Source organism: Hibiscus syriacus, unplaced genomic scaffold, assembly GCF_006381635.1.
Source record: "Hibiscus syriacus cultivar Baekdansim isolate YM2019G1 unplaced genomic scaffold, ASM638163v2 tig00112293_pilon, whole genome shotgun sequence".
In the NCBI taxonomy this organism is placed as follows: Eukaryota; Viridiplantae; Streptophyta; class Magnoliopsida; order Malvales; family Malvaceae; genus Hibiscus; species Hibiscus syriacus.
Genome location: NW_024063296.1, coordinates 1,859,806 through 1,931,894, shown reverse-complemented (window position 1 = coordinate 1,931,894; position 72,089 = coordinate 1,859,806). Strand labels below are relative to the sequence as shown.

General features: G+C 32.9%; 1 pseudogene; it reads right to left on the bottom strand.

Moving 5' to 3' along the window:
- Positions 1 to 39,325: 39,325 nt before the first annotated feature.
- LOC120177586 lies at positions 39,326 to 47,786 on the bottom strand (annotated as a pseudogene).
- Between the last annotated feature and the right edge of the window lie 24,303 nt (positions 47,787 to 72,089).

Sequence of the window (72,089 nt, the reverse complement as noted above, 5' to 3'; positions counted from 1 at the left end):
AATTATCGAAGACTACGTACCAGTAATAATAATGACATCCTACTATTGATCTAATTTCTAGTTGGCATGTATAGTTATATGTCTAAAATATCTTAATATGGTTATATTATGAAATGGGTTGGAAATGTTATAATGCTTAAAAGATTTGTTATGGATTATATGTGTGAATTTTAGTAAACAATGCATATATAGTTATAAAAGTGGTGTTTGAGCGTATATTATGATAAAATTTCATATGTGAATTTTATTAAGTAAAATATGGTTATAAATCTAGATTTTTATTTTATGTTTTAATAAAGTCTTATTTTATTAGCATAAATATAAATCTTGATTCAAGCAGTTTTAAGGTGTTTCATTCTTAATATAAAACAATGTTGAACTGCCAAGTTGCTGCCTAAAATCGAACTTGATTTGTATATTAAATTATTATAATTTTCATTTTACATGATTAAGAAATTTTGGTGAAAAAAGGTTAAATTGAATAAATTTGAAAGAAACAAGATTTTACCGATTTTGAATAAGCAATGTTTTACAAGTGTTGTGTGACATCTCTGACTCGTATTCGGCTACGGATACGGGAATGGGGTGTTAGATTTGTTGGTTTCAAAGATGTAGGTTTAGCCGATTATAGTCCTAAACCGAGATTGTTTTGAGTCGAAAAGTGTATACGTGCCACTAAGAAGTTATTGATCTGGTATTCATGTGATTGATGTCACTCCTTACTAATGAAAGTTAAATGTGTATGTATCGAGGTGTGAAATAAAGGGTTTAAGATAAGTGGTGAAACATAAGGTTTGAGAATGAACGAGTGGTGAAATTATTTAAATTAATCATAATCCTCATGTTCAGTCTGATCAAGGTGGTATATTGGTAAAAAAAGATGTGTCAGTATAATATTAAGGAAAATTCATTCATAAATAAGTATTTGAGTCGAGAGAAAATGATATTTTGGATTAAGATATGAAATAGAGAATTAATCTACATGCAACTGTCTATCATTTGGTATAAATAGTTCATGTTTTCCTTGCTTGCATCTTTAGTTCATGAATATGGTGGATGAAATGGAAGTTGAAATTTGAAGTTCCAACGATGGATTTTGATGTTATTGATGTTATAAAATCACTTCCATGCTTGTATGATGATTTAAACCATGACGAAATGCTTGTATAAGGTTAAATCTCCTTGAATTTATGAGGAAATTTTGAATTTTGATTGTTTTTTAAATAAAATTGATTGGAATTGCATGGAAATGATAAATTAGGTTAAATTCATGCTTGGACCGAATTGAAAGTCATGGAAAGTATACCGCTTGATATTCAACCTAAGTGGAAAAAGAGGGGAAAATATTGAAAAATTTCCTAAGGATTAAAATTGATATAAGAATGATTCTACATGTCTTGAAATGTGATTTAGGCCAATTTGGAAGTTGTGAAAGTTAATGGACATTTTTTTATATTTTGTGAAAATTGGTATTCAAATGAATTTTTCAATAATTGATGTAATATGCTGAAATTGAATGTTAGAATTTTAATTTTGATGTTAGAAGGTTGATTTGAATCATTTTGGAAGTTGTTAAAGTTTGAGGACCAAAATGCAAAACGCATGAAAGTTGGGCTTGAAATAGGAATTTGTATAAATTTGATGATCAATGTTTAAATACATTGCTGAAAGGTTTGAAGTTGGTGATTAATATTGGAATTAAGGTGAAATGGAAAGTGACCATTTTGAATAAATTGGAAATTATTGGGATAAATTCTAAAAGAATTTATTCTAATGGTTAGATAATGGAAATTGAAATGAAAATGTGAGCCTTTGGTTGATATTAATAATAGCACGATTGAAGTTTTATTTTAAAGAGTTATGGTTTGGGTTAATCTTATGAAATGGAATTAGCATTGAATAAGTATCGAAGGAATTTTTCTAGATTTATTTACTAAAGTGCACCTATGTTAAAATAGTACTAATGTGTGCTTTAAATTATGTGTGTTATGTTAATGGTGCACATATATGATTGTGATTAAAATCGAGATCAAATCGAACTAAAAGCTAAGAAAAAAAAGCACAAAAGTGAGGTTATATAAAAATACGGTTTGTTGGTGAGGCTATACTAGGTGATTGCATTCTTACTTATATTATTATATATGATATGAAGAAAACTTGCTTTGAGTCAACCTCGAATGGTTTGAAGAAAAAATATTTACATCATATTTTGATATATTATTCACCCCAATTTACCAAAAAGGTATTCAAATGATTTTGGGTATAAATTACCCAATGCATTTATATGATACTTTTTATTAAATGGTTTTATAAATGATCTTGGGTATGAACTACCCCATGCACTTTTATATGATGTTTTGATAGGTTAGTATCTATGGATACTTCTAATAAATGAACAATATATTATTTGATAAGAATGTTCAGTGTATGCATATTGAGTTGTCTGAGCATAGCAGCTAAATTATGTACTGGGATGTCTGGTTTTGGTGTTTGTACGCAGTTGAATTCAGTACATAGTCATATGATATTGGACCATGATATTCAGAGAAAAGAATGTATGGTGTTTCTAATTTTGTCATTATGATATTTGAATTATGGTACAAGGATATTGTGTTCTACAATGTACGTCTGTTTGGCACTAAAAGTGCAATACGCGTATGCTCATCTGACTCATTTACCATGCATTCTCATTTATTATATATTGGACTGTCAGTTAAATATATGTGAAAATTGCATGTTTATATGATTTATTAGAAGTAAATCTTTCATCAAATATTATGATTTGGCTTTAAGGGCATTATATTTAAATTGTTTATTTTGATATGTGGATCTTGAACTATTGATTTTCATATTTTAGTTTAAAGAAAGGTTTGAAAATATGTTTTACATGTTCATATATCATTATTTGATATTTTTTGTACTGTTATTTATGTGATATTTTATATATCAATATGTTTTATTTTATATTTGATAATGCCTCACTAAGTGTATACTTAGAGTGTAATGATTTCACACATAGGTAAAAGAAAGCGATTGGAGTAAGGAGCTGAGCTTAACATCAATCATAGAAGCCTACTTACCGATAATAATAATGTCATCCTACTATTGATATAATTTCTAGTTGACATCTGTAGTTATAATAAGTGTCTACAATATCGTAATATGGTTATATCATGAAATGAAATGGGTTAGAAAAGTTCTGTAATATTTATAATGCTTCAAAGATTTGTTATAGATTATATGTGTGAATTTTAGTAAGTAATGTATATATAGTTATAAAAGAGGATTTTGAGTATATATTATGATAAAATTTCAAATGTGAATTTTATTAAGTAAAATATGGTTATAAATCTAGATTTTTATTTTATGTTTTAATTAAGTAATATTTTATTAGAATAATGATGAATTTTGATTCAAGCAGTTTTTAGGCAGTTTCATTATTAGAATAATGATGAATGTTGAACTACCAAGATGTTGCCTGAAATCGAACTTGATTGCTATTAAATTATTATAAATTTGATTTTACGTAATTAAGAAATTTTGATAAAAAAGGTTAAATTGAATAAATTTGAAAGAAAAAATATTTACAGATTTTGAATAAGCAATGTTTTACAAGTGTTGTGTGGCATCTCTTTTATTCGGGTACGGATATGGGAAAGGGGAGTTAGATTTATTGGTATCAGAGTTGCAGGTTTAGTCAATTCTAGACCTAAACCATGCTTGTTTTGAGTCAAAATGTGTATACGTTCCATTAGGAGGCCATTTTTTGATATGGTATTCATGTGATTGATGCACTTCTTACTAATGAAAGTTGATATGCATATGTATTGTGGTGTGAAATAGAGGGTTTAAGATAAGTGATTGAACAGGAGGTTAAGAATAAATGATAGTGAAAATATTTAAATTAATCATAACCCTCATGTTCAGTCTAATCAAGGTGGTATATTGGCACAATATGAAGTGTTGGTATAATATTAAGGAAACTTCATTCGTAAATAAGTATTGAGTCTATTAAAGAAAAGGATATTTTAGATTAATACATGAAATAAAGAAATAATCTATATGAAATTCTATATCATTTGATATAAATAGTTGATGTTTTCCTTGCTTGTATTTTTGGTTTATGAATATGGTGGATGAAATGGAAGTTGAAATTTGAATTATAAAGATGGATTTTGATGTTATTGATGTTATAAAATCATTTCCATGCTTGTATGCTGATTAAAACCAAGAGAAAATTCTTGTATAAGGTATGACCACCTTAGGATCTATGAGGACGTTTTGAATTTTGATAGTTTTTTTTATTTGAAATTGTTTGGAATTGCATGGAAATTATGAATAGAGGTTGAATTCATGCTTGGACCAAAGTGGAAAAATAGGTGGAAAATATTGAAAATTTCCTAAGGATTACAATGATTCTACATGCCTTGAAATGGGATTTGGACTAATTTGGAAAGTATATGGACATATTCACATATTTTATGAAAATTGGGGTTTAAAGTGAAATTGTTAAATAATTGATGTACTATGCTGGAATTGAATGTTAGAATGTTAATTTTGATGATAGAAGGTTGAATTGGATCATTTTGGAAGTTGTCAAAGTTTGGGGATGAAAACCTAAAATGCATAAAAGTTGGGCTTGAAATGGAAATTTGTATAAATTTGATGAATAATGCTTAAAGACATTGTTGAAAGGTTTGAAGTTGGTGATTAATATTGGAATTAATGTAAAATGGAAAATGACCATTTTGAATAAATTAGAAATTGTTAGGATGAATTCTAAAAGAATTCATTCTAATGGTTAGATTATCGATGTTGAAATGAAAATATGACGTTTTGGTTGATATGAATATTGGGAGGATTAAAGTTGTATTTTAAAGAGTTGTGATTTGAGTTGATGTTATGAAATGGATTTAGCATCGAATAAGTATCAAAGGAGTTTTCCTGGATTTTTTTACTAAAGTGTGCCTATGTTAAAATATTAGTAATTTGTTCTTTAAGTTATGTTTATTATGTTAATGGTGCACATATAGGATTGTGATAAAAAAAATGAGATCGAATCAAACCTAAAGCTAAGGAAAAAGCACAAAAGTGAGGTTATATAAAAAGTACAGTTTGCTAGTGAGTAATTATCAGGTGAGTGCATTCTTACTTATACTATTATATATGATATGAGGATTATTTGCAAAGAGTCAACCTCGAATAGTTTGAAGGAAATGGTATTTAAATCATATTTTGAATTATTATCCATATTGGTTTACCAAAAAGGTATTTAGATGCTTTTGTGTATAAATTACTCAATACATTTATATGACACTTTTTATTAAATGGTTTTATGGATGATTTCATGTATGAACTCCCCAATGCACTTTTATATGATGTTTTGATATGTTATCATCTATGGATACTTCTGATAAATGAATAGTATATGATTTGATAAGAATGCTCAGTGTATGCATATTGAATTGTTTGAAATGGTTGGCAGCTGCATTATGTACTAACATGTATGGTTTTGGTGTTGTGTACGCAATTGCATTTAGTATATAATTGCACTTTCGTATTTTCAGCTCGCAATGTGCGTTTTTTGTTGAAATTTTTATGTTTCTGGAACTGCATGTCAATGATCTGGATATTTAGTCTTAGTTTTGAACCACAACCATCTAATTTTCTTTATTTCTTCTTAATCAAAACTTTTAGTACTCCTTATGAAAGATATTCAGTCCATCGGAATAGAAGTGAAAGAGGGTCCTAGGCTAAATTTTTTTGATCTTCTTGTTTAGTTTTTCTTTAAATCATGGAATTGGTTGTGAGTATCGACATAGTGAAACCGCAAGGCTCAATTAGAGAGACTGCTGGTACTAGTTTACTGGGAATTGTATTGATTCGACCTATGGTTTTCGGCATCCTGTGAGCTCGTATTCTTTTTAATAAGTTCATGTTGATTATGAGACTGATATATCGTGAACAAATTGGATTTTTTTACTTGTTTTGGAAATTTTACAGTTGAATTGTATTGAATTATAGCTTTTGAAGACAATTATGCATGCACGCAACTCGAAAGGCATCATGACAGGGTAGTATATTTGGAGCAACTACTTGACCCTATCATGATGCCTTTTAAGTTACGAAAGAGACTGAAAGGTGAATGTGTTGTTTGGGATTTCATTATATTTGATCATCTATTAGAAAATCTTTAACCACATGGATTAAACGAAGAAATTATCATATGCCATTTATACAAAATTATTCCAGCTTTGTTGGTGACTTTCAACAATGATACTTAATCATCTTAGTAGTATTTATTAACTCTGCATTTCTAACCCCATTTTTTTCTCACAAGCATTTCATCGAACATATATGATTCACCTGAGATGACCTGTATCTAATATTACAACTTGAATCGTTGATGGTCCCGATAATCCCTTGGTCGTGTCTTCTCTCAATGAACCCTTATTCAAGTAAACACCTCCACATAATTCAAAGTTAGATTAGAATTTTCCATGCATCCACAACTGAAAAGTTACGTTGGAAATGAGAAGAGATGAGCGAAAAAGGAAATTCGATATCAAAAAGGAATTTGGTGTTTAGAATGAAATTGAGGAAAATGTTGCAAGTTTTAAAAGTTGGGGGACCTAAATACAAGCACCTGAAAAGTTTAGTGACCATATTGCAAACGTACTAACAGTAGTGTAACAGCAGGGACCATATTGTAAATGGACTAAATGTTAGAGGACTGTATTACAAGTTTTAAAAGTTGGGGGACCTAAATGAAAGCTTTAAAAAGGTTCAATAACCATTACTATACTTTACCCATTAGTTTATGCATTAGTTACTTAGAACTTTTGGAACTCCTCACCAATATAAAGGAGGTTCTATTCATCATTTTAATTCAAATTTCTTGATTCATAATATAACGTGAGCACGTTTTTGCAAGTGTTTATTGCCTTGTACCTTTGAATCATTCTTCATCAAAAAGTTCTTCAAGCTCTTAGTGAGGGAGATATTCACACTCCAATTTTCCTTCTTATTGCGATTAGGAGAGCTGGTTAGAGTCGATTATCGAGTTTTCCAAGTCAATTATGATTAAGAGGGTTATTAGGACATGTATCCATCATCCTTATCATCACCATCATCATCCCATGACAATTAAATCACCATAGACATCTTCATGACAAACTTATACATACTAGGCAATTTTCAATTCAAGTTCTTTAATATCTTTACTTATCTTTTCATAATTATTTTAAATATTTATCATCGTTATTACATTATCTTCCTAATCATCATCTTCTTGTTTGATTTCCAGCAACTCTCCCATTCAAGAAACACTAGTTTACGACAAAATCCTAATTTCATCCAATCTCATTATTTGATTGAGTCTAGATCCCTAAAATTAATTCTTCAACTTCCAGCAACGTTCCTCACTCCAATGCCATATCCTATTAATTGGTATCAGATTTGGATCAATTCTTGGAGAGAATCAAGAAATCTTGCTTTTTTCTTGCACACATAAACCGCCTAGGGTACCCAACAGAGCTAGTTCACAACGATTAATCAATTTCATGTTCTTTTTTCTTCTTTTTAGTTTTTCAATTAATTCTTATTAGTTTACTATTTTTCATCAAAAAAAGGAAAAATAAAAAAATGAGAAACAAAGTAAAAAAGAAAAACATCCAAAAAAAGTTATAGAAAATACAAATGAATGAATTTGAAGTTGATTTTTTGCATGTGCATTTTTCATCCAAAGAGTGGTCTTGATTCTAAAATTCAGGTCAATCAAACACCAAAATCCCCTTGAAAAGCATCGCTCAAGTTTGAATGATAGATTTAGGATTCTTTGTTTAAAAAAATTTCAGAAAATTCTATTGAAATAATTTAGATTTGAAATTTGACAAGAATATTATTATCCAAAAATAGGCCTCCAATATAAAAACATTAGGTCATTAGGACACCAATAACCCCTTCAAACATATTGATCAAGAAAAGTAAATAGATTTAGGGTTCTTCATCTAAACAATTATAGAAAATTCTATTAAAGGAATTTGTAAATGAAGGTTTATAGGCTTATTATAATCCCAAAGACCAAACTTCACATATATTTTCAGGTCATTTGGATATCGTTAACCCCTTTAAATATGTTTCTCAAGATGATAATTCATTTTCTAAGTTTATCGAGTTTTAGTTTCCTACTTTATTTTCTAAGTTTATCGAGTTTTGGTTCCCTACTCTTTCATGACTCTTATTGCTTTAGGGGTCATTTGGTTCACATAATGTAGTATTACTTTTGGGAATGAAATTATCGGAATGTTACATTACTTAACACAATGCTGGGAATGTTGTATTACCTTGTTTGATTTGTTTAACAAGAATGTAAGATTACAATGTTTGGTTGAAGGAATATAAGATAAGAAAAATGTATATTTTACCAAATTATCCTTGAGATATATTTTCTTTTTAAAAAAATTGATTTCTCATGATTAAAGTCAAAATATTTACATGAAAGTTCATAGAAAATATAATTTTTTATTATTTCTTATTTCAATTTTTTAATAAAATTTGTACACAAATAATTTAATATATAATTTATTATTATTATTTATTTAAAAATATAGGAAACATATTTACATCAATATAATTATATTTTTTTATTTACTAATATACTAATATATTGAGAGATGTACATACTTACACCGGTATAAGTATATTTTTCTTTTTATGTTGGAAGATGTACATACTTACACTAGTGTAAGTATGTGTTAATTGCTACACATTTTATTTATGCTACATGTATGAGTTGTAAAATGAAACATCATATCAAATTATATGAAAAAAACTAATAGAAAATATTAAAAATATAATATGAAAACTTTTATGAAAATTAATCCTAAATAATACGTGTAATAAAATATATACAAAAAATAAAATTTGAATCGAACACATACATAAAAATAATCAAAATAAAATATAATTTTGATATATTTTTATTTTGTATGCATCATATTATTTTATAATAAGTAATAGAAAATCTCAAAACCATTAAAAGTAAATAAAAATAGATTTATACTCATGTAATTATATACAAAAGGAAGAATCATTTTGAAATAATTTTATTATTTAGGATTATTATTGTCCAAAGAGTAGATAATTGTCTAATACATAAGGGGGGGAATGGGATTCCCGAGATTGCAAGGTAAAAAAAGCACTATAGGCAATGTTTTATTACCTCTTGATGGGATTTGTTTTGAACCAAACGTGAGTATGTGATTCCAGAAAAGATTATTCCCCTTTGTAATAGTCTTTTCCTTAATCCAAACGTCCCCTTAAGATCTTTTGTTTACTTTCCTTATTCTATTACACCATCTAACACATTGTTGTCCTTGTGTTAGCATGATCAAAATAGTCTGCATACTTCTTCTTCGTTGCATTCTCGTTCAACTATAGTCGTAACTTTTGTTTAAATTCTTAGAACCATTAAGTGTTTTCACGTCTTTGTTAAATATTGAAATTTGACACGAACATTGTGTAACTTATTGGTAAGAGAGTTTTAAAGAGTACAAGATTGACTTACTTATCTCATGGTGTATTACTTATTTGAAGTGATTTGTTAGGTTTCTTGTTTTCTTTTAATTTTTCTTTTCCCCTTTAAATGTTCTTTGGAGTGTTTTAATTTTTTAGGATGTTTAAACCAACACAAATTTTCAGACCTAATCATATGGTTACACGTTGGTCCTTAAACATCAAAGATACAAAATAAGTTGATATTAAAATAACACAATTATTTCATTTCTGATGTTTGTACAAGGTAAACCTACTACATAATCATTTATAATGTAAGTTTTGGAAATATAGTGAGTAGATACTTGGTAGAGGCACTCAACAAACCTTGTGAACAACATCTAAAATCATATTGTCCACAATGGATTAATGAAGGTTCTGAGATGAAAATGGCAAAAAACAAAGCCTAGTCAACCTACATAGGGCAAGTATTGTGGTAAAATTTGGTGTGATATGATTCCAATGCAAGATTCTTACATCCTTATGGAAGATCATGACAATACAACAACGATGTTACCTATAATGGTAAGGAAAACAAATACACTTTGAACATAGATGGTATGCCTTAAACTCTTAGGCTAATGCCACCAAAATAAATCCTAAAAGATCAAATGAGAATTTTTGAGGAGGTATGGAAAAAAAGATGAGAAAAAGACAAAAGAAAAAAAGGTGACTAGTCATAAAATCCAAAAGAATAATGACCTATGAGAGGTGAGTGAACCTAGTTGTGAGAAGAAAAGAGTGAATCAAAATACATATGTGAGAAAAAAAGAATTAAAAGACAACCTTATTAAAAAAAATGCCTTACATCCTTATTCTTTTTTGGGAACCATAATTTGTATTTCTAACATTAACAAGGGTTTACCTATTGTGTTTCTTTCTCTCTTACAAGATTTTTTTATAAGTGTGGATTACCACAAAAAAGAGACTAAAACAATAACAAAAAACCTAATTCAAGGTTCCTTGGAAACCAAAGAGTTAAAATGAAAAATGGGAAAATGCTACACACAAAAAGGCATTGGACCTTATGCCATTTCAATGATGAATGATGCTTTCATAGATATGTATTTTGTTATTAATTGATGATATTCTTATCTAATTCTTTTCTTTTGAGAAGGTTAAGACACTTGAAGTTTCATAACACAACATACTTCTAAAGAAGGTAATCATGCATACTAACCATCCTTTAAGTGGATAAATGGACAAGTTAAGAATAAAATACTAGATGCACTATCTCAAAGGTACGTCCTTATATCTCGAAAGTATACTACTATTCCGAGACTTGAACATCTTAATGATTTATATCAAAGTGAATCGAACACTTATGATATATATATATATATATATATAGATAGATAGATATTCTTTTAAAAGTTATTTTAACAAGTTTTATCTTGTAGATGGGTTCCCTTTTCTACTAAACAGGTTATGTATGCCACAATGCTCCTTACGAGAATTCTTACTTCATGAACCACAATCAAGAGACTTCATGGAATACTTTGGAAAACCGATTGATATGATTTTTAAACACTCATTTTCCCTACACACGAGTAAAACCATAAACATAACATATGAAGAAATAAAAAATAAAGCCAACAGTGGCCAACGTCATGTTGAATTTTAACCTAAACTCCAAACTACAAGACCTGTATGGAAAAGAGAATTTCAATAATAAAAAAAAGAAAACAATTCCAACAAGGAAGAAACATATAATAAAAAGTATAAAGACACATCAAATTGATTTGGGTAAGTTTTTCAAAAGCATTCCTTTTAACACGTGTAATTATTTTTCTTTTGGATTTTCATATTCGATGAAGAATCCTTTTGAGGAGAAGGGGTGATACATGCTCCATAATTTATTATGATAAGAGTACATGCTTTTATTGGATTAATGTTTCTACTCAAGCTATTAGAAGAACAAAGCCTCGGAGATTGAAAGAATATATATTCAGTAAGCATAATGTGAGTGAATTCATAAAAGGTTCAAACTTTCTCCCTTTGATGTATTAGATTTGAGAATGAATCCTTTTAAAGAGAGGGAGGATGATACATTCACCACAAGCCTCACATCAAAGGAAGATTGACTTGATCCAAATGTCCAAGCCTTGGAAAAGAAAAACAAAATAAGTAGACTTGCGACTACTTTTTAAATAGGATTCAGGTGTTATTTGATTAAAATGTCTTCCAGAGATACGACCGACTATCTCTTAGTTTTTCGATGTCGCGAACTCAAGATACGTCCATTTTAGCGAAGACATGACATGCATAAATTCTTATACATGATTAGTACGAGATTTTGTAAATATGACAATATTTTTATTGATTAATTGTAATATAATTTGATATATGATACTTTACTATCTTTTAAGATTATATTTATTGTTTTGTTAGGAATTAGAATTAAAATATCCTAAGTTTATTATTAGTTTACTCCTTAGTTACTTGGAACTTTTAGAAATCCTTACCTATATAAAGGAAGATCCATTCATCATTGTAATTTAGATTTCTCTTATTAATAATACAATGTGAGTAAAGTTTTACAAGTGTTGATTGCCTAATACCTTTGAAGCATACTTTAACATTACTACCTTCAAGTTCTTTGTGAGAGAGATCTTTACACTCCAATTTGCCTTCTCATTGAGACTAGGAGAGCTAGTTATAGTTAATTATCTAATTTTATCAGTCAATTGCGATTAAGAGGGTTCGTAAAACATTTATCCATCATCCTTATCATCACCATCATCATCCCATGACAATGACATCACCATAGTCATCTTCACGCCAAGCTTATACATAACAGGGGGAATTTTCAATTTGAGTTATTTCATATATTTACTTATCTTTTTGTAATTATTCTACATATTTATTACTTTATCTTCCAAATCATCTTCTTGTTTAATTTCCAACAACTTCCATTCAAGAAATCCTACTTTGCGACAAAAACCTTAATTTCATTCAATCTCATTTTTTATTGAGACTAGATCCCTAGGCTTGATTTTTCAACTTCGAGCCGCGTTCATCACTTCGCTGCCATCTTCTATCATACATACATATATACAATACATACATTTGATCAAACATATATACATATCATACAATATACATTCGATTTGAGAGTTTAACTTTTTACATAAATTTATTTAGTTGATTTAATTATAATTTTAGTGTACTAAATTATAATAAATTTAATTTATACATTTATAAATTTTGTTTGTTTCGGTATTTATAAATTTATATTTTTTAATATATATATATATATATATATATATATATATATATATTATAAAATTTTAAGTTAAATTATATTAAATTATTAATCAATTATTATATCATAATAATGATTTAAACTTATTGCTATTTTAAAATGGGTTAAGATACACTTTAACCTAGTTTAAAACTTTTAGTTTTACACTTTTTATGACCATTGAATGAGGGAAATCGAAGGTTGATAATAACTCCTAGTTATTATCAGTGAATATATTCGCATTTCCTACTATTAATCTTAACTTTTGATTTTTCCTATTCTACAGTCGTAAAAAGGTGTAAAACTTGTAAAACTAAAAGTTTTACTCTATGTATAATTAGAATGTTTTACACTATGTGTAATTGGATTCTGCCTCTTTTAAAAATATTTTATATAATCTAATTTATAATCTAAAAATAATACTAAATGAACCATTTAATATAAATTTAGATAATTGTCATGTTTAAATTTATCAATCTAATGATCATAATTAATTTATAAAGTAAATTTATTAACATGATGATTATAATTAAATTTATGAATATAATTATCATAATGAACATTTTATTTTAAATCATGAGGAATTATTTTTTATTAATTTATCAATCATAAATTATTAATTTAATTTAACTTTTAAATATATTTATAGGTTATAATTTACAAATATAAAAAATAAAAACATTAATTTAATGATCATAATTAGTCATGTATCTGAAATAGTGAACAATTATTTTGTCAGACTATAATATCATAAATTCATAATCTCACAACTTCATCAAATGCAACATACAAGGCAGGTAAACACCAAGTTGGGTAAATATCAAATCACTTATATAACAAGTAAAATCAATTCAATAACAAGTCAAATCAGTTACAGGTTGAATCACTTACAAATTAGATTCATAACAGGTTGAGTAATATCAGTTATTTGTCAGGTTAACCTCATATCGAGTTCAATTGTCAAATTATCAAGTTCAATTTAGAATCAGGTCATTCTCATGTCGAGTTTAGATTCAAAATAACCAGCCTTAAATTGGTTTTAGGTAATCACCAATTCATATTCAAATCAATTTCGAGTGATCATCACCTTTAGTCATAAGCTATTCTGATTTAAATCGATTTCAATTACTTTTATAGGTTGAGTCAATTTTTTGCATCTCTATCGATGAGTCTCATAGAATCAAAACTCCAACATTTCTTAACTCATGTTTGCTTTACAAGAATCTCAATCTCTTGGGTATCCAACTTATCAATTCAAGAACCCTACCATCAATTAAGTCCACAACAATCATCAAACAAAAGTTTATATTATTTTTTATTGTTTCAACAAATCATCAAACAAAATTTATATTTTTTTTCAAACAATTATGAATATCTAATTTATTTAAACCTTAATGATTCTATAATATTAAAATTTTGAGCAATGGATAAAGGTTCTACGACATAATAATTTATGTGCTCAATAACTTGGGAGGAAATTTTAGTCTATTGACAATAAAACATGGGGGAAATGTTAGCGAAAAAAAGGAATCGTTCCTCATGAACCAGCATGGGCAATATTATTTTAGTTAAATTGGTTCAAAATCTTATTAAATTACAAATAATAGTAATGTTACCTCTTGTATTTTAGCAAACCTTCTAATATTCTACCTTTATATTTTAAATGTTGAATTTATCCATGTTATAATCACCATAATTATTCACCATATATATATATACATATATATTGTTTACAAAAATTCACTAAAAAATACAAAAGGAAAACATAAAAGTGAAACAAAAATTCCTAAGAATATGGGACATTCAATGCCTCTTTGCTGCTGCACTCTGTCCCAAGGCACGCTTGACAATTCTAGTGTCTGACGCCGGACTCACCGATCCCTTACAACACCAGCACAAAATGCGTCAGCCACCACCCAGCTTCACACCCATAGTATCAAATTACGATTGCAGTGTAATGATTACGGATAACGCATTGCAACTGTTGTAAGTGTAATTTCTTCCTTGAAAATCAAAATACATTTAAAATATTATATTTATACATTTTACAATTATATTTTAATATTAATATACTCATTTAATATTTTGTTTTGAAAATTAAAATTTAATTTCATAGATAAAAATTTATTCAAAACAAATATAAACCATACAAGTTCTATCATATTGGATAATAGGTAATAACAATTATAATGTTAATGAATAATATATAAATAATCTCACTAAAAACATATAAAAATTCTCATATTTTAACATAAAAAGTTCATTTTACATAACTTATAAAGAAAAAAAAACATAAATATAAATATAAAAATTCTATTTCTTATAGTTCACCATCAAAATGAATGACGCAACGGATGTAAAATATTTTTATCTTCACATTGTCTTGATTTTGATTCCTTCTTATTCCATGTGAAGAAGACATCACATTTTGTGCATCATAAGTTGCATCATTGGTAGGAAACATGTTGTATGGTAAATGAACCAAAAAATCCATAACTTGGATTTTGTTAACGTAAGGTGGATAATATGCATTTGATTGGTAAGAATGAGAACCTTGAGATGATTCACTGATTTCATTATCATTTGTAGATGATCAATATGATGAACCTTTAAATGAATCATAAAAGTGTTTTCTCGTCATCCTATGAGTTCTATCATCCTCATCTCTTCTATTTTTTGATGCATTTGTTCTTTACATATATGAATTATCAACATAAGGATATCTGGATGTACCTTGATCTCCATGAAAAGTATAAGAATAAGTGTGTCCATACTCTGGTTGGTACGCACCTTCATTATCACCACCACCACCACCACCATCATCATCACTTGACATCGATAGTTGAATTGTAATTCATATCTTCACATTGAGTTTCTTCATCACTTCATTAAGTAACTCCTCAGGCAATCATAAGAAATTTTGTTCACTATCAAGCGTAGCATCATCTCTTTCTTCAATCCATGTATTTTGTAGATCATCTTTTTCAAAAATATTCTCAAGATTGATCGAATCAAAACTCATTTCTAACTCTTTTGCATTTTTCTATGCGTGCGTCTCATCTTTAACCTCATATTATAATTGACATAAACCAATTTTTGAAGTTTTTAGTGCTTGATCATATTTCTCTTCTTTGTATGGATCAAACTAAATGTACTCCAATTGCGCTCGCATTTTTGAAGTTAAAGTTGTTTGACTCAAAACATTGATAGTGATGCGTTGAAGTTGAGGTGCACAATTTCCATAATTAATCTATCATTCAACTATAAAAATATAAATATTAGGATATAATTCATAAAGTATTTATAAATATATCTTTATTATCTACAAAACTATAGAGGATAAATTTTTTTGTTTACCAGGGTCAGTCTTCAAAATTGCATCTTGAGCTAATGGTGTTCCAAAATAATCCATTTTATCTAAATATAGCAACAACTAAAATAGTTAATGAATTAGTAGTTACAACATGATAATTTATAGGTTTTATCAAGTAATTTAAGTATATAAAATACATATCTAGTTCATTGCCAAAATTCGATCATTCAAGTTGGGTTCTATCATTTGTATGACATTTCTAAACTCATTCATAATTTCACGAATCACTTCACTTATGGAATTGCATATGTATTAAAATTGTGGATTTAAGAAATATCATTTATAAAAAATAATATAATAAATATCTAAACAATATATCACAATTTAAATTTAAAATTTTCTAACGTACCAGAATAATGTAAATCATTATGAAGTTGATTACTTCATCACCTATCTATTATTTCCCAATATTACTGGTAATAGTGACAATCTCTTTGAATTGTCAATTTTACTTTTTCCATGGCTTCATAAATAAAACTCATAGTTGGTTTTTCATCACCATCACACATCCTTAATACTTTAACCAATAGTTCTTGGATCTTTAAGACATCACCCACCTTTTTCCAAAATTGTGTGGAGTTAATAATTTCCATCATATCTAGTTTAGAAGGTTTTCTTGCATATATGGACCTTTTCCTTTATGAAGAAGTCACCATTTATTTGGGTGCTTGTTTCCTTCTAAAAATTATCTCCAAACCAATGAAATTGATAGGCAATCTTGTGATCCCAGGGCATAAGAGTTTTGTATCTTTGGTATACCTCTTCATATAATCAATCATCCTTGTATGATTGTATATGGAAAAATGATATTTTTTGCTTGATCTAAGACATTTTTCACACCTTTGTTACCAATTTCTTCCAAATTAAGATCCTAACAATGAGCAGAACATGTTGACCTATACAGTTGTCTTATCTGTTGCATCAATATTTTATTAGCCATTTTGATTGCTGCTTCATTGTCTGTAACAAATTGAACAATAAATTATTCACCAATATCATCCACCATTTTTTCCATTATATCAAAATAATACTATGTAGTATGAGAGGTAGCACCGCTAGCATCAATTGATTTTTTAAAGATGGTACCTCTAGGACTATAAATCTAGAAATTGATTATATGTTGATTTCTAGTCCCTTTTCACCCATCACACATAATGGTCACACCTCTTTATTCCTAGGCAGGCTTAAAGACATTCACCCATTCATGTATTTCTTTATACTCTTAATCTTAATACACTTACCTCATAAGCTGAAAAAACCCTAACCGATTTTCCAATTTCAACTGCAACTTGAAGTACAGGCTGTAGAAATGGTGAGTCTGTAATTCTTGTCAGTAAATGCAAATCGTCATATATTGTCAAAAAAATAAGCCTTTTTCTCATATAAATATGCTAAAAATGTAGTATAGAGAAGAAAGGGTTGATCGCAAGGGCCAAAGAGCTTCTGATGTTGAAAAGTTTTGATACTAATTTTTAGCGATAATGCAAGAAAAATGGTGGTTTTCATTAAGAAAGTGAAGTAGAAAATAAAGGTAAAATAATAAATGCGAATTTGAAAATCTATTTTGAGGAAATAACGAAAGTAAATTTTGAGAATAAAATTGATTGAATAAAATAGCCTCAGGCCTCGCTTTGCCTTAATTCCAATTGATCATCTAAGAGGATTTTACTCTGGATACATGTCGGTTAGAGTCTACAAGGCCAAAACCTTGTAATTTACTTTTATCTCCGGTAAACCAACAATCAAAAGTTAATCTTTGGAATTAAGTCATTATGTGGACTAACCACGACTATCGTCATTAGCATCAATATAGTTTAAGCATTGGAAAAGTCCAACTCGGGTTATCTCGTTTCAATAAGAATCAATCCCGATCTCAATTTCCCTTAGCAGACCACCACCAAGTGTGTTCACAGGAAGTCAGATGTGTTGATAGCTGATCTTTCATCCCAGCTTTAAATCGGAACAACAATCAAACCAATGAACTTTTTTTGAAATGAAAGTGTAGACATTTTTACAAAGAAGGTCGATTGCCAATCCAAGTTTGCAGAAAATTGTTAAAGATATCCGAAGATATTAGGTGCTTTTCAATTCTCATGATCAAAATTGAGTCATCGCTTAAGCCTTTGGGTTATTGGAAAATTAGCTAAGCATGATATAAATCATACTTAGCATTTTTAAAGAAAGTAAAACAAAAAAGAAGAAAAGTTTATAAAATGAAAAACGTCGAAAATAGTAGAGTCCAAACTGAAGTTCCTTTCAAGATATACCCTAAGGGATATTTATAGCTTAAGATAACCTAAAGGTAATAATTAAAATATTCAAATAAAATCCTAAATAATGGAAATATACGATCCCAAATAATAAGTTGATAATTCCCAAACATTTAAATTTAAACAAAATCTTAATTCCAAATTAATTATCGTACCCCCGTCCTTCTAGATGATGTTGACTGGATCGCTTTCTAGAAGCTGCTGCTTACTAAACTATCAGAATCTGCAATGTTGGACTTCATCATGCCTTAAGTCATGCCCATGTGTTCAACCTTGATTCCATAATAAAAAATACAAAACTTGCTTCTTTAATGTTGTTTCTGGAAATTAAAGTCTTGCATAGAAAATGAATCAAAACATCTCAAATCAGTAATATCGATCAATCAACATAGAGAAATTAACAACAAAATAATAACAAAATAAATCACTCATCAAATTCTCCCACACTTATCAATGCTTATCCTCAAGCATCTCAAAATCTCAAGTTAACACCCTTCATCTAACAATATATCAAAGAAAACTAAACGAGTCAAGACCACAACAATTATCAGAATTTAAGTAATAATTAAGTAAAGGCGTAACTAAAAACAAGTTTAAGCAAAACCATGACATCCCAATAATCCATCAATTTCAATGTAACAGACTCAATACCTCCCAAGGATCACTCATTATCGGTCAATATGTTTCAAGTAAAAGAAAAAACACTCAAGCCAGAACCAATCAAGACATTACCATAAGATTATAAGTAAATCAAGTCTCCACAACCAAAATGAACGAGATGCATTAATCAAAGGGTGTTTTAAAAAAAATGTCAAAACAGAGCTTAGGTTAAGGTTGAGAAAAAGGACAAAATTGGTTTTAAATATCAAGACAAGAGATGAAATGTATAAGTTCAAGCCATGAAATAAACAAAGTAAACATATGCAAAGAAATGTAACAAAAATTAACAACCAATTTTTATTTATTTCTTTTTTTTTTTACTTTTTTTTTTGTTGTTCGAACCAGTTTTTTCTCTATTTTTTTTAGTGAAGAAAATCAATATTTGTCTTAACAAGGGTAACAAAATAGGGTAAAAATAAAAATAAAAGGTTCCAGGTTTTTCAATGTGGTAAAACAATAAATAGTAAAGGAAAAAAAATTAGTTTACTAATGGATATAAATAAATGGGAAAGCAATTTGGGCAGAGATGTGGGTAAATTCTAAGTGCCCTTATCATATTAAAGCATCAAGTTCAAAACATGCGTTCTCAATGTGCATTTAATCACAAGTTCTAAAACATCAACATTAGTTCGACACACCCAATCAACAAAATGAGCAAGAATGAAAAGGTTACTCGTTTAAGCTCAAATCTCACAAAAAAGTGTAATGTGTATCGAGTCAAGAAACATGTAAACCAAAAAACCCATGGGATATCAAGCAAAAGATTTAAAGAAAAACACTAGTCATGCATGTTTACTATCATGCACCATAATTCTAATAAAAGCGGGATCACAAACTTATAAGGCAATCAAATAAATAAGGCAAGACACTACAACAAAACAGATTTGTAGCGATGTTTTTAGAGAAAACGCCTTTATTTTTTTTTACATATAGTGGCGCTTCTAGACAAACGGTGCAATATCCTAATATATAGTGGCATTTTTGTGAAAACGCCGCTAAAAACTCGCACTTTAGTGGCGTTTATGTAAACATGCCGCTATAGCTAGATATATAGTGGCGATTATGTGAAAACACCGCTAACAACGTGCACTTTAGTGGTGTTTATGTAAAAAAAATGCTATATCCATATAATAGTGGCGTTTTTATGAAAATGATGCTAAAAAGGTACTTTAGTGGTATTTATGTAAGAAACGCCGCTATACCCAGATATATAGTGGCATTTTTATGTAAACGCCACTAAAGTACGTATACTTTAGCGACATTTATGTTAAAAACACCGCGATAGCATGATATATAGTGGTGTTTATGTTAAAAACATCGCTATAAATGTGAATATTAAAAGTTAAACTTTTATTTTATTCTTTGTTGAAAATTCCAAAACCCGTATCTCCGTTTAAACTCTCCTCTCTTGTCCGTAGCCAAAAATACCCAACCCTAGTGATATACCTTTTCAAAAACCCAAACCCATACCTCAAACCTACCGGCAAACCCATCCATTACTCCCTCCTTTCCTATTACCTCATTATCACCAAGCTCAACCTTAAACCTACCAGCAAACTCTTCTCCTCAGGCCATTCTTCATGCCATGCCTAAGTGCTTAGGATTCTTAAATGTGATGAAGCTCATGCTTTCATTCTATTAATTATTTTTGGAGCTTTATAAATGTAAAGCAAGAATTTGTCTTGAATATTTACACACACTGTGAATGAACAAAAACACAATCTTTAGGTGAAAGTGTTGGGACCCTTTTGGATTGCATGGATTTCACCGCACCACACCTTCTTTTTACTTTGTTTTTTTATGCTTGACCTTCTTCTTTCCTTTTTTTGGGTGCATAAATGCATCATGTTTTAAAAGATAACATACTTTTAGAACCATGCACTATAACAAAAAAGGTTTTTTGCGACGTTTTAAGTGAATATACCATTAACGCGGTGCTTATGGGTAAAACGCCACCAAATAAAATCAGTAGCGGCGTTTATGGAGTAGCGTCGTAATAGATAGGTACCTTAGTGACATTTTTATTTAAAAACGTCGTGTTTGAATAGTACAAGACGGTGTTTGTCGATAAGCTTCATGATCGAACTATAGTTTAGTGGGGTTTTAATACCAAACGCCACAATTGTCATATAACTTAGTGGCGTTTACGTAATAAAACGCCGCTACTGAACACTACATTAACATATCGGGATCCAAATCCCTAATTGTATTCGTACATGCTTCTTCCATTCAATACCATATTACTATGAAATTAACTCTGCATAGAAACCTGACTCTGCATCATGCCGTCGTCGCCAGTCTGGTCACCAAATGCCAACCATCATGTATGTCATAGAAACCCATTTCGTTTGATGTTGTTTGCTTTGAATGCCATTTGGTTTGGGAATAAGATCTCGATTACTGGAAATGTTTTTTTATTCAAGCTATTGATTTTTTGATGGAAATGTTTGTTTTTGATTCAAGAATGCATTAACTAACTACTATACCAAATGGACTTTACCTATTTTGCATTAGATTAGTCGCTTTCATTGTACCACATTTTCATTGTACCCGAATGTATCGTACTTCTTGAAACATCAGCTAGATACCTTAAAACATGATATAAAAATTTGTTAGCAATTTGGGTTACAGATTCAAACCAAATATTAAATCTACAGAAATATATTGATAAACCTTTGATTAGAATAACACAAAGTTTAGGCAAAACTGTAAAATAGGGTGCACAGATATCAAAGTAAATTGGTTGTCTCACAAGATCTTTCAAGCATTAACACCCATATAACACAAACCATGAACATAACACTTAAGTTATTCAACTATATATCCATGTAAAAACAGTGATGTAGCATGTAAATAAATAATAGTATAAAGAACAGAGCAAGGAAATCCGATAAATAAACGAAATAGAAATTAACATAAATTTAAGTTAAAAGAGAAAGCCACTGTACTTACCAATGGTCTACAACTCCAGGAAATATGCAAGCAAGATAGATCAGAGAGATAGAACTTGAACATGTTATTTTATCTACTTTCCTGTGAAAATTGAACATGCTATTATATATACTTTCCTATCATGGGATTTATTTCTGTAACAAAACCAGAGGAATAAAATTTGAACATGTTATTATATCTATTTTCCTATAAGATCGTAATTTATAAAATCTTTTCATAACACTAATTTAATTGATCATAATTCGAATGGAAAATTAATAAAAAATGAAAGAATACCTGAAAATTCAGAAGTTAAATGCTGACCCTTTGAGATATGTACATTGATCTTCTCATAGTCTATACCATTCACCCTTATTTTAATAATAAAAAACATTTAAAAAGAAAGAAAACCCAAATAATAGTTGAAATCAAGTGAAAAAACTTAAATTTACTTGTAGAAGATGATAACAGTGCGAGATGGTTGAGACTTCTATATGGTTGAAATCATATAATAGTTGAAATCAAGTGTAAAAACTGAAATTTACATATGCAAAGATGTCACCTCTATATGGTTGTGCTTGGCTAATAGGAAATGATTAAAAATTGTATACTTTGTCTATAGTTTTAGCAATTAACATTTGTAATGGATATTCCAGAAATATAGAATGGATAAGAGTTGGATGGATTTGTCTAGGGTAAGCGACGTCTATCGAAATGGAGTTGAAACTTTTCTAAATTTCGCTTTCGAGAATGCAAGTCAGGAAAATATGGTTCTTTGACCTTGTAAGAAGTATGGTAACATTAATTTGTCTTGTAGCATTCTGAAGCTGTAACAAATAGGTAAAATAAATTTTTTATTCCCTTATGTATATAGGTAAAATAACATTTGAAATTGATATTCCATAAATATGAAATAGATAAGAGTTGGATGGATTTGTCAAGGGTAAGCGACGAATATTGAAATGGAGTAAAAACTTTTCTAAATTTAGCATTTGTGAATGCAAGTGAAGAGAATATGATTTTTCCCTTGTAAAAAGTGTGATAACATTAATTGGCACATTCATTAAGTTGTCTACGAGCATCTAGTTGTTTTTGGCTTTGTTCGGGGCTAAAGAAAATAGATATTTCATGAAGAGTTTACATCTCATAGATCTTCTTCCATGAGTTATTCGACTTATCCTTCTAATTCTCACCATCGATCTGTTAGAGAAGATGACATAGAAGGTATGTTGTGAGATACATTTAATATGCACAGTCATCATCAATCCATTAGATAAAATGATTGTGACAATGATGTTAATGATCTCACTAAGATCGGAAGAAGTGGTTGTGTTGAAGAGCCAAATGGAGAAGCGAAAAAATTTTACAAGTTGCTTAACGAAATGAATGAACAACTTTATGAGGGATTAAAATATTCAAAGCTCTCCTTTTGCATTCGTCTTTTCCACTTTAAATGCTTGGGAGGGTGGACTGGTAACTCTTTTACGCAATTATTAGAGTTTCTAGGAGAAATGTTTCCTTTTGAAAAAATCCCTCAATCATGCAAAGATATGAAGAAAATGTTAAAAGATTTGGGTCTTGTTTGTGAGAAAATTCATAGTTCTCTTGATTAATTCACACTGGTCAACAATTAATGGATGAGCCATATGTATTTTGTTCTCAAATCAAACATGTTTTTTTATTGTCGTGATCCAATGGATGAGGGTTGGTATGTTGTGATGCGTAATACCCCAGAGACTTGATAGACATCGGGGATGGAAGTAGAAATGACATTGAAACAAGATCAAAAGTTTTACCTTTTATAGCACAAAACTTAGATGAAACTATCACTAATACTACACAATTTCAATGGGTTCGGGAGGACGTGGATGAAGATATTTATGAGAATTGATATGACATAACAATGTAGTAAGATTTTATATCTTAATTTATTAATTTATAATACTATAACTTATAACATGTTCTCCTTCAATATATTAATTAATAGTAATATTCTCACTAAAATTGTTGTTTGTTTATTACAGATATCATGCCCAGGAGAAAATTAAGTGACTTGTGGATTGTTCTAGCTTTTCAAGAGGAAGATACAAATAATAAGGAATTGAATGGCGTTGGATCTTCGGAAGTTCCGATTACTGTTGAAAAAGTTATAGAAATTGAAGGTAATGTTCAACACTTTCTTTAATTGCTGGTTTATTTTGAAAACTTAAATTGAATTATTTCTCATATAGTTGAAAATGGTCGAACACACAAGACTAGAGGACATACAATGTTGAAGGAATTATACTGAATTCCTCTTGGGAGTCGTGTGAAAGTTTCAAGAAACAATGTCGGTCAACCTATTGGCCTAGAAGCACGTCTTCTATTCGGTTACTTAGACATGGTTACACGTAATGCTAATATTTTACTGATCAATTATGAGTCATGGCATGAAATGCAAAATAGTAACAAAAATCAGGCTTTGGATTTTGTTAAGGTAATAATGTCATTATAATAGATAATCCATAATAGTTCAATAGTAATTTATATTTACTTTGAACACTTATGTTATTTGTAGGAGAAATTTTCTTTAGAGGTCTTAGACTATTATTTGAAGCAAGCGTTAGGGAAGAAATGGAGAGACCACAAGAGTTCTTTAAAAAAGAAATACTTTAATAATGATCTCAGCCTTGAAGAGATCTTGCAAATTGTTCTACTTGGAATGCTAGGGTATCAATGGGACTATGCAGTCAGGTTTTGGAGTTCAAAGAAAGGACAGGTATGATGTATTTTTCAAAAATAATATAATGTCATTATAATATTTACTTTCTAAGTACAAATTTAAAATTGTAGGACCGAGAGCAAATTGGTGTTGATAGCAGACAACAACAAAAGTTTACTCACACAACTGAATCGAAGAGCTTTGCTTGTATAATTAATAATGAGGTATTATTGATTATTCTCATAATGATTTACAATTGGTAGCACATAGTAACGAAAATTATTTACATTATTAATTAATTTTTTCAACACTTAATTTTTACTCTACATTGTAGGGTACAATTACTATGACTAATTAAGCTGCAGAAATTATGGTACAATTACTAGACACAAGATTTGAATTTTGTTATATTTATATCTATAGTATGACATTCTTATTTAAAATAATTATTGAATTGATTATTAGGAAAAATTGAGGGATAAAAGGGCGGAGTATGAAGCTACAGCTTCAAGTCATGGTATTGTTAATGCAGATTACATGCTAAGTAGAAGTTATCAACGAAGTTTTGGGTCTTGAAAGATATGGTTGGGTTCACTGTCAAGGATCATTCGTTACCCCAACCAAATATTTTGGATCCAGTTCATCTCAGTATATGTCATCACAGAGTCAGTCTTCTCAATTAGAAGTTAGTCGTTTAAAACAACAGTTGGCTGAAATAGATCAAAAAGTTGTTGAAATGAAAGCTAAAACTGAAGCGAGGGAAGTAGAGAGAGAAACAACATATCAGAAAAAATGTGAAGACTTTGAAAATCGACTTCAAGTTATGATGCAGATGATGCGACATAATCAACCCCAAAGTCCACCATTTTAGGTGTTATTTTAGATATATTCTTTGTTTATTTTTAGTTAACAATGTTGAACTACATTATATTTTACGTTAATGTAAACTTTGATTTATTATTATGGATTTCAAGTTTTTCGTTATGGATGTAAGTTTATTGGATAATGCTACAGGTTAAAAATTTAAATCTGTGTAACAAAAGAGCATAAAACAACATATGGAAAATCAGTTTTAATTAGAGGCGTTTGTATAAAAATGCCACTAAATACATACTCAATATTGGCATTTTAGAAAAACGTCACTAAAGTTCTAGATCATTTGCGGCGTTTATACAAAAAATGCCACTATAGCCATAGTCAATAACGGCATTTTACATTCACAAACGCCGTTATATGTCAGTACCTTTACCGGCTTTTTTAAGAACAAATGCCACTATATGTCAGAACAATTAGCGACATTTTTTACAAATGCCACAAAAGAAAAGATATATAGCGGGGTTTCTCAACAACGCTGCTAAATATCATAACCTTTACCGGCGTTTGTAGAAAAAACGCTGCTAAAAATCATAACCTTTAACGGTGTTTGTCATCCACTAACGCCGCTACCTTTTGCGGTGTTTGTTTTAGCGACGCTTTTTGCGGCGTTTTTTGTTTCGTCACAAGGGTTTTTAGCGACGCTTAAAACGCTGTTATATGACTGAAAAAACGCCGCTAAAAACTTGTTTTGCTGTAGTGAGAATCAGAATAGGCAATACAATATTCCAACATATCAACCAAGGAAACTTAATTTTAAACATTAAAACAAACAAGAGAAAATTGATGCATGCTCTACCCCTCACTTAATGCATATTGTCCCAATATGAAAATTTAAAGCATAAGAGAAGAAATAGAGATACTCCCCGGGTCTAATTACGATCATGGTGATTAATTATCAAATCCTTGGTTGTGAGTTTGAAACGATGGTGTCAATGGACAATTGAAAACGGTTAAAGAACAACAAACAGATGAGTAGAGATGAGCGGCAACGATGTGTGATGATCGTGCTAAGTCGAGCGGTTGTTGGTTTGGTTAAAAAAATGGAGGGGTGGCTGGTATGATAAAAGGTGTGAAAGTGATGTATTATATGGGGTTTTCAAAAATCACGTGGGTATAGATTTAAAAGAAGTAAAAGATGGGACCCAATATGGTTTGTGGGTTAAGCAAACAGTGGGGAAATAAAAAAAAATTGTAATTAGAGTAGGATTTAAATGGTTATCAGGCGGGAGGTTTCGCTAACATGCACTTTGAGGGAAAGGTTTTGATAAATGGCACATACGTGGGTTTAAATGGGAGTTGTGTTTTTTTTAATGTGAAAATGGATTTATTTGATGGATTACATGAGCGCCTGCGACCAAGAAAAAAAAAAGAGGGAAGGGTTTTGAAATTGGCCTTCTCGACTATTGCAACGAAACAAAAATTGTTCATTTTTTTCGTCCACTCCATCATGTAGTTCTCACGTAAAATTGCTATGGTTGTTTACTGGACTCGATCAAATTTCCTTGGTACTTAAAAATTCAAAAATAAATAAAAATAAATAAAAAAATTGACAAAAAATAATAAAAATGGGTTGCCTCCAATTACAACTCTTTAGTTTAACATCGTTAGCTCGACGACCTGATTCAGACTATAGGTTCCCCGAGAGACATTTTCACTTCATACGCTTTCTCAAATTAAGAAATTTCTTACGAGAAATTCTACAATCATAGAATTTTTCCTTTTTACCCTTGTAGATTCTATCATTCTCAAAGGCTTTTCTTTGAATCTTTTTCAGCTTAGGAAGTTTATCCAAAATCGATAAATTATCAACATTACAAAAAAAATGTGTTCTTTAAATGTTTCAGAAGTGATTTTCATTCCAACTTTAATACCTGCAAAATAGATGAAAAAATATTAGATTGAGAAACGCATAAAATTTAAATTCTTAGCTCTTCGCTAGATGATTGCGAGTCCATTTCGAATCAATATCAATTCCAACCTTCGAATTCTTTTACAACTCATCAAAAAATTATGTTCAACATATTCATTCAGGGAAGGTTTAATTATATTGACAAATTTAACATTAGCCACAGAGTCAAGATGCTTCATCGCCTTATAAATGTAAAATTAAACAACCTCGCTATCAAATTCCATGGTAAGAATTCTACTGCTAACGTCAATTTTGGTATGTGTCGTGCTTAGAAAAAGACGACCAAGAAGAATTTCAGAGGAAGTGTTGATTCGGTAATTTTTTATGTCGATCACGTAGAAATCCGTTTGAAAAATTAAATCATTTACCTTAACTAATAAGTTTTTCAAGAGTCCTTCATGACAGATGACAGATTTGTCGGCGAACTGGATTGTTACTCTTGTTTCCTTCAAAGGGTTGACATTAAGTAAGTTGTAAACAGGAAGCGACATAACATTTATAGAGGCACCAAGATCACACATAGCACGTTCGATTCCAACCTTATTGATTCTACAACGTATTACGAACATACATTGGTCCTTGTACTTTGGTGGAAGCTTACGTTGAAAAACGATTGAAACGTTTTCACCTAAGTTCACCTTCTCATTGTCGATAAGTCTCCTTTTGTTTGTGCAAAGGTGCTTTAAAAATATTGTATACCGTGGAACCTTCTTAATCGCATTGAGGAGAAGGATGTTTATCTCCACTTTGAGAAATACATAGAGTATCTCCTTTTCTTCAGCCTCTTTTTCACGCTTAATCAACTTCGACGGAAAGGGAGGTGGCGTGGCTTAAGGAGATGGCGCGGGAGGAGCTTGTGGTTCATCCTTTTTTTCTTATGGGATCTTGTGGTAACTTCCTCTAGGACTTCTGATGTGACAATAATGTCACTTCAAAAGGTGATGACACTAATGTTTTCCTGTTGGTTCGACTCAATTTGAGATGGTAACTTCCCTTGAGACTCCAAGTGTCCCACGGTTAGAGCCAGTTGACTCATTTGTTTTTCAAGCTCTTGAAAGCAACCTTCAGTTCTATTCTAAAATTTCTCCTGGGATATCACTAAACGTTCGAAGATGGATTCCAATGATAATTTTGGCAGTTAATACCTATAGGATGGAGATGGCCTCAGTTAATACACTTGGTTTGGCCTCAATTTTTACCCATAATTAAAGTTCGAATGTTCCCTCCATCCTTGATTGTAGGTATTGGCGTTAGGATTATAAGGTCTCTAGGGGTCCCAAAAAATTACCCACTACATTTACTTGTGCTCTAGCATCTTCTTATAACATCGGACACCAGCCTGTTTGGTGGTCCGACGTTGTGCATATTTTGCATAGTTAGGTTGTTCCAATTTCCCTAAAATAAGAGAATTAACCATATTAATCAATTTATTGGTTTGATCTCTAAAAAAAGTAAATCGTAGAAGTACATGAGAAGAGTATATTCGATTAATCCATGTTGCAAACAACTTGTGCTGAGCTTCTTAAATCGTTCTCAATAGTCATAAAGTAAATCCTCATCTTTTTATCAGATTCCAATAATGTTTCTTCGTAATTCACTCATACTAGCCGCAGAGAAGAACCAATCAATAAAAAGACGAGTCATGTCAACCCATGTTGTAATATGATTGGGAGGTAAGTAAAATAACCATTTTTTAGCCAAATCGGCTAAAAAAAAAGGGAAAACACAAAGTTTAGTATGATCCTCAAATACTCTATATGGTTTTATTCTTGAGAAAATCGTATCAAATTTTGTGATATGCATAATGGTTATTGAACGAAAGGTGCCACATGTAGTTCCTGGATCGTTTGATCACCCAACGAAACTAGTTCTTCTAGCATAAAATATGTATAAACATTGAAGATGGTGTCAAATATCGGTTCTAAGTGTTGTTCTTACTATTTTTGTCACTTTTGTTTCCTTTGCAAAGTGTTTATCCATTAATTATGTGAGCTAATCCTTTAATCTTCGGATCACAATATACTAGTTCACCTGGGTTCTTCTTGGTCATAAATAAAAGTAAACTTAATCAGTAACTTTGTCAAAGTCCCCAAAAACGGTGCAAATTTGACAAGCGTTGATATTGTCAAATAAAATAAGCCTTTTTCTCATATAAATAAGCTAAAAATGTAGTATAGAGAAGAAAATGTCGATCCGCATGGATCAAGAAGCTTCAAATGTTAAAAGGTTTTGATTCTGACTTTTAGTGAGAATATAAGAAAAATGGGGTTTTTAATTAAGAAAATAAAGTAAAAAATAAAGGTAAAATAATAAAAGTAAATTTAAAAGTAAATTTTAAGAAGAAAATCAATTAAATAAAACAGCATCAGGCCTCGCTGTGCCTCAATTCCAATTGAACATCAAATAGGATTTTACTTCGGATACAAACCAATTACAGTCTAGAAGGTCCAATCCTTGTAACTTACTTATCTCCGATAAACCAACAATGCAAAACCAATATTTGGAGTTCAATCCTTATTTGAACTAACCACGATTATCGTCGCTAGCACCAATACAATTTAAGCATTGGAAAAGTCTGACTCGGGTTATGTTGTATCAATGAGAATCAAACTTGATCTCAATTTCTCTTAGCAAACCACCACTAAGTGTGTTTAAAGGAAGTTAAATGTGCTACATGATAATCCTTCCTCCCAACTTTAAATCGAAACAACGAGTTTTTTTTTAATGAAAGTGTAGAGATTTTTAAAAGAAAGGGCAATTGCCAATCCAAGTTTGAAGAAAATTGAGAAAGATATCTGAAGAAATCAGGTGTTTTTCAATTCTAACGATCAAAATTGAGTCGTCGCTTAAGCCTTTGGCTTATTGGGAAATTAGCTAAGCATGATAGAAATCACACTTAGCATTTTTAAAGAAAGTAAAATAAAAACTTAAAGTAAAACGAAAAATAAGAAAAAATTTTATAAAATGAAAAAAACCTTAAAACAATAAATCCTAAATGAAGTACCTCTCACGCTTTACCCTAAGGAATATTTATATCTTAAGATAACCTAAAGATAATAATAAAAATATTCAAATAAAATCCTAAACAATAGAAAGATAAAATCCTAAATAATAAGTTGATAATTCCAAAACATTTAAATTCAAACTAAATATTAATTTCTAAGCAATTGTCATCTGCCAATCCTTCTAGATGATGTTGACTGGATCGCCTTCTAAAGGTTGCTGCTAACTGAACCATCAAAATCTGCCATGCAATACAACGTCATGCCCCAAGTCATGCCCATGTGTCCAGCCTTGATTCTATAATAAAAAAAAACTACAGAACTTGCTTCTTTTATGTTGTTTTTGAAATTAAAGTCGTGCATAGAAAACAAATCAAAATACCCCAAATCATTAATATCGAATAATCAACAGGGAGAAATTAATGAGAAATTAATAACAAAATAAATCACTCATCAATAAAGTTTCATGCAATATTAACTTTGAAATTTCTTTCTCTACCTTTGCTCTTGCATTTTTCAAAAAGCTTGCAGCGAGTTTTGGTTGCTTCAAACTCTTTGATTTTTTAAGAACATGATCCATATTTGCTAATCTAGCTTCAGGATAGTCAAAATTACTCTACTGATGTTCCCTCCCACTTCTTCTTGAATCAACGGCACTGAATGATATTCTAAATTCTCAAGTCTCAAAAGTACTAACTCCCCCAGGTTCATTAACTAATCTTAACCAAGTCTTTTTCTTCGGTGTTGTCTTTCTCCTCATTCAATTTTGGATTTTATACTTTCTTGTCTTATAATAGTTAACTTACCATCATCATAATCACTATCACTATACTTTCTATGATCTCCTAAGTCTTATTCTTTTCTCCAATTCTTATTTCCTCCTTTATTTCAAAGCTTTTTCATTATGATATTCCTTGAGTTGTCGAGTAATGTTTTTTCTAACTTCAGCCAAGACATCTTGACAAGGTGCTATATTTTTTTGCATCCAAATTCTCTTTTAATCTTATTATTCCCCCTTTGATAATTTTGTCATAGACTTTGCATCTGACATTATTATGATGGCCTTCAATAGGTTCTCCACACCTCCAACCGTAATCATCACTAGGAGCTTCACCTTCTTTACTTTTTAAACTTGTCATTTTTTCTTATAGTTGCAATTAAACAGTTTATTATTCACTGCATTAGATCAAATAAGCTAATAAAGTAATTCAAAAATAAAATAATAAATTATAAAACTTAAAACTTAAAACTAGCAATAAAACATATTGAAAAAATGAAAGAAAATCATAAGACTTCTGATTAACACCACAAAATGATTCACAAAAATATTCATAAACATGTTTATAATTAAATGGCTCTTGACAAGCGTTGATTTTCCAAATAAAAATAATTCTTAATTCTCAAATAAATAAACAAAGAAACACTAAGGAAGTTTGATCATGCATTTTAGAAGTTGTTAAACTTTAGAGGCCAAAACATAAAAATTCATGAAGTTGGAATTTTAAATGGTATTTGTATAATGTTGATGTACTAATTTGAATGCATTGATAGAATGTTTGAAATGGGTGATTGATATTGGGTTTATGGTGAAATGGAAAGGGACCATTTTGAAGGAAATTGAAAATATTAAGATGAATTTTCAAAGAAATGATTATTAGTAGTTAATGTGGAATGTTGAAAAGTCTTGTTAACTTTTGATAAGGATGATTATATCAGGGACTTGAAATGTTATTTTAAAGTATTTAAAAAAGCATTGATTAAGTGAAATGGAACTAGAATAGAATATGTACTAATTTCAATTTTAGCAATTTTTATTCTAATATGTGCCTATCATGTTAGTAGAGATGTTAACATGTTCTTTGATATATGTATTTTATGTAATTGGCTCTCATGTAGATCGCGACGATAAATAAGATCAAAATGATCCAAAAGTGAAAGGAAACGTTCAAGACTAAAGCTAAATTCGATGGTGAAGGTTAGTTAGTGGGGCATAATAGGTGAGTGAATTTCTATCTATTTTATATATATGATATGAGGAAGACTTGCAATAAGTCAACCTCTACTTATCTGAAAAGAAAAGATTCTAAATCGTATTATGGTATATTTTCCATAATGATATTTGGAAATGATTTATAAAGGATTTGGGTTTAATATATTTTTATACAATGTTTTTATTAAATGATTTATGGATAATTTTGGGTATGATTTACCAACATATTTTTATATGATATCTTACAAATGATCATGGATAATTTTGGGTATGAACTGCCCAATGCACTTTTATATGGTACTTTGATATGATTATCAATGTTGAGATTTCTTATATATAAATGATAAATGGTTGATATATAGTTTTGATAATAATTGCCCTTTGCATATATATTGAGTTTGTTCGGTATAGTTAGCATGCCATATAGGTGAAGTATTATTAGCTGCATAATACACATAGTAAGAGTATTTGGTACTATCATGCGCAGCTATATAGAGTGCTTATATGTGGTAAGAGTATATGATACCATGTTATTCATGTAATGCAAAATCATAGTAAGAGTATTTGGTACTATGATGATCCCTACTATACATGATACTTGTTCTACAGTACTTGTATTTTACAGGCACTATAAGTGCATTATTGGATACTAGTGACTCATGAACCATTCATTCTCCTGATTATACATTGGGTTATGATTTAATAATGTGAAAAGTATAAAGTATATGACTCGAATGTGAAATGTTGATTTTAGAAGTTATATGAGAAATGATTAACTTTAAATAGTCAGTTTTATATGTTTAAATATTTTATATGATTAATTTACATTACTTTGATTAGTTATGATGTTTCTTATTTTATAATACCTTACTTTAGTTTATATGCCTCACTAAGTTTATACTTAGCATGTGATTGTGTTCACATATAGGTAAAGGAAAGGAAAAGGATGAGGAGTAAGGAACTTAGCAAGCATAACTTTTTTGGGAAAATCTCACCAAAATCCAATATCAGTAAGACATCTACTGATGTTCTTGATATTATCTAGTTGGCATGTATATTATATGTTTTGTTGGCTCTGAGGTGTTAGTTATATAGATATATGATATGGGTTGTAATAATAAATTAATATTGTTTGTAATAAGAACTTAATATTGTATTAATATGAATTATACTGGTATAATTAGTAGTTTTAAAAGAATAGTAGTTATTAAATTATATTTTATTTTCTATTGAGATGATTTTTACATTAGACAGTTTTTAAGCAGTTATATTATGGTATGATACAACATGAAACTTCCTAGTTGTTGCCTGGAATCAGAACTGATTTGAATGTCAAAATATTTTATTTTTATTTTTCGTGATTAAGAAAATGTTAGTGAAAAAGGTTCTTTAATTGATTAAAAAATATTTTTATCAGCTTTTGATTGGAAAACGTTTTAAAAAGGGTAGTGTGACATCTTTAACTAGTATTTGGGTACGTATACTGGTTAATGATGTTAAATATTTCATGGATTATGAGTATAGAATGTTTAGTAAACTAAATGTCACTTTTCTAAACACACCAAACACTTTCTTAAGGCACAAATCAACATTTGGTTGATTTGATGCTCAATTCAACCAACAACCTGAGTTCAATGTTCCAAATCAACCAATTATCATACTTCAACACAAATTCAATGGGTGATCTTGTTAGAGTATGCCCAAAGACCAATCATATGATGATTGCATTGACATATTTTCTTTACTGTATTTATTGAATAAATGTATTACCGTTATTTTCTTTTGTTATATTTCCATTTTTAAATAAACTAAAAGATAATAATGTCCATACAATAATATGATTATTGTTAAAATATCATTAGTCAAATATTACTATGGGCATGGACAATAATAATACGCTTTACACTAACATATTATTGATCGATGACAATGTGTTGTCATTAACATAGAGATGATAGAATTGATGCATGAATATGTTGTTAGAGAACAATGTATTGGATTGACCCGGTATGAGCATATGTCTTGGACTATTATGTGTCAGTCATGATTCTGCTCATGGTGACAACCATATGTATGATCCTTAGACTTGAGATTATTACTCTCTCAACATATATTGTTGTATGTTTTGATACAGTTAAACGTACTCCATAATTGGTTATACTATAAAGACTAAAATTAAAAATGTTACGACATATGTAGTGGGTATGAATAATCAAGATAGGGTTTGTCCTTCCTACATAATAAGAAATATATCACATACCACCTGATTGAGTGAGACTAGAAACGCATGGTCATGCTTGAATAAGTTGATATGAGATATCACAAATTATTTGTTTATTATAGTCTACTCTAGATATTAAAAAATAATAGATGGGCTATACAAGTGTGACTATTCCAAGACTAGTGCTTATTCTAGATATAAAGGACAAAATTATTTAATACATTAAAAGAGTTAGCCACGAACATGTTATGTTGAATCATGACTTCCTGTAACTTAGGTAATAATGATATATTTCTAGATGTCACTCATTGTTTGTAGTATTAGAATGGTTCTAATTATTACTACTAAAGTTACAGGAACCTACAGGGTCACACCCGATGGTTGAAAAGAGCAATTTATAAATGTGTTACTTATGCACAATTTTATTGTACATTAATAAAATGTGTCGTTAATATTAATATATATATATATGTGTGACACATATAACAGGGAAATGTTGGTCTAGCAGCTGTTTTTATCCCTTTTTAAGAAACTTCAAAGTTGCTCTCAACGATTTTTCAACTGGGTGAACTAAGTAGAGCCCGAGACGCTATTCATGGAGGCTAGGACTCGAATCGTTCGTGAGATCGTGAACCATTAATGTATTGTTGTTATTCAAGGAACCAAAGGTGAGAAATCGTATCTCTTCCTCCTGAATCTGAGTTTTTCGTACTTGGATCGCTGGTGATACAATCGTTTTTGTTTTCGTTGCGCCATGGGGTGCGTCTGACGGTCCCAACACATATAACATGCCACACTTATTACAACTCAATATATCAACAATTGTCTAGGTCTTGAAATGATAACCACATTGCCACTATATGGATTCAAACCATATATGCTTTATTTAGTAATGCCTTACTTGACCACTTCGGAGACTTCCTCCTCACCTCCGACTTGGCAATTAATCCTTTAATAAGTGTTAAACATCGAGTGTGAGCTGAAAAGCCTAATGAACAACTAACATTCTAAGTAATGCACATTTCAAAGCTAAAGGAAAGCCCTTCATGCAATCACTCCTCACTTGTTTTTACCTCAACATTTATTCCATCATATCATGCTTTTATGTTCACATATTGTATCCTAAATGCATAAAAAATCCAGAATATACACATACCATTCTCATCATATATTCAACAGCAAACACATACACTCATGCACAATTACCTCTTGGAAAGTAATACACAACACACATTATTTCGATTAAAGATCAATGATATTTTGTCCAAACACAGCTCATTCATTGGATAAACAAACTCCATAAACTCTCATTTATTTGTGGACTCACTTAGGTCCAAATCCATGACTTTCGAAGTAAACTCAACGAATCAACCTTACCCTGTAATCTTCTTAGAGCATTTCTCAATGTACCAACCTTACCTTGTATATCCCTTTGTTCACACATATCAAAACCATAGAGTACTCTTTCCTATGCATGCCTTTCATATCCAAAGGTCTCATCAAAAACAAATAGCCAATTAAACCAAGTTCATCAAGAGTGGCTATCAAGTGATGCATAGCTTACATATATACACTTTCAAAATACACTTTAAAACACTTATTAGAAATGGTTGTCATGATCAACCTCAAATGGACAGCAAGTTTCTCACTCATCTATGTACACATTAACACACACACACACACACACACACACACACACACACACATATATATATATATATATATATACTTTCAAATATGCTTTTAAAACCACTAAGCATCAATTGCAACACATATACAATTCACATGACATATTCACATTCCATATCACATTTCATATCAATTAGATTCATAATTAAATATTCATCTATACTAGAGTTCAATCTAAGAGAAAATCCTACACTACACTTTCTTTTAGCCTTGAACATGTTCATCCACAAAGAATGAGAGTCACTCACCTTTATAGTCCACTAACCAAAATAGATTCTAAACACTTAGCAAACGTTCACCGAAATTCGATGCACCAATTTTCCTCACTTATCAACACATCAAACACCTTGTAAAGAAAAATAACACAGCAAAAACATAGCAGAATTTTTGTTTCCAAAACAGAGCAAAAAGATCAAAATTGCAAAAACCTTACCGTAACAACTCTCCAAGCCTTCGATCCAATTGACACAACTTCTCCCTAATAATATCTGATAAAGAAAAACTAATATCAACAACTAAACTCAAATAAAAACCTCATAATTAACATCAATTAATCTTAAATCCCGGATTTATGAAAAACACCAAAATCAACCTTGTTTTAAAGAATTTCTTATCCAAATCAAATGAAATTAAAAAATTGATTTAGTATGATAATAATACCATCAAAAACTTCCTAATCAACACAGGAAAACCTTGAAAAGTGATCAAGAAAATTATCATATTAAATACCTCCGAAAATCAAGTTTAATTCACAAACTTCTGTTTAAAAGAATTGCTTAATTAAAATCATCAATCACATTAGATCATTAATCATTGAAGCACAAAAGGAACCAAGGAAAAGAGAATTACCTTGACGGAAAAGAAGATGAAGAGAAGAAGAAAATCAACGATGGCAACACCAAAGAGATCAATGGAGGAACGAAAAAGGTAAGGATGAAGAAACAATTGTGATTAAAGAGAAAAAATCAAGATGACAGGTGTCCTAACATTTTTAAAACGAAATGATAGAATTTAAAATAATTATGACATTATTTTGGAAATTTTTGATTTTTTTATAAATTTTACTTTGGTTTGAATTTGGAGTCACCATCAACCTTAGGTTTAGGTCGACTACCTAAAAACGTCTTCTAAAACAATTTTAAAAAATCATTTTAAAGAAAAAATGGGTCTACGTTTACCAGAAGTTCATTTTAAGGATTCGGGAGTTGATTACGCGTGGGGAAGGATTAGCACCTCCACAACATCCTAAATTGGTACCTAATCACTTATACATTGTCGTGACAATGGAACTTGCAAATTCAAGTAAAAAATTAAATTAGATCAATCGAACATTTATTAACTTATTTCAAATAGTAAAATTGTTCAAAAATGAACTCAACCAATATCGAGTTCACTTTTCGTTTGAATCTATGATTTCATGTTTTTAATGGTGGTCTCTACACGTTTGGTGAAGGTAGAGGCATATGGATGATGGTGGTGCTCCCAGAGTTTTGGGATTTAATCTCCCTTTTTTAATGGGTTTTCTAGATATGGTTTTATTTTATTAGATTTATTTTGATTTTGTTTTGATTTCACTGTTGATGCGAGTTAGTGATGCTGAGGTGGTTGAACGATTGTTAGTAACAGTAACGAAGTCAAAACCGGCACAAACGACGGTAGGATTGACTCTGGCGACGGAAGTTGGTGGAAATCCTAGGATTTAAAACCCTAATTGTTTTTGGGTCACTTGGGCTTGTCTTGCTGGGATTGTAATGGATTTTGTAGTAATATGAATATAAAGAAGAAAGAAAAAAAAATATTAATAATATTATAATAAAATCATAACTAATAATAATAATAGTGGGATGAAAATCGATGTCAATAGTTGTCCCTCTTTGCCCATTGGTGTGAAAACATAAATAGGACAAAGTCAATCAGATAACAATTTTCATTTAGTTGCATCTTTTGCTTTGAAATTTGATATTGTATCAAGTAAGACTGAAAATGATTCTTATCTTAAGAGCGATTTTTTTTCAAAGTTTTGTTTCAAGGGAAACATTCTCAAAGAGTTAAATTTTACTCCTTTAAAGGGAATAATGTTAGAGGATGAACTTTCAAGAGAAATAAATTTTAAGCAAGACAAAATTCGCTTCAAGAGAAACGATGTCGATGCTTTGGTTCCAAAGAAAATTGTCTTGGGCGAGACAACATTGATTTCAAAAGAAATTATCTCATGTGAGATAAAAGTTTTACTTTTGAGAGAAAATTGCCTCGCGTGAGGAAAAAATTATTTTGTGTTGTAAGGGAAACTGTGATAAAAATGATGAAATTTTTCTTTAAGAGAAGCAAACTCAAATGATACAAGCAATCTATTCCTTCCCGTTGAGGAAGTCTAATCATTTTTTGATGATTTGACACTTCGTTTGAAAATGTCGAGTTTGTCCACGAAATTGTTCCTTCGTGTTGAGGATGGCTAGTGGTATTTGAAAGAATGTTCATTTGTTGTGAATTTCTTAAACTCAATCAAATTTATTCATTATAAAAAGTTGCATAACAATATAAGAACATGTTACTTAACCAAAAAAAATACGTATTAAATTAAAAAAATGGAACAATTTTAAGATTAAAAGAATGAGAATTTCCATATATTATATTTTTGGATTTTAAAGAGTTTTTTTATTTATGATTTTTTGTTTGGTTTGGGCCTTACACTTGTTCCTTTGGACTCTTGTGATGTTATCTCTGTGTTTATTTTTAATTAAATGAATGCATCAAAAAAATCGTACCGATTTCAAACAAAATCTGAATAATAATTTCTATAAAAAAATGGATAACATAAACTTTTAACAAATTTAATTTATAATCACAATTGTAGTTGCATAAAACAGACGGAGAATAAAATGCAGCCAATTCATGAAGTCTAGGCTAAAGTCCACGACTAACTGCATCATGTATTGCATCTGCAAGATATGGAACTGCCTTTGAACTTGGGCCCCAATGCTAATCCTCCTGAAACAAAGTTCATCGTTTACGACCGAACCAATTCACCAAGATTTTAGCGAACACGGTAAAGGAGTAGATTGAGATTTTTTACCCATCGGATGACATGTAGATGTGGTGTTCTTCAATCAGAAAGTCAATTTGATCCTCGTTCAATCCGGTGAACGTATACATTCCGACCTGCTTTATAATATGGCTCCAGTCACCCAAAGTTCCTGTCCCAAAAAAGAAGATATATGTCGAATCAGCAATGGAGCTTTGAGATGGATTTATAAACTACGTAAAGGGAATACCTCTTTTGCATAAAGATTCGTAGAGTTGACAGCGTACTCGGACAAATCGATCACTCATTGCCTTCAATCCGGTAGTCCATTCTTCGTACAATTCCCACTATAGGTAAAGAATTAACGAGATCGGAAAGTTCCAAAACACCTGATAAACTGAAGATGACTATGGATCATAGTTTCTAATAATCAATACAGTTCATAATGCTACTAGAAAAAGAATCCAATGTACTACTACCTATCCTTCAGAATGGCAGTAACAATGGCTGCACCATGAATGGGCGGGTTAGAATAAAAGGGTCTTATGATCAGTCTGAGCTGGCTCTCAACCCGTCTTGCCACATTAGCTGTTTTGCATACCTAAACATGGAGATAGATGTGACCATGTGCGTGGACGTGGTGAATTGTGGAGATAGATGTTAACTATTGGGAGTTTAGCCGAAGTATCTTACAATGCTAATGGACCCGATGCGTTCTCCGTAGAGTCCCATGTTTTTCGAATACGATTGAGCCACAAGGCATTCACTGCCATCACAAGAAAACATGCGAATGGACTGTGCATTGGCATCTAGATTTCCGCTTACTAGACCCTTCAGGCACAGTTCATTGATCACTAAACAAGGTTCAGGTAGAAAACCAAAAGCCATATAGATTTAATACCTTCTTACCTGATAAGCACAGTCAAAGAAAGGGAATAAGCCTCTCAGTCTAACTAACCGCCTGATCTGTTCCCACTGCTCACAAGTTGGATCAACACCGTGTTATGATGACAGGAAAGTTAGGGTTGGATAGTGTTGATTTGGGGGAAATGGTGAAGGGAAGAATTGGGAAATCACAACAGCAATTAGGGGAAGATCGAATGAAGTTAGGGATTGAGATCCTATCTGAGGAATTGGGGATTGGAATCGGGGAAAGAAGGAAGAGTATGAAACGGTATTGAAAACTTGGGCAGAGGAAAGGATAATGGGTTTTAATACTCAACCCATATGAGTTCAGGTGAGCTTCTATGTTGGGCTTGCTGGATAGAATCATTTTAGGAGAGATGTTTGGAGGGTGAGTCATCTTCAAACGGTTATTTTGTTAGATTGTTGTTATGACAGTTGGTACTGAGTATAAATAATGTGTACCAATCCTTTAAGGGTTATATATGAATGAATTACAAGTTTTTTGTATCTATTTCTCTTTACACTTCTTAAATCCCTAAAATTCTCTCTTATTTGACCCGGAAACATAACAAATTGGTAATCAGAGCTGATTTTTAGTGATCCAAAAGCAATTTTTCACGCTGGGAAAGACAAGAAAAATGAAAAAAACTGGACTCACTGAAGTACCAGAACAATCAGCAGTGGAGGCTTAGGAGGAGACTTTACCTTCTTGGTGGGCGGAGCAGAAAGAAGAGCTAGAAGGGAGGATTCAACCATTGGAGGATGGAATGACTGAAAACAAGGGGTATTTACAGAGGATCCTATAGCTGGTCAATCAAGCAGCTGAGGAGAAAGATTCACCTCAGTCAGTGAAGAGTCAACCAATAGTAGCTGAAAAACAGAACAAAAATGGAGGTAAACAACCATGTTTGATTACGGTTCTTAGTGACCATGAGAAGTATACTTTTCAAACTAATGAACCGGGGATATTAGCTGCTAAACCTGTGGGGTTTACTGGACCTCAAATTTTTAATCAAAATATGCAAGAAGAGAAGCTTATGGGTAGTTCTAGTGAGAGTAAGGGGGGAGGAGATGAGCATGTTGATACTAGAAACTATTGTAAAAACCCTTTTGGGAATCCTAGTTCTGTATTACCTAGACCAAAAGTGGAATTACCATTGTTTGAAGGCAATAATCCGAGGGATTGGGTCAGGAAATGTCAGAAATTTTTAATCTGTTCGGAATACATGAGGAGCAGAAACTGGAAATAGCTGCTATGTATTTAGTTGGGAAGGTGGAGACGTGGTTTGATGGGTACATTATGCAGAAGAATAAAGTGACATGGTATGAATTTGAGGCTGATTTGTATCACAGATTTTGTGATAGAAATTATTCTGATATTATTGAAGAATTTAATAAGTTGATGCAGAAGGGGAGTGTGGAGGAGTATCAAGAAAAGTTTGAAGAATTAAGGCCTTATTTGTTGCAACAGAACATGCAGTTGGGGGAGAATTATTTTGTGTCCAGCTTTATTAGTGGTCTGAAGGAGGAATTAAAACATAAGGTGAAAGTGTTGGAGCCTAAGAACTTAGCTGAAGCTTATAGGCAAGCTAAACTATATGAGTTAGCTAATGAGATTGAAGGAAAGAAGTATAAATCTCCTAGTAAATTTTTGTCTTATACTCCTTCAAACAGTCAACAAAACAGTGGCAATAGGAGTTTTTTACCTAAGTCAGTTCCTCCTAATACTAATCAAAAACAGAATCTGTTGGAATACAGGAGAGCCAACAATTTGTGCTTTAAATGTGGAGAAAAATTTGTTCCAGGGCATCAGTGCAAAGTTAGACAGCTGAATTGTATGGAGGAAGAGAAACCTATTGATTCTGTTGTACAGGGTTTAACAGAAGAAGAGAATAGAGAGGTAGAAGATCAAGCTAAAGAAATTCTGGAAATTTCTATCAATGCAATTACAGGGAGCGTGGGACATACTACTTTGAGGATTCAAGGTTTTATCAAGGGAAAACCTATTAATGTGCTAATTGACAGTGGTAGCACTCATAGTTTTGTAACTCCTCAATGGGCCAAAGAAGGGGTTGAATTGGTGCATACCCAGCCATTAGTTATTACAGTAGCTAATGGGGAGAAACTGTTTAGTACGGCTAGAAGCAATAAGGTGAGTTGAAAGATGTAGGGTTATGATTTTCAGCATGATTTTAGAGTGTTATCTCTGGGAGGTAGTGATATGGTCTTGGGGGTAGATTGGATGGAAGTATTTAGCCCTATAATGATGGATTTTAAAACTAAAACCATCAGTTTTGAGAAAGATGGAGAAACTGTGGTTTAAAAGGGTCTCAAAAACTGCCCTACTCAGATCCATCACGGAGAAAAACTACAAAAGTTAGCATATAAAAAGACTGAACTAAGTGGGGAGCTTTATTTGCTAAGTGCTGAAGTGGAAGATAACTTAGTTCGTCTACCATTACAAGAACTCCTAGAAGAGTTTAAAGAAGTTTTTGAGAACAAGGGGAATGCCTCCTAGTAGGCATCATGCAATTATCCTTAAACAGGGGACACCACCAGTAAACCTGAGACCTTATAGATTTGCTCATCATCATAAGGCTGAAGTTGAGAAACAATTACTGAAATGATGTCCTCCTCTATTATTCAGGTGAAATGATGTCCTCCTCTATTATTCAGGTGAGTAAAAGCCCTTTTGCTTCTCCATGTTTACTTATAAAGAAGAAAGATGGAACTTGGAGATTTTGTGTGGATTATAGGAAACTTAATTCTGCTACAGTAAAAAAATAAGTTTCCTATTCCTATAGTGGAGGATTTGTTAGATGAATTGAATGGGGCTGTGTTCTTTTCAAAAATTGATTTGAGGTCGGGATATTGGCAAAGGAGGAAGAAATTCATAAAACTGCTTTTAGGACTCATCAAGGACACTATGAGTTTAAAGTAATGCCTTTTGGTCTTACTAATGCTCCAGCTACTTTTAAAGCTTTAATGAATGACTTGTTTGGAGCATATTTAAGGAAGTTTGTTCTTGTATTTTTTGATGATATATTGATTTATAGTCCTAGCTTGGCAGAGCATAAACAACATTTAAGAATTGTATTGGAGGTTCTGTTGAAAAACAGGTTATATGCTAAAAGGAGTAAGTGCCTCTTTGGACAGCAACAAGTGGAATATCTAGGGCATTTAATATCAGCTGATGGGGTGGCAACAGATCCTAACAAAATTAAAGCTATGCAACAGTGGCCCTTGCCTAAGAATTTGAAAGCTTTAAGAGGATTTTTGGGATTAACTGGTTACTATAGGAAATTCATAAGAGGATATGGAGAACTGAGTAAGCCCTTAACTAATATGTTGAAAAATGATGGGTTTTGTTGGTCAAAGGAAGCCATAACAGCTTTTGAAAAGCTAAAGAAAGTTATGTGTAATTCTCCTGTGTTGGCTTTGCCTAATTTTGAGCAGAAAATTTTTCTGGAAACTGATGCTAGTTCTAAAGGGATTGGAGCTGTTCTTTCTCAAACAGGGAGGCCTATAGCATATTTGAGTAAAGCTCTGGGTCCTAAGCATGCAGATCTTTCAATTTATGAGAAGGAGTATTTGGCCATTTTGATGGCAGTTTCACATTGGAGGCATTATTTGGAGAGTGGATCTTTTGTCATTAAAACATACCATGAATCCTTAAAACACTTACTTGATCAGAAGTTAACTACAACTATCCAGAAGAAGGGACTTACAAAGTTATTGGGGTTGGATTATATTATTCAGTACATAAAGGGTAAATCTAACAAAGCTGCAGATGCACTCTCTAGACAGCAAATGGATTCTGATGAGTTTGTTCAAATGGGAGTTACTGTTATAACTCCTACTTGGGTACAAGATATTGAAAAGAGTTATGAAGAAGATGTTATAACCCAAGAAGAAATTCCTATTCTGGTTATTAATCCAGATGAATTACAGGACTGGAAATTATTGAAAGGAATTTTGTATTTCAAAAATAGAATTTATGTGGGCAGTAGAGGGGATTTGAGGCAGAATATAATTGAGGATTTGCATGATTCACCACAAGGAGGTCACTCAGGCATTCAAGCTACTTATCAGAAAATTAAGTCTTATTTTTTCTGGCCAAGGATGAAAGTTCAAGTTTAGGAACATATACAGCAGTGTGATGTGTGTCAGAGAACAAAAATAGAACATGTTTCTAAACCAGGATTATTACAGCCTATTGCAGTTCCAAACAATGCTTGGGAAGTGATTACAATAGACTTCATTGAAGTTTTGCCAGTTTCAACAAAATATAATTGCATTTTGGTGGTGATTGATAAATTCACTAAATATGCTCATTTTATGCCAATATCTCATCCTTATACAGTAGTGGAGGTTGCTAGAGTTTATCTTGATCAGGTTTACAAGTTACATGGTCCTCCTAAGGTGGCTATATCTGATAGGGATAAGTCTTTTACTAGTCTGTTTTGGCAAGAATTAATGAAGCAATTGGGGTCAACTACTTTATTTAGTACTGCCTATCATCCTAAGACAGATGGCCAGACAGAGAGGTTGAATCAGTGTTTAGAACAATATTTGAGGTGTATGTGTTTTTTGAAACCAAAGACTTGGTCCAAATGGTTAGCTCAAGCTGAGTGGTGGTACAATACTAATTACCACTCTGCTCTTCAAATGATACCATTTGAAGCTTTATATGGATATAAAGCTCCTAATGTGACATGGACAACAGATTCTAGAGTGGAGGCAGTGCAGAATGTTATGCAGCACAGGGAACAGTTAAATGCATTACTACGAGAGAAATTACTTAAAGCTACCAATAGAATGAAGCAAATGAGTGACAAACATCGAACAGACAGGGAATTTCAAATTGGTGATGAAGTTTACCTGAAGCTCCAGCCATACAGACAAACATCACTAGCCCTAAGACGAAATTTGAAGCTTGCTGCTCGCTATTTTGGACGCTACAAGATACAACAGAGAGTGGGTCAGGTTGCTTATAAACTGGAGCTGCCAACAAATTCAAAGATACATCCAGTTTTCCATGTCAGTTTACTTAAGAAGAAAGTAGGAAACAAAGGACTTATCTCGATCGATCCTCCAGAGGTCGCTTCGGATGGACAACTGAAGATTTATCCAACCCTAGTTTTTGATCAGCGAGTGGTTACAAGACAGAATTGAGCAGTCATTCAACTGCTCATTCAATGGACAAATATGGGATCAAATGAAGCAACATGGGAGGATTATACCATACTGAGACAACAATTTCCTCACTTCGATCCTTGGGGACAAGAATCGCCTGGAGAATGGGGTATTGTTATGATCACTGAAGATTTATCCAACCCTAGTTTTTGATCAGCGAGTGGTACAAGACAGAATTGAGCAGTCATTCAACTGCTCATTCAATGGACAAATATGGGATCAAATGAAGCAACATGGGAGGATTATACCATACTGAGACAACAATTTCCTCACTTCGATCCTTGGGGACAAGAATCGCCTGGAGAATGGGGTATTGTTATGATGACAGGAAAGTTAGGGTTGGATAGTGTTGATTTGGGGGAAATGGTGAAGGGAAGAATTGGGAAATCACAGCAGCAATTAGGGGAAGATCGAATGAAGTTAGGGATTGAGAGGGAAGCTAGGGATTGAGATCCTATCTGAGGAATTGGGGATTGGAATCGGGGAAAGAAGGAAGAGTATGAGACGGTATTGAAAACTTGGGCAGAGGAAAGGATAATGGGTTTTAATACTCAATCCATATGAGTTCAGGTGGGCTTCTATGTTGGGCTTGCTGGATAGAATCATTTTAGGAGAGATGTTTGGAGGGTGAGTCATCTTCAAACGGTTATTTTGTTAGATTGCTGTTATGACAGCTGGTACTGAGTATAAATAATGTGTACCAATCCTTTAAGGGTATTAAATGAATTACAAGTTTTCTGTATCTATTTCTCTCTACACTTCTTAAATCCCTAAAATTCTCTCTTATTTGACCCGGAAACATAACACACCGGTAGGATTATGACCACTTGCGTGGAAAAGCACAATGGCTCAGGTTAAGGCCAAGCCAAGGTCTTCCATAAGGCCTATCAACACCAAGATGAATTATCTAAATCAATGAGAACAATGAAGTAATCAGGACCCGAATTTAGACACATAATAAGCTTCGACGAATAGAAGATGTTCAAAATGAAGTAGACCTTGAAAATCTAGTCCATGTGTTTTCAGGTCATGATAAGATAACGGTAAGTCTTCAAAGTTAGCCCTGCTGCAGATAACAGATTTGGATGATTTCCATATGTTGGGTCAGGAAGGTAAGCCACTTGCTGCAAAAGAAGGTGGACAGTGAGGTTAGACAGTCCGATAATAATGATAAACGAATATGACATGATGTCATTTACTTGGTGGTAATGCTTTGTTAATAGTTCAGCTCCAAGCCTCAGTGAGCCACAACCAGACACACATTGAACGGTAGTCACTCTACTTTCCTCGATGGCAGAGCTTTTCCAAACAACGATATAAGTTGCCAACAACAGAAAAACGACTTCAACTAAAATCAGAGCTCAAAGAAACTAAAAATTGTTCTAGTGAACTTCAAACCAGGATAGTATTTCTTTACTTGCCTGAGCTAAATATTAACTCGGCACTTAATTTATTAAATTCTGGCATTCCTGATATAGGAAGATCCTTATCAGCTGACCTGAACATTAGATAAATTATTCAGTCACGAGTCCCGGCTTAAACAAAGTTATGACGGCAAAAACAAGAGTAAAACGCTTACAGATCATTAGCTAGAGTCTGCTCCACTCGTCTAACGACATTTAACGTATGACATTTTCCCTCCTGTCATACTACAAACAAATCCCATCCAGAAAATTATTTCCGGAGAAAAACGAGCAATGTGATATACGGAAATGCTCATGAACTTTACTTTATACTAACATTAATCCATGATTATAGCAGTTTCCCACCTGTCATGAACAGCCTAATACAACTGAATGCTAAGGTAAGATGCTTATTCGACTTATTAATATACCTGAAAGATCCAACCTTGCAACCATATCACGGCTTCATCTTACTGGTGAGAAGCGGGTTATAGGACCAAGCCTACCGATTGGAGTGCAAAGACAATAACACATGATGGAAAAACACATTCTCTGGAAGCATGCCAAAATCTTGAAATGCATGGATAAGTATAGCAACTCGATATGATAAATATCTATCTGGAAGTATACTTGCAGTGGTCAATGTGGGTGAGAAATATCATTAAATTGGCAGAAGTAACAAAAGCTCACCCCTGGATATACACCAATACCCAAATGCAGCTTATTGGGGCAAGGGTCCTTGTTGTAAGCTACTGTTGTCTTTTTCATGCAAGATAAAAGCATTATAAAGAAAAGGAACATCTTAATCCTTGAAGCAACAAAGAAGGGAAGCAAAATAAAGGAAGAAGGAGAAATATACAATATTAACAACTCATTTATCAAAATATTCCTTGCTAAACATAGTGACTCGAATTATGTTTGATCCAGTCTGAAAATATCACTATGCGACAAGACACTGCAAGACAAAATTTTGTGCTTTTATTGTTAGAAATTTTTAAGCGAAAAATAACTAAAGCAATATCAGAGTAAAATGGAACATGCAAGACACAAGATTTAATGTAGTTAAGTCTTATCTAGCTACACGAGATAAAACAAATAATCCCCTGTAAAAAAACCCGATATATAAATATATCAAAACTCAATGTCTCCCAAATGATTCTAAGAAATCTTCAATCAGTATAATTAAAAAATCCAACTTAATATTTAAATAGAATTTAAATCAATATCTAACATTATTATGTTTTTCTTTTGATTTATGATTTACTGCCATTATTTTGCTCAAATTCATAACACTTGAAGAATCGATTTCGACATAAATTCATGAAAATAGATAAACACAGAGAGATTAAGCAATAAGCGCAATAGCTGTAGATACCCGTTTTTGTCCGGGACTACAAAAAAAATTATTATTATTATTATAACCTTAATTACACTTTTACAGGGCCTAATTGAAGCTCAAACAACTCAACCAGCAGCCCAGATTACAAGCAAGCCCAGATTACTTTGCGAGAGGGATTACATCCAAGTAAGCCTTTACTTGCAGATTGGGTGAATATGTTATCTAATGAGCTGACCAAAGTAGGTTCAAGCTCCGGCAAAAGAAAGGATAGTGCTCACCAAACAGTAGAAGATAAGGTGCATTGGAGAGAAAATTCATCTTTTGAAAGTGAGCAGGAGGCAGATCGTGGATGTTGATCTTGGTTTGCTTTTTTTCTCATTTATTTATGTGGTTAGAGTAATATTTTGGAATACATAGGGCGTGTTGGGCCTTGTTTTTAATCGATATTTCAGATTTGTTTTGAAGAATCAGAAACTGAATATATTTTCTATTATGGAACCAAGGGTGAGTGGGGATCAAGCCGATAGTTTCATTCAAAAAGCAGGCTTTAACTCCTCATTTAGAGTGGAGGCGAATGGCTTTTCGGGTGGCATTTGAGTGCTATGAAGCAGATGATTTGTATGGATATCTTTTTAGTGTCGAATCAATTCATCCATGGATATTGTGTTGATAAGATGAATAATGCTAGATTCTTTATAACGTTTGTGTATGCCAGTCATAATGGTTATAAATGAAGCCTTGTTTGGAATCAAATTAGAGCGTTGGACATGGATTCAAACATTCCCTGGGTTCTTGGTGAGGATTTTAACTCCATTGCTAGCTCTAGCGAACGACAAAGAGGTTCTCGTAAAATGTCATGGGTGTGCTCTCTCTTCAATAATTTTCTTTTTGATTCTGGTCTTGTGGATATGAGGTTCAATAGGCCAAGCTTCACTTGGTAACGTGGAGATTTATACCAACGCTTGGATCGATGTATGTGCAATGAGAAATAGATGGAGACGTTTGGTAAGGCAGAAGTTTTTCATTTACAGAAGGTTGGATCGGTTCATAGACCTATCTTGCTTATGACTGAGGAAGTGGGCCTAAAGTTTTGAATCGACCGTTCTGGTTTGTGGCAGCTTGGAATGGTCATCCTGATTTTGGGAATTTCTTGGAGAGGTGTTGGAATAAATCTGCTCCTATTTTCGATAATCTTTTAAACTTGCAGGAAGATAGTAGCAAATGGAATACGGAGGTGTTTGACCATATCGGTAAAAGGAAAACTCTCCTTCTGGCTCCTATCCGTGGTATTGAAAAGGCCCTTGGGCATCCGGATTCCCCGTTTCTTATGGATCTATAGGAAGAACTCAAGAAAGAGTTAGATTTGGTACTTGAGCAAGAAGAACACCTCTTGTACCAAGAATCTAGAAGCAAGTGGGTTGCCAATGGTGATTGTAATACTCGGTATTTCCACACCATAAATTTGAGTAGAAGATGGCGAAACTCTATCATGATGCTACAGTTGGATTATGGGCAATAGTGTGATGACCAGGATTTGCTTCAAAGACATGTTGTTAATTTTTTCCGTGGGTTATTCACTTCTAAAAATCGAGCAGCTTCCCCAAGTGCAATTTCAGGGGGGGTCGACAGCTTGAAGCAAGTAGATTAAATGCTCTGATCTGTGAGGTGAGTATTGAGGAGGTGTGTCAAACAGTCTTCATGATGGAGTCCCTTAAGGCTCTGGGAATAGACGGATATCAGGCGGTGTTTTTTCAAAAAAAAAAAAAATTGGAGCGTTTTGGCAGAAAGCTTGCTGCAATTCATGACTGATTTTTTGGAGAATGATATCCTCCATGAATAGGCAAACAAGACTTTGTTGGTGGTGATTCCTAAGATTGAGGTACCAGAAAGAATTTCTCAGTTCCAGCCTATAAGTTTATGCACGATACCGTATAAAATAATAATCAAGTTATTGGTTAATCGCCTAAAGCAGTTTCTTCCGGACTGGGTAGCTCCTAATCAATCAAGCTTTGTACCGGGGAGGAACATAACTGATAACATAATTCTTACGCAAGAAGTGATTCACTCGATGAATATCAAGTCCAGATTGAAGGCTTGGATGGCTATCAAAGTGGACTTGGAGGAAGATTATGATCGGCTAGAATGGGACTTCATCGAGGAAACTTTAGTTGGAGTGGGGATTTCGAACAGGTTATCAGATGGATTATGCAGTGTGTTACTACAGTTTTTACACAGTTATGCAATGGCATCATATCGGAAAGTTTTAATCCGACAAGGGGAATTTGTCAGGGTGATCCCTATCCTTACTTATTTGTCCTATGTATGGAACGTCTTTTCCATGCAATAAATAAACGTTTTAAAGAAAGAGCCTGGAAGCATATTCATCTATCTCGCAATTGCCGTGAAATATCGCATTTGTTTTTTTTTTTGGTTGACGATTTGATTATTTTCTCAGAAGCCTTCCTATACCAAGCTGCAGTTATACGGAGAACTATGGAACTTTTCTGGGCTAGCTCCGGCCATTGAGTAAGTGAAGAGAAAACTAAGGTATTCTTCTATAAAATTGTGATAGAAATTTGAAGAACTTGTTTGCTCAAAGCTTGGGTATGTGATACTATAGAGAAAATGATAAGGAGATTTGTGTGGAATGCTAAGGAATGATCGAATAGCTTGGCATTGGTTCGATGGGATACGATTAAACTTCTGGTACAAAATGGTGGATTGGGCATGAAAGACCTAGATAGGAAAAATAAAGCGTTTCTAATGAAAATTGGTATGCAATTGATTGAAGCGGACAAAGCTGTGGGTTCTGGTGCTCAAATTAAATATTTTTAGAATGATCGGATACCCATTCTATATCTAGACAAATATGCGCAAGGTTGTGGAAAGGATTAACTGTATATGGGATGATTTAAGGAATAGTATCTTTTGTAATGTTCCGAATGGAGCGATTATAGATTTCTGATATGATAACGGATTGATGGCACTAAACCACTTGTAGCATTTATCAAATGGTGACCCTCCTCTACCGACACCAGTAAATGATGGTTACGCTTTCGTCAATGAGATTGGATTTTAAGAACAGTGTTACCTGTTCGAATTTGCGATTGTATCGCTGCTATTTGTCCGCCCCAGAAATCTTTGGTGATGACGCTCCTAGGTGGAGATGGGAACTCAACCACACTTTCTCGACTAGATCACATACAAGGCATTGACACCTCCAGAGTATATCAGTACAAACCGATGACAGTTTATGTGGAAATTAAATGGTCCATAACGACTTCAAGTTTTCTTGTGAGTGGCTTTACATGAGAGGTTGCTTACTAATGAGGAAAGATATCGAAATAGATGGCAAACTCGGCAGTGTGTGGTTTATGTCATCGGGAGGGGGAGGATATGAATCATGCATTACGTTGTTGTCCTTCTGCATTTGAAATCTGGCGCAAGGTGATTAAATCGGAAAAACTACGGTATTTTATGGAGATGCCTTGTGAGGAATGACTTTCAATGGATGCTCAAGGCCAAGGGAAGTTTTTGGTAAATAACCTTAGTGGGACTTGCTGTTTGTTATTTTATGCTGGAAGATATGAAAGTGTGTGTTCTATTTCAGCAAGATTATGTAGCGGGGATTTCCTAACTCACTGCTTGCAGTAAGGAATAATTTCCCATGGGCTGAGGTGCGTCGAAATGGAACAGGATTCACAACGAGAGGAACCTTGCTAGAAGAAACCTGAACTTGGCTGGGGTGAAAGCAAATGCAAATGGTTCAGTGGGAGGTTCGTTGGAAATAGATGCAGCGGGAGGGTGGTCTGGGATTAATTGAAATTGGATTCGAGGTTTCTCACGAAGCATTGGCGTATGTACTGCTTTGAGTGTCGAACTATGGGTTATCCATGTAACTTGTTACTCGCATGGATATGGGGTTTCGGAACGTAGAAGTTGAAAATGACTGTAGCGTTGTTGTTGAAACTCTCAACTGCATCACAAGAAGGAGGAGACTGCAATTGTTATGAGAATTAGGGGTTATTGCTTCGAGAATGGGAAACAAGGGTGCAGTTTACTCGTAGAGAGGCTAATATGGTTGCAGACAGACTTGCTGCTACGGCTAAAGGAAGAAGCATTTGAACAGTTGTTCACCTAGAGCCTCCTCATGAGGTGGAGGAGATAGTTTTGAGGGAGGTGAATCACGTAGCTAGTCTTGTTTGTTTCCGTCCATTACTATTTATTAAAATTTACGCAAAAATCATTAAATAAATAGTTATATTCCTAAAATGGGTGATTGGAATAGTTAATTTTTTAAATAATGCAGTGTAAAAAAGAATTGCTCTAATAATGTCGACACAAAAATTATTCGTTGGAATAGGAGGAATGCTTCAGTACCATACAAGACGCATGTACTACCATGCGACATCAGGGGTGCTCCATGGCAAACACATGGATTCCTTGAGTTACCCAAATTTGATTTGTTTTTGTTTTTTTTAACTTATGATCACTACAAGTTGCTCAAATCAACCAGTTACTTAATCAAGTTGCGCAAACCATGCCCTGCTACCCTGATAAAGTTGCTCGAATCATGCCCTGCTACCAAGTTGCTCGAATCATGCCTTGCTACCTGACACTATAAGTTGTTCTTCCTGACACCGATAAAGTTCTCGAATCATGTCATGCTACCAAGTTTCTTCGAACCATGCCATGTACCTGATCAAGTTGCTCGAACCATGCCCTGCTACCCTAACACTTCAACAACTTGTAGTGCATGGTAGCAGGGAATGGTTCAGGCAACTTAGTAGCAAGGCATGATCGAGGAACTGATCTTGGTAACAGGACATGATTCGAGAAAGTTGGTAGCAAGGCATGATCAAGCAACTTTATCGGGGTTGCAGGAAGAACAACTTGTAGTGTTAGGGTAGCAAGGCATGGTTCGAGCAATTTGATAGCAGAGCATGATTCGCGCAACTTAGTAGCGGGCATGACTCGAGTAACTTTATCAGGATAGTAGGCATGGTTCGAGCAACATGATTAGGGTAACAGGGTAATGATTTGAGCAACTTGTAGTGTCCATAAGTAAAAAAAAAAACTAAAACACTTTCGGTAACGTATGGAAATCCATGTGTTTGCCATGAATCACGCATGGAAACACCCTGATGTCGCATGGTAGTCCATGCATCTTGCATGGTACTGTAGCATCCATCTATTCAACGAATAATGTTCATTTGACATTATTTGAGCAATTTCTTTTTCACACTGCATTAGTCAAAAATAAATAGCCGATTGGAATGAATAAAAAGTTAATACCAAATTAGACAGCATAATAATTAAGGACTTAAAATATATTGGAAACTAATCATTAGACTAGATTTAAGAGCAATAAATATGGAATTTCTAATAATTTTAGTATTGAAATAAGAACAAGATAGAGTCGCACAACCAAAATAGGAAATCGAGAAAGATCAAGGTTAGTAACAAATAAAATAATAAAAAGCACATGGACTAAAGTAAAAACATGCATTTTTTATAATAATAAAAGAAAGACTAAATATAACATATCTAAAATTAACAACTCAAATCAGATATTTAACCCAAACATATAAATAACATATAGTGACAAAATAAAACACGGAAATATTCAGAGCTTGGAATTAGAAAATTAAAAGTTGTATTTAGCGACTAAAATGAAAAGATTACAAACATTGGGTAGCTCCTCATGTGATTAGTCCACAACCAGGCGTGCACTCTCCTCCCCTCAAAACAACATCGTTTTGATTGATCCATAAATATCTTCTCTTTTTTTAATTTTTTTTTCATTCCCCCTTTTTTATTTTCTCTCATTCTCCTCATTATCTCGTCTCTCTTTATATTTCCATTCCAGTGAAAGTGCTCTTGTCGACCTCTGTGGTTGCCACTGTTTGCCACCGTTTGCCACCGTCCTCTGGTGGTTTTTCAAGTCCAAACTTTACAGAATGCTTCGTCTCAACGTCCTGAATACGGATCTCGGGTCCGAATGGCCTAGAAACGCCTCCAACGCCATAAATCTACAAAAAACCTTTAGCCTTTTTGATATCCAGTGACCCTTTCTCTTTTCAGTGACAACGTTCAAGAAGGTAAGCCTTTATCTCTTCCTTATTTTCTTGTGTTTTTGTTTTTTCTTCTCTCTCTCATGTTCACTCTCATTTTTTATTTACTTTTTGTTTGAAACAATCTCTTATTTTTTTCTCTTATTTTTTTGTTTGAACTACTCCTTCTTTTTATGGTTGCTTGTTTTGTGTTTTTAAAACATACTGCTTGTTTGGTGAGGGAATGATGATTGGCAAAAGTGAGGTTAGGGGTAGGAGTATGGTCGATTGGTGAGGTTGGTGGGGGTTGCAGCGGGAAATCGGAGTTAGGTAATATTTTTTATTTGATTTGATATATATATTTTGAATAGGGGTTCTACTCGTGAAGTGACCGGCGATGTGGCTTCTCGACTCGGCGTGAAGTTCCAATTGGTAATGGCGGAGGGAGTTAAAGGTGGTTGCTATTATTAATGCTTAGTGCTACGGTTTAAGTTAGGGCTAGGTTTCATTAGGGCTTGGGTTGGTTTATATTGGGTTGTTGGGCCTTGGTTCTTGTAATCTATAAAAAATAATAATAATATATTAATATATTAAATAAATCAATCAATAAATAAATAATAATAATAATAAAGGGTGGATAAAAATTAGTGTCAGCAGATGCCCCTCTTTGCCCATTGGTGTGAAGACACGAATAGGGCAAAGACAATCAGACAACAATTTTCGTTCGGTTACATCTTTTGCTTTGAAATTTGATTTTGTTTCAAGAGAGAATGAAAATGATCTTTATCTCAAGAGAGATTGCTTTGAAATTCTGTTTCAAGGGAGACAATTTCAAAAAGTTTAACATTTATAATGTAAGAATTATACTTTCGAAAGAAAGTAATTTTAAGCAAGACAAAATTTATTCAAGAAAAACTATGTTAAGCTTTGGTCCTAAGGAAATTGTCTCAAATGAGACAAAATTAGTTTAAAAAGAAATTAATTCATGTGAAATAAAATTTTCTTTGAAAGTAAACTACCTCGAGGGAGGTAAATTTTGTTTGTGTTCAAGGGAAATTGTGATAAGCAAGATGAAATTTTGCTTCAAGAAGCAATTTCAAAGGTACAAGCGCTCTGTTCATTTGCATTGAGGAAGTCTAATCATTATATGGTGATTTAACACTTTGTTTGAGAATATTGAGTTTGTTGACAACATTGTTCCTTCGCGTTGAGGATGGCTAGTCGTATTTGAGAGACTGCATCTGAAAACAACATTATTCCTTCACTTGGAGATAATTTGATTTTGGAAATGACACGGCTCTTACGTGATGAGGAGATATGGTCGCTTTGGGTGACTTGATAATGTCAAATCTAATGATAACAATATTCCTTTGCGTTGAGGAGGTCTAGTCAGTGGATGACATTGTTCCTTCATGTTAAGGACGTCTAGTCGTATTTGGGGTGACTACGCATATTAAGACAACGCCGTTCCTTCTTGTTGAGGATATATGATTGTCTGGAGATAATTTGATGATGGAAACAACACTTTTCATTCATGTTGAAGAGAATCTAACCACCTTTAGGGTGATTTAGCTGATGTCACATCTAGTTCTGACATTGTTCTTTCATATTGAGGAGGCCTAGTCAGTGGACGACATTGTTCCTTCATGTTGAGGACGTTTAGTCGTATTTGGCTGACTGTGCATAGTGCGCATCTGAGGACAACATTTAGCCTTCTTGTTGAGGAAATCTTATTTCCTTTTGATGTTGAAAACGCCACTAATTGTTCACATTGAAGAGAATCTGGTTCCTTATGATGGCATTGCTCCTTCATGTTAAGGAGGTCTAGGATCACCAATCCTTTCTTTCCTGAAAGGTTGTAAAAAATATGCATGTATGAATGAAACTATTTTAAATGTTTTTCAATAATGTCAAAATGAAACCATATGATGAGCTTTCAAATTTTTCCTCATAAGAGGTGAAAATGGTCTTATATAAGATAAAATTTCAAGAGAACTTTTAAAAGCATCATCGTGAGGGGGAAATCAAAGTTTATTATGTTGTATGTGATGATGAATGTTTGATGCAAAGATGCAAATTTATGTATGTATGTGTCGATGTATTTTTTTGATTCCATCTAGGAACTAATACTTCATCGCTTTTAGTGAACAATCTTCAGTCACAGCAGATGAAATTTCCCTTATTGTCTACTTTGGTGACCTTGGTCCCTGTACTATTTAACATGGGTGGTCAGTTCCCTGTAGTTTTTTGCATTAGTGGCTAAGTCCCTGTACTATTTAATGCTTAGTCGTGGTAACCATTCTACTGATTGTTGTCTTTGATTTATCTTTTCTGACTTGGTCGGAGAACCAGGTCTTTTGCAAAGGTTGAAATCTTCTTAAATGGTTTGATTAATTAAAACCAAACATGGGGTATCCTTGAAATTATTGACTTGTGTAAACTTGTTCTTTTTGGCCCACAAATTTTACCTCAAAAATTTAGCTTTTCTTGCCCCAGTTCTGATAACGAGCTTCTATGTCTGAGAGACATTTATCAATTACCAAGATCTATTCTAGAGAGGTTGTCTTGTTTGAAGATGTTTTTCTTCCTCTTTTTATTTTCAAAAGGTGAAAATTTGATGAAGAAGTTTTGAAAATGCTTTTATGAAATAATTTTAAATAATGAAAGATTTTTAAATAATGTTTGATGAAAGAAATTTGAAAAATTGTTCGATGAAGTTTAAAAAATGGTACCCCTACTTTAGGTTCACAATTTAGACAAAATTACAAAACAAGAGTTCATTAGATATCAAAGAATTAACTACTCTTTTAATCTTTCAAAGTTATGACTCTTTGACAAGTGTCACGAGTTGACGGGTGACTTAGGTTGGCTTCTTAAATTCTATGATTTTTTTCATTGAGTTGCCTTCTTTGTCTCTGTCCATGTGAACATGTGACATTCCTTTTTCACGGTTTGGCATTTTAGTAGGATGCGAACAAAAAGATGCAACTAGCATACTCAATTGCTAGACCTTTTAGATACTTCTATTTTCGTTCTCTGAAATGTTTCATTTGTTCAAGCTTCATAAACTCTTTTAATAGAGGTAGTGCAGAAATATCGGTCTAAAACCAAAATTTATGAGTATTTTTGTGAAGTTGACTATACATTGTTTCTCAACTCCCTTAATACATCTTCACTGAAACTCCTTATTCATTTAACCTCAGACTTTGCCACTTGCTTGAAGGTATTAAATCTAATTTATTTTGCCTTATTCTGGCAAGCTGAAAGATTCATCTTGACACAAAGTCTTCGACTTGACAACTACAATGGAGAAAACAGTGAATTGCCAGGTCTTTGATCGATGTCATATTTTGAATGCAAATATTCATAAAGCCAAGGCTTTTAACCAATAGCTTTAGCGGAATAGCTCATCTTTATTGTATATATACATATCATTTTTCTTTGGCTATATTTAGATAGTTAAGGATTAATCTCATCACAGAGTCTTTGACTTGACAACACCGCGGAGCAAACACCGAATTGTCAAGTATGCAATCAATGTAATAGTTTGAATTGTAACCTATTCATATAGCCAAGGCTCTTGAGTTACCTCTATAATCAATTGATTTAATGGAATATCTCATCTTTATTATAATAATTAGAATTGTATTAACTTCTTGAGTATACAGATTCAATTTATTAGGTTCATTGAGAAAAACCTATTACAGTCTGAATGTAGTAGATAGTAAAAAATTCTCATCTGAGTTCAATTCCTAAGCTACTGATCTAAACTAGTATCCACTATTCCATATATGAATATTAGAATCATCATTGAACGTCCTCAATAAAATTAGAAAATAATCAGCTTTGCAACCTCATATGTAAGATTTCTCATTTTGTCCGCTTATATACATACTTGATTGCCAAACCCTTTGATCATATCTTCATGAAAGGAAAAGGCTATCTTGACCCCTGCAAGAGAAGGGCATGATGTTCGAGTGTATCTTCTAGAGAAGGATCAAGGTTCATTGTTTTACGAGAGTTTAATATTTCCATTTTCCAAGAGGCCATAACCTTGATTCTCAATTGAGCATCTAATTCAGTTGATATTCAAAAGAATTTCATATTAAAATTTGCTCATTGTTATAACCTAAAAAGGTAGTATTTTATTTAACATGTTCAAAAAAAAGGTCCAATGACTTACAAACTTGTAATCAAAAGAAAACAAAAGGAAAACAAAATTCAGATAAGATGATATTCTTTTTCATGCAAATGTAGCAAAGCTTTATAGTGGATGCAAATGCCTTCTCTTGATTTACACTAGGATTCCCCATTACTCATCGAATTTTCATGCCCCTGAATCAATCAAATTTTGGACCTTGTGTTTCAGTGCCCACAGTTCTCAGTTGTGTGCCTCGAGCTTCCTATGTGGTAGTTGTATATAGAATCAACATCGTAACCCTTAGGATATGGTGGCTCTTTTGGCTTAGATTGAACTAAAGTCACAAGGTTCCTCTCAACCAGGGTTGGGAGCAATTCCTCATTTGTCATTGGAATTGGATCAATATGAGTCCTTTCTCTGACCATCTTATGAGATTTTATCCCATGATTAGCTAAATAGGATCCTACCATATTTATCTTAAATCCTATCTTAGTGTTAGTATCGTTAGTGTTCCCTAGCTTGTCGTTCTTGATAGTTCTTTCAATCATCTCTCCACACAGGAAATCCCTAGTATATGATTGATATAGGGAGATTACGTGTGTCGATGAACAAGATGATGGGCTCTCTTTCAGTCATCGGTGGATGCACTTGGGATGCAACGTCCCTCCATCATTATACATACTTTCGAAAGCTCTCATTATGCTTCATCTTTATGTTTTGCAATATTTTTTGGTCAGGTGCCATTTCAGTTATGTGCTTGTATTGACCTAGAAAGGTATGAGCCAAATCCTTCCATGAGTGGATTTGAGTACGACTCAACTCATTATACCACTTGGAAGTGAGTGAGTCCGATCAGGCTATCTTGAAACTAATGGATTAACTTTTGATCATTATTGGTGTATCCAGTCATCCTCTGAATAAACATCATGGGATGGATAGTAGGGCAACTAGTTACACTGTACTTTTCAAATTCGGGCATTTTGAATTTAGGTAAGAGCATAGGTCGGGGACCAAAACTAACTCACATGCATCCACTTTATTTTGGGAGCTATGTTTATTCATTCCTTTGAGATAGTCTTTGCACCAACTCTTCAATTTCTCAAAGATCTCATTCCCACCATTCTTCATTTGATCATAATCAGATATACTATAACCAATGGTGCTACATCGAGCACTAGTCCTTGTTGTTTGAGTCTTAGGGACAAATAAGCTTGATTGGTGGCTTTGAAGCCTTTCTTGATATGATTAACTGAGGGTAGCATGCATTTTCATAAACTTATTGGTTTCCACAGTTAAGGAAATCCTCTCCTTGCCTTTTGCCTTGTTGATACCAGGCAATTTCTTAACAATATGATCGACCATGTTTGTAACACCCCAATTTAGGGGCTAAAGTTTAGAAATTATAAAGTGGTGGATTTAATTGGTATTTGGAAGAAATTTGGGGGATTAAATTGTCAGATTTCAAAGATGGCAGACCGTTTTAAGAAATGCATGAAGTTTAGTGGCTAAAGTCATGATTTAACCAATTTTTATATATGTTATAAGTTCCCCCGTGCGCAGGTTCAGAGGAAAATTTTCCAGTTTTCCTCTCCGTTCTCCCTACTTCGAACTCCGATCTACTCGCCGTCCGACCGACCACGACGAGCCGAAACCACCATCGTGTTCGTTGTCAACCGAGGAACAAAACCCCTCAAACCTTTTGTCGTGAATCATCTCCGTTCGTCGTTAATTTCAGTCGGAAGTATCGTCGGTAATAACTCGATTTTAGTTGGTTTTTCATCGATTCACAACGATCGGATCATCCGTTTACGACACCTCCCGCACCATCGTGTTCCTTGTGCCGTTCCAAGTCCACCGGTGTCCTCCCTTTTCTCCGGCGGCGGCGGCGCGTGTGGAGGTGAAGCGGTTAAAGTTTTCGATTTTGAAATCGAGCTCTCCGCCGTTCAAAATTGTGAACCGAGCTTTGTAAGTATCTCGAAATCGCTCAAAATAATTTTTAGAAATTTTTCTGGGATTTTATCACTGTTCACGCGCCCCCACGCGCCGCCACTGCGCGTGGGGAAGGGAAAAGTGACCGGTTTGACCGGTTTTGAAAGTGTTTTGACCGGTTTGACCGGTCACAACCTGACCCGACCCGTTGACCCGACCCAACCCGTTTACCCGACCCGTTGACCCGACCCGACCCGTTGACCCGTTGACCGTTGACCCGTTGACCGTTGACCGGAGTTGACCACTGTTGACCAAAACTTTGACCGGCTTTGATCGGGCATTAAACGACCTTTGACTTCGACCGAGTATACCTATCCTGACATTTTTCGACGTTCCAAATCCGATTCCGCTGTTTGTTTTTCGAAATTCGAACCCGAAGGTCTCGAAATTGCCGGTCAAACCCGTTGACTTTGATTTTGACCGAAAATTCCAAATTTCCGAAAAGTCATTTTTATGCTTTCGACGTCCAGAATCCAATCCGAAGTCCGTTTCGCCAAATTCGAACCCGGTAAGCCGTCTTTCACTAATTTATCACCCGATTCGATCCGTTTATCGTAATTAAGCTCCGTTTCTGATATAATTTATGTTGATATGTATCTGAGGAATTATTGGAAGTTGAATTGAAGATCAAAGGCATTCGAATGGAATTTATGGTCGATCGATATTGCACGAAATCGAGGTAATACTTTACTACCTCTTTATGCTTTAGAACATGTTGGTATTGGTAAATGCATGAATGAAAATGTTTGGTCTCATATGTGTAATTAATGAAGTTCTACACTCGATCTGAATACGGTAAAGGTTCAGTAATTGATTATGGTTCAGATGACTTTTATAAGAAATTAAGGGATTGCTATAATTAAATTACAAGTTATGTGCTTAGTGGTAAAGAAATCAACCTGGATCTGTAACTTGTAATTTATTTCATCAAAGGTTAAATGTTAAAGGCATTTGGATGTGAATTTATAAAATACTCCGGTAGGGTAAAATTACGAAAATACCCTTGTTATAAAAAAGACAAGATTGGAATATGGAAGTTAGATAAGAGGATTTTACAGACATATTGATCTGATAAAAATATTGATGTGCATAAGAAATGATAGTTATACGTAGACATTATGGATAACCGGTTTTTAACCCCAAGAGGTTTATGCAAGATACTAGAGTGTGTTAAGGGAATTATTTCAAGATCAGAGATTGTTCAAGAAAGCAATTAATCATAGGATCTTTAATTATTATATTTTTTCGTTAAGAGCTAATATCGACTTATCTGGTTAAGAAATTACGGAATGCCCTTAAGAGGTAGAATAGTCTGAGATGACTCTGAATGAGAAAATACTTAGAGGATTCGTACTTAACTCGATTAAGTACGGATTTAATTGTTAAGATCCCGACTTAGTGCAGGAAAATTCATGATATTCCGTTTGTAAAATCTGAGAAGGCACTTGACCCGAAAATCCGAGAAATGAGTAAATACCTGAAGAATAATTTATCGGGGGTATTCTGCTGTCATAATTATTCGAAAGGACTGAAACAATAATGATATTGAATTAATAATAAGACCGAATGGAGGAAATATTGAAATACCGTGGATCTGTAAAATGACAAAAATACCCCTGTAATGGAAATGACTCAAGATGTCACAAGCTCAGGAATGATTGAATATCCTCGAGCTCTGAAATGAATGGAATTAAAACTGAACATCAAATTACCAAAATACCCTTATGGCCTAAATTAGTAAATGTCTTGGATTAATTAGGAATCCAAGTAAGCATATGTATGGACTACCTTTAAAGGTAATGGGAAATAATTTAAGTGTAGATCAACCCTAAAGCTATGTTAATACCTGAATGGCATAGATATTACTGGAATATGTGTTCGTCTTCTCAAGTTTGGCTCGATGACAAATTTTGGAAGTATTCATTCAGCTAAGATCTAGATCGTATTCAGTACTAAGAATTGGACGTTTGTTCGACAAATCAACCACGAAGACCAAATTGAATGGAATGGAAGTACAACATCTGAAATTCAGGAACGTTTAAATTATTCGGGAAAATCCCGAAGTAACTGGATTGGACTTGAATGTTAATGAACTAAGTAACCTCAATGACTGAGGATTAGTAAGAGATTGGAATAATTTGGAAACTCGGATGAACTTATATGATATATCATCCCTGGATTTTGAACCACAAACAAGTACGTCAGCATTTCATGGTATAGTTGAAACATGGAAATAAAATAAGACCATTAAATATTTGCTTGTCTCCTTAAGATCTATTCAGTGATGACTCAGATGATGATTTATGGATAAGAATATTTGGTATTAAAGAGTAAATACCCTGAAGGTTAATGAATTGACAAGTTGGTAAGTATTGGTTCTAGAAGCTATTCATCTGGAGTTATTCGATATTCGGATTAATCGTCAGATTATAAAGATTTTGAATACCTTCAAATTTCGTAAGCTTCAAAAAGTGTTCGAATAAGATGACCCGATGAATCATATCCTGAATAACCGATGATTTTGTCAGTTAACAAACTCTTCTAATAGTGATTCTAATTTCCGGCATTCTATTGGTAAACTGAAGATTTGCGTTTCTCTGCCCGATAAGATTATCCTGTATCTCTAAATAATATCTGGAAACTCTAGTGTTCCCTACTTATGATATTTTATCTGATTTCTGATTTGAATTCTGTTTTGACATCTGATCTGAAATCTGTTCCGATTCCTAAACTGGATTCTGTTATGATATCTGATCTGAATTATGTTTTGATTTTTGATATCTCCGTTTACCGACGGAGAAATGTTTTAAATGGGGTATTGTTGAAGATGAAGTTCCGCAGGTTCCTCGGCTTTGTGCTCAGGGCCTTATATGTTGTGTTGGGTTGGGTGTATGGTTCTGGGGAACCTACACATTATGTTGTGTTGGGATGGGGGTATATATATATATATATATTATATATGTTTTAAAAGATCTGAAAAGTTACATGTTTTTGGGAATACACTAGAAAACCTATTCTGATATCCTGAACCTAGACATCCGAAATATTTCCATCTGGATGAATACTATTTGTTACTACCTGAAATATCCGTAATCTCTGCTCAGTATAAAGATCTGTAAATGTCTGAATCGATAAGGAAAAATATGTTTATTTGTATCTGCACGTTCTTCAGCATCATCTGGTAGTTCTGTATTACTGAGCTTTCCAAGTTCACTCTATTACTCACATTTTCAGGTTAAAGAATTGTACCAGAGCATCTATCGACTTTCAGTAAGGGAGTTCTTCCGGCGTTGTTGTAGAGTATGGTACATGTGATTAGGGAGCATGTAATTGTATTTTGATTTATTACGAGTCTGAAATCTGTTTTATTTTTAAATAGCGACAATGATTTTATAAGTTTGCATGTTCTGATAAAAAAATTTTTAAATTTTCCGCTATTTTTACAGTGGGTCGCTCCGGTGGCCCTAATGTGACACCCCGGATCGGATAGGCTACCCTTATCGGTCTGTGGGGGTTACATTTAGTGTATCAGAGCTATGGTTTGAGTCAAAATTTTCAAGTTAGACTGGCCGTCGAATGTCAAATATGTCTGATCATACATGCCCCTAGACTGCAATCGTACCTCTCTGAGCTGGAACTCCAGGGCTGAGCCCCTATCTGTAATGAACAAACTGAAGTTTCTATCTGTTAGGCTATACTTGTACAAAAGGAATTCCAGTAACATCTGTCTTAACGCAGTAAAGTACCTTAGCTATGTGAGAGTTATTCATCTGAGAAATTCTGACCGACTCCAGAAATAAAATTGAGATATGTTGCTGCTCTACGAGCCTATTCACGTAACCAAGGCTGAATTGATTTCACAAGGATAAATTGTTTTAATTATTACTTGGACTGAGGGAGAATTCTGAAGAGATTGATTACTCGAGAAATTTTCGTTCAGATTCTTTTATTGAAATGAGGAAAAGTTCTGATAAGAATGTATACTCAACTGATTAAGGATTAGTGAAGGATCTGTGTTTCTATAAAAGCTACATGAAAGATATGAAAGAACTGATGGAAGTTTCATTTCTGCAATTATGTGACATAATGAATTTTCGAGGACGAAATTCTTTTAAGGAGGGAGAATTGTAACACCCCAATTTAGGGGCTAAAATTTAGAAATTATAAAGTGGTGGATTTAATTGGTATTTGGAAGAAATTTGGGGATTAAATTGTCAGATTTCAAAGATGGCAGACCGTTTTAAGAAATGCATGAAGTTTAGTGGCTAAAGTCATGATTTAACCAATTTTTATATATGTTGAATTATAAGTTCCCCCGTGCGCAGGTTCAGAGGAAAATTTTCCAGTTTTCCTCTCCGTTCTCCCTACTTCGAACTCCGATCTACTCGCCGTCCGACCTCCGATCGACGAGCCGAAACCACCATCGTGTTCGTTGTCAACCGAGGAACAAACCCCTCAACCTTTTGTCGTGAATCATCTCTCCGTTCGTCGTTAATTTCAGTCGGAAGTATCGTCGGTAAAACTCGATTTAGTTTTTTTCATCGATTCACAACGATCGGATCATCCGTTTACGACACCTCCCGCACCATCGTGTTCCTTGTGCCGTTCCGAGTCCACCGGTGTCCTCCCTTTTCTCCGGCGGCGGCGGCGCGTGTGGAGGTGAAGCGTTAAAGTTTTCGATTTGTTGAAATCGAGCTCTCCGCCGTTCAAATTGTGAACGAGCTTTGTAAGTATCTCGAAATCGCTCAAAATAATTTTTAGAAATTTTTCCGGGATTTTATCACTGTTCACGCGCCCCCACGCGCCGCCACTGCGCGTGGGGAAGGGAAAAGTGACCGGTTTGACCGGTTTTGAAAGTGTTTTGACCGGTCACAACCCGACCCGACCCGTTACCCGACCCAACCCGTTTACCCCCCCGTTGACCCGACCCAACCCGTTTACCCGACCCGTTGACCCGACCCGACCCGACCCGACCCGTTGACCCGTTGACCGACCCGTTGACCGTTGACCGGAGTTGACCACTGTTGACCAAAACTTTGACCGGCTTTGATCGGCATTAAACGACCTTTGACTTCGACCGAGTATACCTATCCTGACATTTTTCGACGTTCCAAATCCGATTCCGCTATTTGTTTTTCGAAATTCGAACCCGAAGGTCTCGAAATTGCCGGTCAAACCCGTTGACTTTGATTTTGACCGAAAATTCCAAATTTCCGAAAAGTCATATTTTATGCTTTCGACGTCCAGAATCCGAATCCGAAGTCCGTTTCGCCAAATTCGAACCCGGTAAGCCGTCTTTCACTGATTATCACTCGATTCGATCCGTTTATCGTAATTAAGCTCCGTTCTGATATAATTTATGTTGATATGTATCTGAGGAATTATTGGAAGTTGAATTGAAGATCAAAGGCATTCGAATGGAATTTTTATGGTCGATCGATATTGCACGAAAATCGAGGTAATACTTTACTACCTCTTTATGCTTTATAGAACATGTTGGTATTGGTAAATGCATGAATGAAAATTTTGGTCTCATATGTGTAATTAATGAAGTTCTACACTCGATCTGAATACGGTAAAAAGGTTCAGTAATTGATTATGGTTCAGATGACTTTTATAAGAAATTAAGGGATTGCTATAATTAAATTACAAGTTATGTGCTTAGTGGTAAAGAAATCAACCTGGATCTGTAACTTGTAATTTATTTCATCAAAGGTTAAATGTTAAAGGCATTTGGATGTGAATTTATAAAAATACTCCGGTAGGGTAAAATTACGAAAATACCCTTGTGTTATAAAAAGACAAGATTGGAATATGGAAGTTAGATAAGAGGATTTTACAGACATATTGATCTGATAAAATATTGATGTGCATAAGAATGATAGTTATACGTAGACATTATGGATAACCGGTTTTTTAACCCCAAGAGGGTTTATGCAAGATACTAGAAGTGTGTTAAGGGAATTATTTCAAGATCAGAGATTGTTCAAGAAAGCAATTAATCATAGGATCTTTAAATTATATTATTTTCGTTAAGAGCTAATATCGACTTATCTGGTTAAGAAATTACGGAAATGCCCTTAAGAGGTAGAATAGTCTGAGATGACTCTGAATGAGAAAATACTTAGAGGATTCGTACTTAACTCGATTAAGTACGGATTTAATTGTTAAGATCCCGACTTAGTGCAGGAAAATTCATGATATTCCGTTTGTAAAATCTGAGAAGGCACTTGACCCGAAAATATCCGAGAAATGAGTAAATACCTGAAGAATAATTTATCGGGGGTATTCTGCTGTCAGAATTATTCGAAAGGACTGAAACAAATAATAATATTGAATTAATAATAAGACCGAATGGAGGAAAAATATTGAAATACCGTGGATCTGTAAAATGACAAAAATACCCCTGTAATGGAAATGACTCAAGAATGTCACCAAGCTCAGGAATGATTGAATATCCTCGAGCTCTGAAATGAATGGAATAAAACTGAACATCAAAATTACCAAAATACCCTTATGGCCTAAATTTAGTAAATGTCTTGGATTAATTAAGGAATCCAAGTAAGCATATGTATTGGACTACCTTTAAAGGTAATGGGAAATAATTTAAGTGAGTAGATCAACCCTAAAGCTATGTTAATACCTGAATGGCATAGATATTACTGGAATAGTGTTCGTCTTCTCAAGTTTGGCTCGATGACAAATTTTGGAAGTATTCAGTTCAGCTAAGATCTAGATCGTATTCAGTACTAAGAATTGGACGTTTGTTCGACAAATCAACCACGAAGACCAAATTGAATGGAATGGAAGTACAACATGTATCTGAAATTCAGGAACGTTTAAATTATTCGGGAAAATCCCGAAGTAACTGGATTGGACTTGAATGTTAAATGAACTAAGTAACCTCAATGACTGGGGATTAAGTAAGATTGGAATAAGTTTGGAAACTCGGATGAACTTATATGATATATCATCCCTATGGATTTTGAACCACAAATCAGTACGTCAGCATTTCATGGTATAGTTGAAACATGGAAATAAATAAAGACCATAGAATATTTGCTTGTCTCCTTAAGATCTATTCAGTGATGACTCAGATGATGATTTATGGATAAGAATATTTGGTATTAAAGAGTAAATACCCTGAAAGGTTAATGAATTGACAAGTTGGTAAGTATGGTTCTAGAAGCTATTCATCTGGAGTTATTCGATATTCGGATTAATCGTCATAGATTATAAAGATTTTGAATACCTTCAAATTTCGTAGAGCTTCAGAAAAGTGTTCGAATAAGATGATTCCGATGAATCATATCCTGAATAACCAATGATTTTGTCAGTTAACAAACTCTTCTAATAGTGATTCTAATTTCCGGCATTCTATTGGTAAACTGAAGATTTGCGTTTCTCTGCCCGATAAGATTATCCTGTATCTCTAAATAATATCTGGAAACTCTAGTGTGTTCCCTACTTATATGAATATTTTATCTGATTTCTGATTTGAATTCTGTTTTGACATCTGATCTGAAATCTGTTCCGATTCCTAAACTGGATTCTGTTATGATATCTGATCTGAATTATGTTTTGATTTTTGATATCTCCGTTTACCGACGGAGAAATGTTTTAAATGGGGTATTGTTGAAGGATGAAGTTTCGCAGGTTCCTCGGCTTTGTGCTCAGGGCCTTATATGTTGTGTTGGGTTGGGTGTATGGTTCTGGGGAACCTACACATTATGTTGTGTTGGGATGGGGGTATATATATATATATATATATATATATATATGTTTTAAAAAGATCTGAAAAGTTACATGGTTTTTGGGAATACACTAGAAAACCTATTCTGATATCCTGAACCTAGACATCCGAAATATTTCCATCTGGAATGAATACTATTTGTTACTACCTGAAATATCCGTAGAATCTCTGCTCAGTATAAAGATCTGTAAATGTCTGAATCGATAAGGAAAAATATGTTTATTTGTATCTGCACGTTCTTCAGCATCATCTGGTAGTTCTGTATTACTGAGCTTTCCAAAGCTCACTCTATTACTCACATTTTCAGGTTAAAAGAATTGTACCAGAGCATCTATCGACTTCAGTAAGGGAGTTCTTCCGGCGTTGTTGCAGAGTATGGTACATGTGATTAGGGAGCATGTAATTGTATTTTGATTTATATACGAGTCTGAAAATCTGTTTTATTTTTAAATAGCGACAAATGATTTTAAGTTTGCATGTTCTGATAAAAAAGTTTTAAATTTTCCGCTATTTTTACAGTGGGTCGCTCCGGTGGCCCTAATGTGACACCCCGGATCGGATAGGGCTACCCTTATCGGTCTGTGGGGGTTACAATGTTGGCATGATTTTGCAGGATTCGATCCATAGTAGTCTTTTGTGATCGTTCCAATTTCCCCTCTCAGTTTGTTTGCACTTTTTTTAAATTCTCTTGTAGTCTTTTCTTCATTTCCTCAAACTTTGCTTCTATTTTTAGTATCTTGTTGCGTGATCATGACCATTGTCATAGAATCCTCCACGAATTAAACCCACGTTTTCATGAATGGTGCATGCAAAAATGCTTAAATAAATATAATGTAAACGCAAAATGCAGAGATGCAAATGTGAATGCAATAAAAAAATGTATTAATCCTAAAGATGAATATCCTAGAAAAAGTTTCATTAGAGACAAAACTCTTCATTATTTAAGATAATCTATTTTCACAAACATACTTTTGCTTGTATGTTTGATATATAGTAGGTCGATGCTTTTTCTCAAAGCTTCATCCTCGAAAACCATGCCCCTCAAGTGTTCTATGACCTCATAGACTTGTGTAGAAGCTTCACTCAAAATATGACCCATCTCGAATGATGCCCATGTGTCGTTGGAGTTGTGTTTCATGCCTTGATGACAAAAGTGGAACCTTTGTAAGCAATATTCTGTAATTGCATCATTTCTTGGATTAAGTGATCACCTTTTAAATCTTTGAAAGTTGTTCTATTAATAAGTGTAGATGCCCGGTTCTTTAAGTGAACTTCCTCATCGTTCTTTCCTAAGCTTCAATTAGCCAACAGTGCATGTCTGTGTATGCGACTACTTAATTGATGAACATTTTCTCTATTTATGAAAATTTTCCAATTAGAGAGTCATATGTGGATCAATACCTTCATGTTCTGCTATGATGATGATGTAATACAAAAAGGTTAAAAATAACAAAAAAAAGTGAGAAAATTGAATTAGTACACGTAAAATAATTGATAAATATAAAAATGTTATTCAAAGATGAATAACACCTACCCTTTCATGATATCTACCAAAATATGCTTTTGTTAAAATAACAATCTTACCCAGACATGCTTTTTATTGTACATGATTTATTTCATAAAATAATCCTAACCGTATGGTATCTAGTTCACATGCTCTCATTCGGAAAAAAAAAACTTATTCTATATAGCAAATATTAAAGATGAAGAGTCGTTCCTCCTTTGTTTATTTATATTAAGGTGACTACTATCGGACAGAACTTCGACATGGCTCTACCTAAGGTGGCGATTCTGTTGTTCACTATATGCATGGTTTCATTTATAAGGTAATAGAGGTACTCAAATTATCTTTGATGACGGTTCCCCCTTGAGCTGCCAAACCCTCAATCCTCATCCATTATAGACTTAAGTGGATCGAGTTCAATTCGAGGAAGTACATTCCTTATGTCTACATGGAGGGTTGCTCACGAATATCATAAGGGCATGTACTCCTGGAATGATTCACTAACCTGTGCAGAGGGCTGCTCACGAAGGCACTAGTGACTAACTCCAATTTAGTGGGACAAAACTCGTGTATAAAGCTTATGACATGAAAATGCATGTGACGTGTGTGAGGGGAAACTCACAAACCTTTTGACAAAAATAAAAACCAATACTCATTTTCAAAAACCTTAACAAGTCTGAAATCCATGAAATTAAGCATTAGTACAACTATTTACAAGAGTAAAAATGGTGCATGATTATGAAAATTGAAATTAAACGGATCGTAATTCAAGTAAAGTTTTAAATTTATAAAATTCCAAACACTTGGACAACATATATAATCAATTAAGGTCTGACTCTCAAAGGTCCCCAGCGGAGTCGCCAAGCTGTCATAACCATTTTTTATAAATAATTAATATTTAAATAATTATGAATTTATTTTTGAAAATTTGGATTTTCTTTTAATTTGAAATTTGGAGTCGTCATTGACCTTTGGATTAGGTAAGTTGAATACTTAAAAACTTCTTTCTTTAAAACATTTTAAGAAAAATATTCAAAAAGACAAAATTGATTTGTGTATTACCAGAAATTCATTTTTAAGGATCCGATAATCGGTAACGTGTGGGAAAGGGTGAGCACCTCCACAACGCCCAAAATTAGTACCCTCAATTATATATTGTCTAAATAGTGGAATTTTACAAATTTTAATTCAAAATTTAAATTGCGATTCTTTTATTTCGATGAATTAAAAAATAAGTGGATTTCTAAAAAAATAATCAACACAATGAAAAGTATTTAATTCATCTGGTTTTAATTTAAAACGATGTCCTCTTGCTACTTGTATTAAGAAAAATTGAAATCTTGTCATACTAGACGTAATTTCGTTAACCCACGATGTAAGACAACATTACCTTTAATTATTTTTGAAAATAAGAAAACAAATGCATGATTTATGAATACATCAATGATAAATGATATGTACATAATCGATGAAATATAGAACATAATATGACAAACCAATAAACAAATAAAAGTTGATACACAAAATAATTATATTATTAAGATTAAAAAATGATGGGATATCCTTCACTCGTGTGTCTTTAAGGAAAGGCAATCCAAGTTTTTGGATGTTTTCTCACGGATTACTCTTCGTTCGGGATATTATCCAGAAATAGGTATAATATGATTTTTATGAAATTAACTTTATTATTAAAAAATAAAAAAATTATGTACATACATTTATAAGATGCATGTATAAAAAAATATAATGTATAGGTACATTAACATAGTACATAAATATAATAATAATTTATAAAAAAGGTTTATATAGTAAAAGTAATATGAATATACATAAAAGATATTTAATATGTAAAAAAAAGTCAAACTGAAATTTAATCATTAATTAAATACATAAAAGGTATACAAGGTATTTAACACACAGAGAAAATATCATGCATAAAAGATCTACTAAAAAAACATATATTGAATAAAGAAATTATATAGATGTATATGACATGCATACATACCTAAATGAATATATAAACATATTATAGCATTCAGTAAAAACATTCTGCGGTCCATCCTATTTATTAAAATATACGTAAAAAAATCCATTAATTAAATATTTATATTCCTAAAATGGGGTGATTGTAATGAATATACAAGTTAATACCAAATTAGACAGCATATTAATTAAGGGACTTAAAATATATTGGAAAACAATCATTAGACTAGATTTAAGGAGCATAAGTATGGAATTTCTTAATAATTTTAGTATTGAAATAAGAACAAGATAGAGTCACACAACCAAAATAGGAAATCGAACCACCGCCCAGTTGGCAAAACAAGGGCTCTTGGGATTATGATCTGGTCTCATGTCCTAG